The sequence below is a fragment of the Passer montanus genome, unplaced genomic scaffold, assembly GCF_014805655.1.
Source record: "Passer montanus isolate IOZ18808 unplaced genomic scaffold, ASM1480565v1 scaffold69, whole genome shotgun sequence".
Lineage (NCBI taxonomy): Eukaryota > Metazoa > Chordata > Aves > Passeriformes > Passeridae > Passer > Passer montanus.
Genome location: NW_024372036.1, coordinates 5,594,172 through 5,666,260, shown reverse-complemented (window position 1 = coordinate 5,666,260; position 72,089 = coordinate 5,594,172). Strand labels below are relative to the sequence as shown.

The 72,089-nt window shown below is 42.5% G+C and overlaps 1 protein-coding gene across 2 annotated transcripts; it reads left to right on the top strand.

Annotated features, from left to right (window-relative positions):
* Positions 1–59,077: 59,077 nt before the first annotated feature.
* ATP6AP2 (ATPase H+ transporting accessory protein 2) lies at positions 59,078–71,836 on the top strand. Of its 2 annotated transcripts, none has more exons than XM_039729440.1 (9): positions 59,078–59,145; positions 61,806–61,936; positions 64,096–64,218; positions 65,539–65,634; positions 65,799–65,936; positions 67,304–67,357; positions 68,697–68,846; positions 69,863–69,979; positions 70,764–71,836. In XM_039729440.1, the coding sequence occupies exons 1-9, from the start codon at positions 59,085–59,087 to the stop codon at positions 70,956–70,958; spliced, it is 1,065 nt and encodes a 354-aa protein (XP_039585374.1). In that variant the 5' UTR covers positions 59,078–59,084; the 3' UTR covers positions 70,959–71,836. The 2 variants fall into 2 exon arrangements, with proteins under 2 accessions (XP_039585374.1, XP_039585373.1); XM_039729439.1 differs by lacking the exon at positions 67,304–67,357 and adding an exon at positions 66,645–66,698.
* The last annotated feature ends 253 nt before the right edge of the window (positions 71,837–72,089 follow it).

Here is a 72,089-nt window from a genome sequence, read left to right as displayed (position 1 = left end):
TTTTTTGACAGTGAGTTAAGAGGTGTCTGTTTTATGGGTGAAAAATGAGAGGCAAAGGACAATAAACTATGGCTTCCATCCCTGTGTTTCAGAAGGCAGTAGACAAATCAAAAAGTTTTCAAATGCAGGACAAAAGCTCCTTCTAAAAGGAGTGTGCAGGGTCATGACTCTGGTGTTATTCTCATGAGGGAACAGAGAGGATCAAAAGAAAAAACTCTAAAACCCCAGTGACATATTTACTAATTTTGTGTATGAAACAGTAGAAACACCTAATTTCTCCACCTTTATCCAAGGATTTAATATCCTTTATGCAAGAATTTCATAGCCTGTTTTACTGGGCAGACTCCTGGATAACCACACTTCCTCATTCCACCAGGAAGCTCATTCAGACTGAAACTTGGACTATTGGTTTTTAATTTTAATGCAGTTTCTCATTTTGATAGCTCTTCCACCTGACATGGAATTGCCACGCTGCAAATTGAATACAATAAAATTGCTAATCAGCCCATTAGAATATGGTGATGGTATAACATCTATTAGTTGTTGAATAATGTCTTCCTCTAATGTATTTTGAATTAAGTCTGCATAATAACACAATTAATTTAGATAAGTGTGCCTACCCATAAACACAGCGTGCATGTGCACACACAGCCTCCTTTTGGAAATCTGTACAACTTTTTAACACAGTGACAACCCCATACAAATACCAGGGAAAGAAAGTGTCTTCAAGGAGTGAAACAAGCAATTAAATACAAAGAAATTATCCATGAAGTAAGACAGGCTACAGCAGTTTGCTCTGATCAGGTGTCTTTCACGGGAACACAAAAACTATTACAGGCTTCAGACTCACATCACTGTGAATTTCTCTGACTTCAATTGCTTCTTATCCCAGAAATACCTCCCACATTTTACTTCCTCAACAGTTAAACCAAACTATTCTCCTGCATTGTCACTTTCTTATTCTGTTTTCTCCTGCTTTTTCCAAGCTCTTGCCTGACAGTTTCTTAGGTTCTTAATTCTGCTGTGCACAGGCTACAAATTTTTTCAGCACCCAAAGAAGAGCCCATAGCCAGTTTCTTTTAAGGACTCATTTAATTTCTTTACCCTAGTGCAAGCCTTCCCTTGCTCTACAATTGCAAAGACCCAAAATGTAAACTTTTTTCCCTTGGCTTCCCCTCCCTGGGGACAAATAATTTCCTACACTGGCAATTTCCCTTGTCAGCATCCTCTAGTGCTGCATCCTGAGTGGTTGAAAGCTGCCAAGCCTTTGTCTGAAGCTTAAAATAGAAAGTAGCAGTGAATCCAAAATGTCTCTTATTTGTCTAATAAAAGCTCCTAGTCATTATAAAATAAGAATTGTTGAAATTGTTATGGGGATATTTCTCCCTGCCCATAAACACATGTTTTTATATTCAGCAGAATCAATCTTTATGGTAATCTAAGAGAAATGTAGTGGTCATATTGTAAAGTACTGTAATTTGGATGAGTTGGTTTTCTTATATGAATCTTAGGATTTTAAATAGGTCAAAGTCCAGACTTATCCAATAATGTGCAGTGAGAATATAATATTGTGAAAGTTCCTTATAAAATGGTACAGCCTGCTAAGAGCAGAACTGTGGAGCTCTAGTAAGATTCTGCTATGAGCAGAATCTTACATGCAGTTTGATATTCTTATATGGGAAAGGATAGTCCAGGAGGATTTGTAACCTTAACCATTTCAGAAAACTGTCTCTGGGCATCTCTACATCCTTCTGCATCTAAATATTTGCGGGGATCAGGTTCTCAGTGCACCTACATCTCCTCCAAACCTGCATCTGTGTCTCTTGGGGGATGGGCTTCAGAGTAAGCTACTTGCAAGAAACATTGGGACTCCACAATACACAGATAAGAAAAGGAACAATACAGTTGAAATGGGCAAAGATGATTCAGTTCAATCTGAGGAGAGTTGCTTTGTATTCCCAGTCAGTTTAACAATCCTTTCATCTTTCAAGGAAATTATAACTATGATACATTGGGACAAAGTTAGCAACTTCTCTTTTTATCTATTATTGGTGCTTGTCACAGCCATTCAAGGACCTCCTGGGAACCAAAATGGACAATTGCATCCTCCTCTCTCTGCCAGTGAGAGGCTGGGTATCATTAACAATGCTTAAATTAATAGTGAATTTTGGAGGGAGTAAATGTTCCCCTGCAGGAAACCACAGATGAAGAGACAGGATATACATTTCAGATCAAAGGCCTGCCCATGAGTGCAGGACTGTGCCATTTTCATGTTCAAAATTAGACATTCATAAGTTCACTGCAGCAAGGTGCACATTATTGTTTTGGTCTATGGAATCGATAGCTGCAGGGGAGGGGGTGGAAGGTGGCTTTTTGAAAAAGGGAGTGTTTTTCACAATGGAAAGAAATCGATAACGTGTAATAAGTGGCTGTAGGTGGTTCCCTGCCCTTGCTCCTTTTTGTGCAATGTAGGTCTCAGGGCTCTGAAAGGCAGTGGAACACAGGGTGAGGTCTTTATTAAACTTTGCATTACTGTGGATCACAGCATCCAAATTTTGCCATATTATGTGAGCAGAGGAGGAGTGGAAGCTGGGTGAGGTCAAAGCGGGGCTGGTAAGCAGAGGGGAAGCCTGGCTTGTGGCCAGATGCAGCCCACCAAACCTGTCTGTGCAGGCAGACACACAAAGGGATCTCATCCCTCTGCCTCTCACACCTGAGAGCCAGCAGGTCCTGCAGGCTGCAGGGATGCTGCTGGCAGCAGCAAAGGGGCTGCCCTCAGTGTCCTGGCACTCCAGGTGTGGAACAATGTTCTGATTCAAGCTGAATGCAGCCTGGACCCCTGGAGTTCCCAGAGCTCAGAGCATCCTGTAGCAGTTCATTCCCCTCCTCACTGCTCTCCAGGCCATCCAGAGTACGTTTCACCTGGCAGTGAGAAAGCACAGCAGGGCTTGCCTCAGGGTGCCACTCCACTGAGGCTTTAAGGACTCAGAGCAGGGGATGGAAGGAAGGGGAGGCAAGCAGCCTCACACTCTCAGGGAACTGGGGGGGTTGGATCATGGGCTGGGTGTCTTGTGCTGAGAGCTTTTCCTGCAAGATGCAGCACAGTTCAGACCAAGGCAGGGCTCACCGCAGGCTGAACTCTGATGCAGAGAAAACACAGAAAATTTCTGAATGTAGGCTGCTGTCAGTAAGCCACTTGGACACAGAGGTATTTATTGCACTGCAAATGATTTTGTCACTGCCAGGCTCCATCTACTAAAGAAACAAATCTGTGGAGCCACTGGTGTTGGGGCAAGTACAGGGTTACCCCTGCACCTCTGAGAGGCTGTACATCCAGTCTGGGGTAGGATGTGGCCTGAGGAACAACCCCCCACTTCCATGAGGCTGAAGGAAGCAGCAGCAGCATTTCATGTGTTATCTCTTAGGGCTGCTGTATTGTCCCATTCTAAAGTGGGCCACACTGGTTTAATGCACCGCTCTGTGGTTTGCAGCCTGCACAGCACAGCCTGCCTGCTCTCCAGATCATAACCTGGATGGAGAAAGAATGAGGGAATCTACTCCACTGTCTGTCCACTGCAGCTGCCTTCTTTCTTTAGTCACAGAATCACAGAATGGTTTGGGTTGGAAGGGAGCTTAAAGATGACCCAGTTCCACCCAGTGCCATGGGCAGGGACACCTTCCACTGTTCCACGTTGCTCAGAGCCCCACCCAACCAGAACCCTTCCAGGGATGGGGCATCCTAGCTTCTCTGGGCAGCCTGTGCCAGTGCTTCACAACCCTCACAGCCAAAAATTTCTTCCTAATGCCTCCTCTAAGCCCTCCCTCCTTCAGTGTCACCAATACTGGTGAAACCCTGGCAGGTTTTATTGGGTTCTTGTTTCAGTAACTCCCAATGGATGCTTTGAGCATGTACCTGGATAAAACTGCTTGTCAGGCTTCAGGACCTGGAATGGCAATGATCCATCCAGCCTGTGACCACCTGAGCAGCAACAAAACCCTTCCTACCCAGGCCCACTCATCTGCCCCCTCAGTGGCACCAGCAGGGAGCAACTTCCAGTAAACCAGTGTTTTTCTGGTTCCTTTTTGTTAACCTCCACTAGCATCCTGTCCCACTCAAGATTCACCTCTTTCCAGTGGTATTTACATACTTTAGAATAATGTTATAGGTTATTTTGTTGCCCTCCTAGGTGTTGCTTTATTGAAATTTACTTTTTTCTCTTGTACTCTAAGTTTGTTCCTCCACTTCCAGCTGGACTGAGCTCGGCTTGAGTGGCCTTCAGCAGATACCATTGTAATTGTAGCCTCCCTCTCCTGACCCTCTTTGCACACATTTTATCACAGATCAACAACTTTTACCCTTCTTTAGCAGCTGGACAAGCTGATGAGCTCAGACTCAGTGTAGCTCAGTGAAAGGGGGTCCTGGAAGGAATAAGAAGGGTGTAGTACATGTCCCTCTCTGAGGAAAAAGCTAATTAAAAACCAGTGATTTTCATGCTGTCAAAGAAACTCAATCAGTAACAGGCAAGAAATAATCCTCTTATATAACAGGTCAAATAATAATATGTCATCAGGGTGCTTTTAACTTCATTAGAATTTGTCCCTTGATAAGTGACATTTTAATTATGTGATCAGGTAATAAAATAATACATGCCTGAAAACTTATGGCCAACTCACACATAATTAATGGTCCTAAATTAACCCTGGATGATAGGGTAGAACCTAATCTTAGATAGAAAATACTCCACTGGACATTTTTCACATGCCTGTTTTGGAGTTCTGAACTGATGGCTCAATTTGGCAAAATAACAGACAGGGTGCCATTAATCCAACCCATAAGATAAACAATAAAGGGAACAAAAATGCTGGGGTGATTTTTTCAAGCATTGCTATGAAATGGAGATGCCGATTATGCAGGACTAGGCTTGAGGAACCTGATGTAAAGGCAGTGCTTGAGTACTTTAACTTGGGCATTAAATATTTGAATTTGCCTGTCTGATATGCAAGTGACCCTAGATGATCTGAATTTTTACTTAGTGACCTACAGAAAGAAATAAAAGCATTTAAGAAATGAAACAAATTTTGATCTGTGAAATTCTTAAGACTACTTGCTTTTCGAGCAATTTGTTGGAGCAAAATTCTGGGAGGGGAGGGGAGGGGAAAAAGAAAAGAAAAGAACTGTGCTGGTCAGTAAACTCGGCACAAATCATAAAGTCTAAAGGCACAGAGCTCCAGAGTTGAACCATTGTGCCCTAAACAGCACACGTCTCCTCTAACTTACAAACCTCTCCAGAGCATTTATCACTGCAGTATCCGGACCATGCACACACATTCTGGGATACAGTCAGATATGCCCAGAAGAGTTGATCAATTTCCTGTTCATCTGCTGTGCTGCCCTTTGGCTTCACCATCCCATCTAAAATAATGGAAGCGACTCTGTGATCACAAGCATATTGTTCACAAATGTGGTGTCCTAACGTGACTTTAATGCCAGCATTCAGGTAAGAGCTACTGGCGTTTGGATTGACTTTTTTTTGCAGCTCCTCAGACATTTCCCTGGAGAAGAACCTCTGCCTACACTGATCCTTTCACATCCTGCTGCTCCTAAACATCAAATTTGGTTATCAGCAAACCCAAAAGTAAAAATGAACAGTGAAGGAAAAATGTTCTCTTTCCAAGCTGTCCATGTGAATCTGTCACTGTTTTCATCCTGCAGAATGGGAAGCCATTGGGGAGCTTTGATGCTCAGTGGGGAGACATAGACCAGACAAGGGTGGGGCTGGTTTAGCCTGACCTGTTATTTTTTTTTCCTATTTTATGCCTAAAGGCAGTATAAAAATCCCCACATCACCCAGGAACCAGCAGATTCTGCCCATTTAATCTGTCCCAAGCCCTGGTACATCCTCTAGCAGCTGTCTCTGGGTGTAAGCAAATGCAAGGAACAAATGTTGAAAGATACGGAAGTTATCCCCAAAATGAACTGGACCCTGCAGATGCAAAGAGACAAAGGTGAATTTGTGTGTTAGAAAGATGGGTGCCCAAGTGGCACTCTAGTGGTGGTGTTCCTTCCAAAATGAAGCAAGCAGTGAGAATCAGAATGGTTCAGAAGTGCAAAGTATATAATAAAAATTGTCATTTATTAATAGTGCTTCTGGGAACTCCCCGGGAACCATATCTGCCAGCAGTGATATCTGCACATCAATCTAACTCCTTCTTTTTATTCTGTGGCAAAAAACCTGCATTATTGCTCTTGCTGCTGTGACCCCCTCCCAGGCTGCTCTGATACATCCCCCCTTTTGGGATCAATCCCTTCCCAGGCCATCTGTCCTTCCCCTCCAGCTCCTCCCTGCCCCTCCCTCACCCACTGCTCCCCACACACAGCCTTGGCCAGGCTCCTCAGCACCCTTCCCAAGTCTGCTGTGACAAACCCTGTGTGCAGGGGGATTTTGGAGGACACTGGCTCCTCTGGTGTCCCAGAGTGCCCAAGTGATGTGCCTGAGGCTGGAGAGACCCTGATGGAGAGTGTCAGCATCACCTTGCTGTGCCAGGCCAGCTGGGTGTGCAGCATCCCCTGTGCTTGAGGGTTTTTACTGGGCAGCTGCTTCCAGGTGCTCTGGTCCAGGTGCTGGCTCTGGAGGCATTTTTTTTCCCAAAGAAAGTCTCACACTTGTCTCTCTGCAGATACTAACTGGCAGTCTGGTGTGATCCCACAGCCCCTGGGTGGTGCAGGGGGAAAGGAGCTTCCATCGGAGCTGGACAGTGTGGGAAAGGAGCAGACCATGTGGAAAGCAGGCTCAGGGCACCCCAGTGCTGGCAGCTCCCAGCACAATGGATGGAAGGGATGGAAAGGAGCAGGAATAACCCTGGAGAGGTTATTCCACTGGAGAGCAGTGGAAACTGCAAATACTGCCCAAGGTGGGGTAGCAGCATCCTGTGGGTGAGGGGCACAACACAAACTAAAGTGCTTGATCAGGTTTCCTTCCCGAGTGCAATATTTGTAAAATCTGCCTCCTCTCAGGTTGTGTTTGCTGGGTGTCCTGCAGGGAGCCAGGGCTGTGTCACACACTCTGCACTGGCAGGAGGTGGCCAGGCAGGCAGCACAGCCACCAGTTAATGGCAGGCAGCAATATTTAAATTAATCAGTACATGGATCAGCATAAAACAGAACTCTTATTAAAATTAACACAGTCACTAAAACTGATGCTGTTTCAAGCTACTCATTGCAGCTGATGACTAAATCCAGCCAGCAGCACTTGATCAGGGCTGGTGTGGGTTTGTGTCTTCTGGAGACAAAACTTACCTGACTGCAAATGCTCTGTGAACACACTGGCATAACCAGCTGGAATTAAGGCTGGTTCACTCTGCTTCCATCACAGTTGCAACCCCACAGGTTCACACCACACCTCTCCCAGCCATGAAGCCTGGCAGTGTGGTGCAGCCCCTCACACAAATTCAGAGCACCAGCAGCTGGCAGCTCTGTCCCTCTGTGAGTGCAGCCCCCAGGGTGGCACCTGATGGCTCCAGACTCGGTTCCAGCAGCTGGGAAATGGCCCTGAGCAGAGATCAGATGGATGCTCGAGTGCAACTGCAAGGTTCAAAGTAAGGACAGAATGAGAATTTATACCAAGAATCCCTCCAGAACACTAAATTGCTAAGCTGGACTCCTATTCCTAAAAGCTTTTGAACAATTTGGTAGGGAATAGAAGGCTTTAAGACTGACCAGCCTCCAAAATGTGTATGCAGAGGGGCAGTCCCCACTGAAGGGAGAGGCTGCAATATGAATTCACACCTCCTCCAAGCAAATCCACACAGGACAGCATCCTCAAAACAAAACTGCCCTGAGTGGTCAAATCAGCTCAGCTTAAGAAATATTTGACCCCTAAAAGAGAAGGTTTTTGCACCTCAGCTGCTGTGATACGAACCTGCAGTGCGTTCTCTCCTGGTCCACTGCAAATCACATTTCCTTGAAATGCTTTTATACTTTACCTTGCATTTACAATGGTCTAGAAGTACATGCACCACCATTTGCCACGTCTCTTAAGGGAAAAAAAAACTGCTCCAATGTGATTTCCAAGAGACCAAGTCTCTACAACAGCAGATGTGAAACTGGCAAAGAAAACTGCCATTGGATTTGTTAACCTTTGTATCTGCCTGTCTGTATCCTTCATTTGACCTCCCACTCTCCCTTCTGTACTCCCTTGAGCTCTCCATTTTTCAATCCTAACAAGGTCACACTTTTGCTTGGTGGTTTCAGATCCAGCACTCTCCCTGCCAACCTCCAGCCAGCTAATTGTTCCACTCCTTACCATTCCCAAGGTCTCAGGATGTGTCGCCTCCCCCTGACCTCCAGGGCACTTTCAATCTCTTGCAAGCTGAAGCTTGCAGCTATCTCTGCCTAAAACCTCCTCCTCAGCTGTGCTGCAGCAGCATCAGAAGGAGCCAGGGAGGATCAAGGCCCCGTTGTGCTCAGATCTGCATAAACACCCAGTGAGAGACAGCTCCTGCCCTGCCGAGGTTATGGCTGAAAGGGAAAGCAGGCACAGGGAAAGGGAGTGGGGACATGGAAAGGGAGCATTCATGGTGATGCAAGTCACACAGCTTGCTAGGCTCTCTCTTTGTTGTTTTTTTCATTTTTATCCCCCCTCTAAATGAAAATGAAATAAGTTGTTGGCTTGTTTTTGGGAGGGTTGGAAATGACTGTTTGCAAAAGCGATCATCTGCTCTGTCCAGCCTGGTGCTGTGCCAGGTCCTGGGGCTCTGCAGGAACCACAGAGCTCAGGAGCACCAGCGAGATCAGTGACACCCCTGGCTGCCCTCTTGCCCCACCAGAGACTGGCAGTCAGCCCACCCAGGGCAAGCTGAGGGCAGTGGAGCACAGTGTGCCCTGCCAGCACCAGCCCCGGGCTGCAGAGGAGTGACCCTCTTACAGCCCAAAAGGAGGGAGCATCCCTGACAGACCACGGCACACACACCTGCCAGGGGAGTAAAAAAGTTCTGAGAACTGGAAAAACTGCCCTGAAGTAGGGTATGACAACATCTCAGTCTAACTGTAAGGAGAATAATTTATTCTCCATTTGCTCAGGCAGTGGATGTGTACCAGCATTACAGAACTGCAAGGACCAAGGACAGCCTGTCCTGATGCAAAAAAGTCCTACCTTTAAAGTGAGGCTTCAGAATGGTGTGTGAGAGTTTGATTTGCATCCAGAGTGGAAACATGCTTGCCAGCCATCAGGCTGATGTGATTTGAAGCAGCTGAGATATTAAATGCACTAAACCAGAATGTATAATAGCCATGCTGGCAGACCTTTAATTATTGTCATGCTTGTGGGCACTGATATCATTCAAATTAAAAGCTTTCCCCACTACTTGCATTTTTTTAATATGTTGATGTACTCTGCACTGATGGATTGTCCTCTCTTGTCCTTCTCTCACAAAATGCTTGGAAGAATTTGCTTCAGTGCAGAAAGAAAAATTATTGGCACTCACTTGCCATATTTTTGGAGCTGGTTTTATTTTGTTTTAAAGCATAGACCCACTAGCTATGAAAACATTTTGGTGATGTCCATCTTTGGATGGGTAGTGTTGATTCCTCAGTCACCAATTCTTTGTCTCAGAAAAAGCAGAAGTGCTCAATATTAATAGCAAGACTGAAGCACTGGTACAACCTTCCCTGGAGCAGTGCCTTTGACAGTGCTGGCTGACAACACAGCAAAGTTTCCTTGCTGCACAGATGTTCTAATTTTCCTCTCTCAGCTGGTCCAGAGACAGATATTTTTGGCCAACCCTGTGCTCAGATACAGCAGCAGAAAGCTTGAGCAGTTCTGAACTTCAATCAACTTCTCTGTTCAAAATATTGTCACTGATTCCAGAACTTGTCCAGGGCTGTGATAAGGCTGCTCCCTCGCCCAGTGGAATTCTGGAACAAGTGGAACTGTTTAAAACAGAATGAGCACAAAATACCTATCAGGAAAGTTGCTCACAGCCTTTCCTGAGATGGAATACCCATAAAAGACAGGCAGATGAATATTCTTGTTTATTCCCCCTGATGACAGGCACAGCAAATCACATCTCCATCACATGGAGGCTCATTTGCAGGAGATGCAGTAGATGTCTTCCAGATTTGGATCTGTCTTACACAGATTTGCCACATCTGGCCCAAAACTCCTTTGAAATCTTGCAACATTCTGCAGGTCCATTTGCTGTACATGTTCTGCAGCTTGTTTTATCTTTGGGACAGTGGTGGGGCACAGTTAGGAAGGGATGGGGCTCAAGCCAGGACAGTGCTTGCCCTTCCCTCACCTCTCCCTGGTTGTGAGCCTCAGCCTCTGCAGACCCCAGAGCAACACCACTGCAGCAAGGGGAAGGCTGTGCCTTGTAGCCCATTTATCCATTGGAGACTTGGTCTAATTGCCTCTTGCAGGACCAGGAGCCAGAAAGCCCCTGTGTTTATACAACTGACTGCAGCACTAAATCTTTCACCAGCCTTGAGCAATTCACTTCACCTTTCTGCCTTAGTTTCCCTGTGTGTAAAAGTGAGATAATGTTTGCTTTCCTTCCAGGGATACTGCAAGGATTAATTAGTTAACTGGGTTTCTGAGAAAGGTGAAAAGCATTTTACACATGGTAAGTATTGTTTCTTTGGGACAAAAAAATAACCCCTTCTACTTTGCACAAGTGATTTTAGAAGCTCAAACCCAAAGATGAAACCAAAGCTGAGGACATTGCCTAACTCAAAACCTGCTGGATGTGTGAGTGCTGAGGAAGGGAGATCACCATCAGAGGGAAAGGTTTGCAAACACAAAACCTTTCAGCCTTTGGCAGCCAGATGAGGTGAAAGGAGCAGCATGTGGTGGCCAGATCCCTTCCTTGGTCACTGGCTCAAGCCCAGCTGCCCTGACTGGTGGTCACTGAATCCAGCCAAGCTGGCAACAGGTATAACATGGACCTTACTGGTCCCAGTGGAAAGCACAGTATCCCAGCTGCACTTACAGAAGAATGAACCAGTTCTATGCTGCCTCAGGTGGTTTTGAGAGAGACCAACAAAAGGTAAGGAAATTTGCTCTTTCCCTGCTCAGGCTAGGTCCAGTCTTTTGCACTAAAGGCAGGTTCCCACAGCTATTACCCCTGCTTTTCACCAGCATTGTTCTAAATTAAATTAATTCAAAAGCAAATGTCCAGTGCACAAAAGGAGCTCCTGTCATAGAGAAGATGAGAATCTGCTCAGGAGATCAGGATGAGCAGCAACACTAACTCCTGTCAGAAAAAAGAAAAAAAAAAAAGAAAGAAAAAAAAGGAGAGGAGGAAGTAAAATGAGAAACAGCTGCTCTCCTAAAGTGTCATTTAAAGAGCTAAACTTAGCAGGACAAAGCCAATTACACCAGTTAGCCCTGGAAGTGCTGTTCTGCATCTTCTCAAGATGCTGTAGCTGATTTGGCATAAAGGCAGCATTAACAGAGCATCTAGAGCAACAACCAGCCAGGCTCTTCTGTGTGTGGTAAAGTCTGGGAGCACCACCCACCTCCCACTGCAGCGAGGTCCTTCCAGCTGTGCTGAAGGAGCAGCTCTGGTGTGCACTTTCCAGCCCACAGCAGGAAGGGTCAGGCACAGCTAGGCTGGATTTCATTGCCCAAAGTAAAACAGGGGAAGTTTACAAAAACTGTTTCCTGCCAAACCTGTCAAGAAGGGGTTTAAAGTCTACCAGCAAGGTGCTAAAGAGTGCTTGCTCACTGCCACTGCTGGGTCCAAAAGACGGTGTGTGCTTAGAGCTGAGTGATGTGAGAGCAGCAAAGGTGAGGCTGAATCATCCACAGCTGGAAAAAGAGGAGCTGCTTCTACAGTCTCCAAGTGGCTGAGCCCCTGGCACAGCTCCCAGTCAGTTTGCTCATGTCTGCCCCACTCCCCTTCTCTCCTCTCCTGTGTTTGTACCCCTGAGATGTACCTGCACCTGGACTGGCACACACATTTGGGCTCTAAATGCCACTTAGTTGCTCTGTATCTTCTTGTTCTCATATCAGTATGAATCAGGAGTAATCCTAAAGGAGATTCACAAGGGCAAAAACAAAAAAAAAAAAAAAGAGTGGAAAAATGAGTGGAATCTAAAACAAGTCCAGTTTATAGAGGCTGAAAGCTGATTTTCTTTTGAATGAAGGCTGATCCAATCACAAGTAAGAAGTTTTCAGATTTCAGAACTTGTAAGAATTTTATTTTTTTTTTTTTAAGATATAAAGAACTGATCATTCCTGGCTGTCACAGAGAGTGATGATGAAAGCAATGGGTGTATTGGCTGGCTCCAGCTGAGGATCTGGCCAAGTGGAATTAACCTTGTTCTAAAGAGCCCTGCATTGAGTTTACAGGCCCAGAAAAGTCCAGATGACAGCTCTTGGTGTGACCTTCCAGGGCAGGTGTGGGCCTGAGGTATGGTCCATATTCTGCCCCTTGGAAGGGCAGACTGGAACTGGCTGTGAAGCATCTGCAAGTTGTTCTCTCCATTCCAGAGCAGCCTAACAGCCATAATTCCTTGTGGTCTCCTGTCTCACTGATATTAGTAAACAGTTCTTATTATTGCTTGGCATGACAGGAGATGTAGAAGTTATGAAAAAAAAGAATATATATAGTATTAAGGCACTGCTGCAGCCTGAAGTCAATATTGCTGTTTACAGAGTTGCTGCTTCTGTTTGAAGGACCCTGCACTCCTCCTTCTTTATCACATTTGCAATTAGTTTTCCATACATATCTACTCCTGACCTTAAAATAATTTCCTTTTCACACCAAAAAGAAAATGATTTAAAAAAGAAATTGCTTCCAGAACCACAGTTCTTTCCTCATCCTTCAGTGTCTTTCCCAGCAGCCTCATACATCCCAGCTTACTCCAGAAAGAACCCATGCCTTGCAGAACATCACATCTTGTGGCCAGGATTTTGGAGACAGCAAATGTGACCAAAACTTTAAGCACCAAACCCTTATTTAGGCACTTAAGTGCTCTTTGCTCTGCACTCTCAGCATAGTAAGTTGTAGCTCCAGCTGACTTCCTTCCATCCTGCTTCTATTTTCACACCAAACCCCAGTGTAACACCAAATCCCACTGGTGTTTTGATACAATGACAAGTTTTTATGATGACTCTGCACTGCCTGCACTGGTAGACTCAGATCTGTATTTTCTGGTTGTGCTTCTCTGGAAAGGCTGAAGGGCAGAAAAGGGAATATCCCCAGATCTCATGGCCATTTAACACAAACAGAAAGCCAGAGCCTATTCCAAATATTTCCCTATTTAGGGGCAATATTGAATAATTTGCTTTGCTCCCTCCAGAGACATTTTCTCCAGCCTGTGTGCTAATTACATTCCACTGAAATTCTCAAAAATGGGCTGTAAAGAGACTCCTGTTGTGCACAGGGCTCTTGCTGGTGCAGAGAATCATTTTGCCAAGGAACAGCCGTGTCCTGGTTGGTCCCAGTGTGGGTAGTTGAGTTTTCAATTGTGTTCACTGGATTTTTTTTTCACCCTGATATTTGTTCAGCACCTGTCCTGGTGTCTGGGTGCCCCCAGAGGCTGCAGGAAAACCCCTCCATCCCTGCCAGTGTCTGAGGACACCAGAGCTGCTGGTGGCAGTGAGGAGGATGCAGCCAGGAGGGAGCCCCTCAGTACAGGCATGGAAAGAGAGGACTCAGAAAAAAATAGGTGGGAAGGTGGAAATTAGGGATTTCAGTGATCTAAAGGAAAGAGAAACTACAAAACACTGGCAGCAGAAATTCATCCCTGATGTAACTTTCATCCCAGTCAGTCACCCAAGAGCTGAATTTGGCTCTCCTGGCAGAAATTGTTTGGTTTAGCTAGTAACATTAATTGGAAAAAGTGAGCAGTATTGCTTTAATTGCACAAAAGAGAGGGAGGACAGATCCCATTTCAAATTCCAGAGTAAGGTTTTTTTTAATTTTTAAGGAAGAGGGGGGGATAAATATTAATACCAAGGCTGTGTTGATGAGCTTTAGGGGGGTTGCTAAGCAACACAGCCCTTTGTCTATAGCCCAGATGATGCTCGGGAGGGGACTGGGTAGGAATAAAATTCCTATGGCTTCTATAGAACCATCTTTTTGTAGCTTTTAAAAAATAAACAGAAACCAAAATCTCTCTCTTTGACCTTTTTTTCCCCCTCTTTCACATGAAAGAGTTTCTGCTGAAAATCTGAGGATCTGGGAGCACGTGTTTGGAGGGTGCTGTGAGCCTGCCAGCAAAGTTGGGGCAATGAGCACACATCTTTAACCCAACAGCAATATCCCCTCAATGTGTCCCCAAACAGCGTGGGGGATTTAAAACTCTCAAATTCTGTGTACTAATTTGGTGTTTATGACACATAACCATAACATTTTAGTCCATTGCATTTTCTTTTTTTTCAGTTCACCTTAAGGAATTTCATAAATGTGTCCCAGTCTAGCATAGGAATAAAATAGCTAATAGCAGACCATTACATAACTGATAAAAGAAAACCACACATTGCCAGATATTACAATCATGCATACATTAATCTAAGCCTTGTAGTAAAATTCAGCCCCACAATTCTTCAAATTCAATATGTTCATTTTTATTTTAAATGTAGAGCTCAGGAATACAGAGGGAAGGAACAGCTTTTGATTTGCAACTTGCAGAGGAAAGATTATATTTTATTAAGGTATTCAAAATGCTGACTGCAGAGAAATTTTAAATAATTTATTTTTTTTAAAATGAAAGTACTCTTATGTTCTGATATGAAAGAAAATCTAAAGCTTTGTTTTTACACAGGGGAGCAGAGGTGAAAAGTGGTGAACTCTGAGCACTGCTAACAGTCAGGGCCTTTCTTCTGTGATTTGTCCTGGAACTGCCTCCTCAAAACACATACATCACACATTTTTAACTACTGAAGCCATATTATTGCAGGAAAATTGCAGAAAAGGTGGACTGGAAGAGCCTGCAGAATTGCAGGAATTGTGGATTTCATAGTTATTTCGTAGAGGAAATGCCAGCACAGGACCCTCATGGACATTGGGTCTGGAGCAGGAAGATGCTTCCACCCAGAGCAACAGCCCTGGAAAAACAACACAGCTCTACTTTCACCTGCACCCCAAGAAGAAATGGTGGCCTTGAAAGAAAGGGAGAATGCACCAGTGCTTCCACGGCCTGTCCAGGGTGCCAGGGAGGGAACCTTGCCAAATGCCCACTGGAATCCAGATTCTGATCCCAGCTGGAGATCCCAGCTTCTTCCTTTGGATCCCCCAGATCACAGGCATCTGTGCTGTCTTGCAAGAGACAGGGATAAAACCCCCTGTGTTTGTTGGCCATTGAGTGCTCCAGCTCCTCCCCTGCTTACAGGTGGAGCCCTGGCCAGCATCACAGCTCCACACTTGCCCCCAGGGATGCTCCTGTGGCAAATGCAGAGCAAGCAGCTCGCGTGGCTTTACTAGGGCAGCACACAGAATGTCCTTCCTTTCCCAAACAACAGAGGTTTGTAAGACCCTGGTGCATTTACACGTGAGAGATGACAGCAACAGAGGGAGAGGTTCAAACCTCAAAAGCAAAGGGTAAAGAGAAGTTGTTATTTCTTAGGCAGTCACTAAAAAGTGTAGTGAAATACAGAAGAAACCATTTCTCTCTTGATGTGGGTTTTGCTATTTAATCTACATGAGATCCAAAGGCAAACATAAAGTCCTTCAGATGATCGTTGTTCATGTTGCCAGCACAACAGCAAGTTTCACAAAACACAAGGTGAAGCTAAAGTTGAGCATGTGGAAACTGCTGAGGATATTGGTATTGGCTTTGTTTTTAAACTGAAAACTTTTCTGTCACAACAACATAATTTCCTCTGTGTCTAGGCTGACTGAGAAAGTGTGATATCAAAAACTGAAAAAAGGTACTTCTGCATACTCAACAGGGTGATGAATAACATATCCTTGTGCTTGCAGAAAATTTTAACCACGGACCAGTAGTAAATTTCCAATTTCCTCAGACTCTGCTTTGTATGAATACTCTGTGTAAAATCATGGTAATGAAATGTGCCATGCATGGCCTCTTCAACAATAGTGTGTCTACCTCAGCTCAGGGGATCATGGAGCTTCTATCAAAGCTGCTGCTATCTGAAAAAAATTCTCTGAAGGTGTATGTCCAATGTCTCTTCCACGAGAATTCAACTTCCTTCCCACATATGTAACTTCTCTGGCTTTACTTTTCCCTTCCCCAGCTCCCTGATCTGCTGTGGAAGTGTCAGAGAAGTCATATGAGGCTTTTGAAACCCACAGGAGTGCTTAGAGGAGGGAGATTGAATCACGGTGCTGGTAATAATGTGCAGGCAGCTCCTGGGAAGCAGCATTCCCACATTCCCTGCAGCCCCTCTGCAGGAGCAGCACTGGACAGGGAACACTTTGGTTTAGGATCTGTCTGCAAGACACAGCGCCCAACAGTGAGCCAGACCCAGCTTGTCAGAGCCTGGCTTGGAACAGAAAGACAGAGAGCCATGCTGTTCTTCTAGATCAGCCCACAAACTGAGTAAAAAAACCCCAAAAACCACAAAAACAAAACAAAACAAAACAAAACAAACAAAAAAAAACACCCCAAAAACAAAAACAAAAAAAAACCCAAAAAAACCCCAACCAAAAACAAAAAAAGAAAGTTGGTCTGAGGCTTGTCTGTTCAGACAGGAGAGCAAGTGGCCAAGAGAGAACACTACCAGGCAAGCATTCCCAGCATGCTGGAAACAAGAAAGAACAAATATTTCAACTCCTTTTCCAAAGGAGGCAGACATGGTGATGGTGTCTGCCTTGTGCTCTTAGCAGGTCTTTGTGCCACTCAGTCTTCTACCCCGGCATGGGACTTTGGAGGTGGTTCAGAGCACTTTTCTGTGCATTTCCCTGAGCATTTCTGTGCACCCATCTGTGCATTTCCAGCCTCCCCCGAGCTCTTTGACATGAATTCAGACCAAACCAGTCAGTCTGGGCTCTGGCAGCGAGTCAGCTCTGCTGCTCTGCTCCTTGGAGGTGAGGGGGGTGCCTGCACACACCATGCCCAAGACAAACTCACAGAGCTTCCTGGGACTCATCCATACAGGCATGGGTACAGCTCCATCTAGAAGCTGTCTCCCTATAAAATATGAGGGAAAAAAAATTATTTTTGCAGTGTGCATGGCTAGAACAAATCAGAGTTCTCCCATAGCAACGTTATGGAATTTCATACCATGATAAGCTATATGTGGAATCTGTGCATGCCAAAATTAGAATACTCACACATAAAATTTTGAATTCAGCTTACCTCAGGCAAGAGGGACTGTGTTTTACAGTGGAGCTCTGGGTGTGTTGTGTCTAACACCTGCAATGTACAGCTCAAAATTATGTTAAATAAATGACAGATGAAGAGCCAAAATACCTCAGCATTACCCCAAACCAAGAGATATTTTGTCCTTTTACCCAAATGTGAGTTGCTCTACAAACAACTTGATTACATATTCAGATTATATATATTCCTGCAGCAAAGACACTTGTTCAGAGGGCTCATCACTCCTCATCTTCCTTTTGTGTCAGAGCAGTTTTCTGCTCTCACTTTAAAACTTCTGCGCCTGTCCAGCAGCAAAGCAGATGTTGTGAGTGGGACTCTTGCTCAGCCACCCCTCATAACACTCAGCTACCTGCTAAATGACTTTCTTTTAGTTAAGGTGAAGCACTGGCCATATTCCAAAATCCACCCAGGTGTAAAACAACCTGCAAATGGGCTGCTGGGGGTGAAAAAAATTAAAGTGAAAAGACCTTGGAGTGAAGGGATGAGACATTTTGTCTGTATCCTCTGGCATCACTTTATGGATGAGGAATTCTTTCCCAGCACATTTTATCAGTGCTAAGAGGGAGATCAAAAGGTTTCTGGATGAAAAGATGGCAGATTTTCATAATTAAGTAAAATTTACTCCCTTGCATTCTTGTCTTCACCACACAGAGCAGATGTAGAGTATTGCTGATTCACACTCCCCACAATGAGAGCTGAGTCACAGGGCATTCCTGGGGATTAACCAGGAGCTGGGAAGAGCTGATGGCCCAAAGCAAACTGGGAGACCACTAAGCCTGCTATTAATTCCCTGGGAAATCCCTGTGCCTCAGCTGTTATTTGCTGCTGTGACCTCCACCCCCTTCCTTCTACTTTACACAGAGTGAAAAACCAAATCCTGAGCAGGGATGATGCCAGATGCTGCTCCTGCCAGTCTTGGATATTTCTCAGCCTGGGAATTCCTGGCCAGGCCAGGAGCTCAAAATACCCTCTCCTATCTGGAGAATGAGGTTTCCGGGTCATTTTCATGCAGTTTTCTGGTTTTCAGAGCACACAATTTGTGTCAATTCACGACCTGCACAAGTTGAATTAGTGGGGCTGTGCAGAACACCAGCCACTGCCTTTTCTATGTGCCCTGGTAGCTGACAAAGTGGACAAAATAAACCACAGTCATTTAAAAACGAAACAACTTTACATGAAATAAAAACTTAAAATAAATCTTACTTAAATGAAATGTGAAATTAAACAATTCATAGCAAGGTCTTAAATGATATAATTTCTTAAAATAACAGATTGTTACTGCTGAAGTTCTAGTCAGGTGTACTAGGTGGGTTTTAGCCAGGTGAATTAGGTGGGTTCCCTAGGACAAAAATTTGCCAAGGTAGAAAATTTGGAAGCAGATTTGGAAGCAGTAACCTCCTTACACATACTAAATATTTACTAATTTAATTTTATTCCATCAGTTCTATTTAACAAGTTAATTTCTTGTTGTTAATCCATAGAGAATATTTTTTAAAAAAGACTTTTTTCCCCTTCTCCAATCTATGAATAAAAATGAGTACAATAAGCTCTGTAATTTCTTTGCTCTGACTTACTTCAGTGACTGATAACTTAATTATTCATAGTAACAAACCAGTTAGTTGCTTTTAAGCTAAAAAAGAATGCAGGGTTTTATTTTCTTATATCACTTAATATATTTTATTTAGGTAACAAAGGGAATATTAAGCTATTTGGGGATTTTTTATTGAATTCTAGATTTCATTCAATTATACATTCATAAAAACAAGGAAAAAATCTAGAAAAAAATGAACCATGCTTCATTTTCCAATTAAAAATATGACAAAATTAAGAATATGATAAAGTGATCATTAATTTATCAACATAATAAATATTCATGGAAAAATACTTAACAAGAAAAAAGACCTCACTGTGTGCTATCTTTTGTTCCTAATCACAGAATCTCAGGATGGTTTGGGTTGGAAGGCACAGATCATCCAGTTCCAACATCCCCACCATGGACAGGGACACCTTGCACTAGACCAGGTCACTGCTTTGATCCAGCCTGGCCTTGAGCACTTCCAGGGATGGGGCATCCTCAGCTTCACCCTGTTCCAGAGCCTCTCCACCTTCACAGTGAAAGAACTTCTCATTCTTCCTATTATCTGATCTAAATCTTCCTTCTTTCAGTTTAAAGCCATTTCTCCTTGTCCTATCCCCACTTTACCCTTGTAAAAAGCCACCCTCCAGCTTTCTTGTAGGCCCCCTTTAGGTGTTCTAATGGTTACCAGCCCATGAAAGCGAACTTTTATTTCAAAAAATTATCTAGCATAACTTACTACTGCAAAAAGAGATCAAATGTATTATTAAAACCAAGATTTCCTACTTGGTGATTTAAATCTTGATTTAAATTAGCTCTCTGTGGGTGTTGAAGTTGGCTTACAGCCTTCAAATAATTGTAGGGAAGAAAGGAAACTCTGCTGAGACAGATGCTATAAATAAGTGCTGGTATTTGAGACTGCAGTGACGTCTTTACATTCAGAACCTCTGGGTTATCAGCAGCAGAAGACTGGGTGTACCTCTGAACTGCACTAAAATAACTGAGGCTAAGGAAAGCCACAGCCATTGGCACTTGACTATTTTAACACTGGCCTAAAATGGTGTGTATAGCTTTTGAGCCCTGTTTAACAATCAATCTGTGGGTCAGTTACCTTCCAAATTCATCTTTCAGTATAGTGCAGATCCTGTGATCCCAAAATCTCTCGGGCAGCAGATGTAACCTCCAAATCAAGGGACAGCACATATTAGAGTTGCTGCAGGACAGCAAGAAAACAAAAGAAGCGAAGCAGAACAATACACCATAAAAGAAAAGTATGGCCACGGGCACAGGCAGCCAGAGAAATCTGCAAAATGACAGTGCAGAAAGCATTTCTACAAAGACTGAACACTGTCACTGGTGAAGCAAGGCAGTGTAATCTGGGCCTTTCCATTTTCTCCTGTTCCTAGTGAGCTGACACCAAAGAACAGCATTTTGTTTTCTCCTGGCTTTGTTGGCAGCCCCCAAATCCAGCAGACTGACAGCAACACGCCTGCAGCTGGGGTAGTGCTCAGAAATAACTTCTCATTCACCCAGGGGCTTGGAGTGCAAAGCCTGAATGCTCTGTGGGGTTGGGGCTACATCCCACTCCTGCATCTGCCTGCATTGTGAAAGCACTTCGTCTTATGGTGGTTCCCAAACAAATCTTCATCAGTGGTCTAAGAAAGCTCAATATTGCTCAGTATTGGCTTTTCTATCCACTGCAGTCACTCTCAAATCCAATTCAAGAAGCCAGCAATCATTTAGATTGAAAAATGTATTGCTACAAATTTAAAAAATAAAATTTTAAGGGTTCATCTGCACCTACTTTCGACTGGTATGAGACCAGCTGTAATTTCTCAGTGGCATGGATTTAAAAGAGATACAACAGCAATACTACCCAGTATAGTGCTTAATCTCAGTCTGGTGATGGTGAAAGTCTTCACCACTGTACAAATATTTTCCTTGCTTTCTAATTCTTCCTGTTAATGTAAGAGACCTGCTTCTACACTGAAGCTTTGAGAACTATGGTAGAGAAATGATAAGGGTTTTTAATTTCCTTTTTTTTTTTGGTGTATAAAGAACTGGAATAATAGACAAACACCCTAATAAAAAATGAGCAATCTTTCTTTTTAGAGATTTTGCAGACATTTTATCAGTCTTGCAAAACCATTCCTGAGGTAACTAAACATAACCCAATTTACAAATGGGCATGCTGTAATTGAGGAAGAGACTCAGTCCCACAGCTGCTGGTGATAGCTGACCTATAAAACATTTCAGTTTTGACACACAGGGACTGCTGTAACTATTAGACAAGGCTACTGTCTCAGGAGTGCAGAGCTACATTCACAGAGGGTTTTGAAATTACAGCACTCATCTGACATCACAACTGAAGTCAAAGGGGTTTCTTTAAGGTCAATAAACCCCAGAGCAACCTGCAGCCCACATTTATTGCTCTGGAGCTCCTCAGAAAGGCAGGTGGACTGTGCACGAGGAATGGATCTTCTCACGATTCAGGTTTGCAGGAGGGCCTGGTGGAATGGCCAAACATGCTCCTATTTGATGGGATCCATTCGGCTGGAAAAGATTTCATCTTCCCAAAGGTTTCTCTCAATAGCAACCTGCCTTGGCTGTGAGGGTCTGGGGGAGGTTCCCTAGGGAACTTATCTGTGCTGCTTCTTCAGCGCTGCACAGTGATGTAGAATTTCCAAACCTCAGAGAAACCTGCTGGGGGAAAGTCCTTTACAGACCCTGGGAGCCCAGCTGGCTGTGCTAACCCTCTGGGCCAGCTCCACAGCTTATCCCTTATTAAATTCCAATCCTCCATCACTTGTGATAAAATAGAAGCCAGAGGGTGGATGCACAATGAGTGTTTTCGAGAGCCCTGCTTGTGTGATAGTTTACTTTGTGGTGGCTTAAATACAAACCAGAATGAATGCTTAAAATCAGAGCACAATCTCCTTTGGCCTCAGGGTAAGAAAAACATTTTCACATTTTAATTTTACTGGCCTCAAGGTACAAAAGCAAATATTTACTAAACTTCCAGACTTCAGACTTGGCTTTTCTGAGGCAATTCCTTGTTGCTGCTTCTCTGGGAGGCTTTTCTCTTTCTGTGCTTGCCACTCTTTGGGAAGAACACAGGCAAGGACGAGGAGCACAGCCTCCTTCTCCAGATCCCTCTGCTCCAAGGGTCATCTCATCTTCACAGCTGTTGGCCAACACTGAGCAGCCAAAGGAAAGCAAGATGAGAGGAATGGTTTGTGCTGTTCTCATGCACTCTGCAGATGGTTTGTGCTGTTCTCATGCACTTTGCTCACTACACTGACTTCAAGGGAACCCTGATCTCGGCACACCCACCGTGAGACTGAGAAGACCACTGATACTGTGTGTGTGCCACCCTCTAACTTGGTGACAGGGAATGTGTCCTGCAGGGTGTCAAGAATGTAAAAATGTGATCAAAGACCACCACCACATCATCTCTTAGCTCCAAAGTCCATTCAAGATGTGGGATGGGAGTAGGCACGAGACAGTAGTTGTCATTTATTTCTTTATTGTCAACTTTTAGCACTCCAGCCTTTGTTCAAATTCAAGTTCAAGTTAACCTCCCTTCATGCCCCTACCTATTCTACAAACAAGCTGCTGGAAGAAAAGGGAGCCATTGCCAGAGTCTGGTGAGCATTCCCTCCATCCTGGTGCCAGTGCAGGCAGCTCCCTCACTTTGCTGCTCCCTCTCCCACCCCAGGCTGTGCCTCGACTGTGCCAGAACAGCTGCTCATGGGGTCATGTGAGGCAGACTGAAGAGCTGGTTTGGGTTAAAAATAACCAGTGCAACAAAACAAAAATAGCCATTTTTAACCGAGAATGTTTCCCTGACCCAGCCAGGCCACCACACACCACACAGTCACAGCTGGCCAGGCTACACCTTCCCCAAGGCAATGGGAGATGTGACGTTGGTTTTTCACTGCATCAGAATCCAAGGCACTGCAAGGAGGACCAGGCTGTCCTGCCCAGAGCCAAGGGGTGAACAGAGAACTTCAGCTTCTCAGCACATGTCCCATGGGGTCCCACAGCTTGCCAGGCAGACTGAGACTAATGTCACTGAGAGCTAAGTGGCATCAGGTCCTCTTCCTTCAACAGGGGCAAACCAAGCATTTCAGACCAGGAATATCCAAACTTCTCAAGAGAACTCTTTGAAATGAGAGACTTCAAGTTGGAGTTCTTTAGGGCATTATGTCCCACTGAAAAACTAATTTCAGTTCAGTTTTCATCCTGAGTCCAAGTGGAAATAGATTTTAAGTATCTGAATAAAACTGACCAAAAATTCTGATTTTCAGTGGAGTAAGGATTGTATTTATACCAAGCATAAGTGACGACAGGAACAAGATTCAAGGATCAAATAGGTATTATCACTGTTACACAACTCTTCTGTGAATGTAATAAAATAACACAAAATAGCAAAATATGGTACATTTCATAACTGCTATGCAATGCATCATTATGCGACATTGTCATACAATACCATGTTAGGCTGTACACATAACTATTTCAAAATTGCATATATGCATATGAAATAGTCACTGCTTGCTTCTTCAATATTTCAGTATCATTCTAATATTATTTTAGTCATAAGTACTCTTAAGTAGCTTTAGGTGAAGATTTCAGAGTACAAGAAATGTTGAAGCAATAAATTTCAAGGAAAATGTATGTAAAGAGTTCTGTCAGTAGAAGTTAAAAAAGGATCTTGCTAATTTGGTCTTTTTTAAATGCTTTTTTTAACAGACAAGTAGATTAGAATTTTATTGCCAGTGATGGAAAGACTCAAATATTTTATAAAAAAAACCTAGAAATATCTCCACCAAATGACAGATTTTCTTCTTTCTGTAACATATCTTGCTATTTTCTTGATCAATCAAAGATCTGCTACTCACAGATATAAAAGCTTTGTATTGCAAGCGTTAGTCTCATGCAAGGATTTATAATAATAAATCCATATGACTATACAGATACAGTCAATGCCACAAAAGATACACTGAACAGGCCACAAAATATTGGGGGAAAGTGCAAAAAAAGAATTCACTGCAGGTGAGAAGAAGTTGAAAAGGATTTCTGGAGGAATTATGGATTTATAGAAAACAGGGCTGAAGAGAAGACCATAAGAGATCTACACTTGGACCAGGACTCAAAATTTCTGTCTTCTTTTCTTAATTATTGTTCTATTTTTTAAAGACCTAGCTCCCTAAGTAATTTACCCTAATTCTTTCTGTCCTGACCTCTTAGCATGAGGCTGGGAGGAAGTTTCTGCTGCTAGTTTTAAACCCTTACATCCTGCCCACCACAGCCCAGATTTGGTGAACAAAGTATTAATTTTCCTCCCTGCAACAGACTTTTCCACAGGATTCAGGGAGCAATTTAAAGCATAAAAGAGAGAAGTTATAATGGAGAAAGAAAAGGTTAAATGGAACAGGGCTCTCTGAGCAGAATAGCTGGATGTTATTTATCCAAAGTAAACAACAGGGATTGGATTAAAAACATTGGGAGTTACTGAGGGAATGAGTGGTGAGGGTAATCGTGAAGAATCAGAAAGAAATAAGATCCAGGATTTCATGAAACAACTTAGAAATGGGTTATGTGAGGGCAGGGGAAGCAAGTACTTCTGGGCAGGAGCAGAGACATGATGGCATGCTGAAGCCTTTGCTGGAAGTGATCTGTCCTTTTGAACAGAAATGATTTGTTTCTCTTTGGTGTACCTGGGATAAAAAGGCCTCAGATACATGCACAGCATCTGCTTCCCTCCATTGTGCTCACACGCCAAAGGAGAGTAAACATTAACCAAACTCAATGCAAACAAGAGGCAAATACCTACTTTAAAAAAAACAAAACCAAAAACTCTGGAAAGCTGGGTTTGGAAATCACTGCACTTACTGAATATGTGGGAATGACTCATTTCTATCAGAACTACCCACTGATGTTCACTGGACAATTCTTACCTAAAACATATGTGCTCAGAAAAATTGTTTTTAATCACAAAACCTGCTTTAGCAGAGCCTGTAATAGGTAGGACAGCAACAGACAAGAGTGTACAGTCCCCCTAATAAATAAGGGCTTATGAAGAAGATGTTCCACATTTTATCTCTCAAGCTCTCTGAATTATGGATTTCTTCATAATGTTCAGCAAATTCCTAGAAACCCATCCTTGCATGGGAAGCACAATGTGAATAACCCACCACCACAGCTTTTTCTCTCAGAGGCTTTTGCACTGGGGGGGGCAATCTTTGAAAATTGAGAAGCTCAGAGCCTGTAATCAATGGCTTGCCACTGTTATTGGCATCTTTTGTGATCTGCTCTGAGAAAACAGTGGTTCCTGTAGCACAACTCCCCTGGTGCCCAAGCTGACCTCCAGGTAGGATTGTGGAGTCCAAAGCAGAGCCTGAGCCCTGTCCAGGGCACAGAACTGATATTTTGGGTTGCCCCTCTATTCACAGCAGTGTTCGATTCTCACAAAAGCTACAGAAGCTCAACTTGAGGAAACTACACCTCCACATTTGCCTGGATTTCCTCCTCTTCCTCCCCGTGGGTGTTACAAAAAACCTAAAATAGCCTGAGATTTGCAGCACTTTTCCTGTGCTATTTGTTGCAGATAATTGAAAAGGGTAGGAGGAGAAAGATTAGTATCTGAGGCAGTATTTGTAAGTCTAAAGAAATCATTATAATGGTGCTAACCTAGCTCAGAACCAGCTGGACCTCTTGGACCCAGAGGTGGGAGTTTTAATTCCACAGTTTCCTGATTTTGCTGTTTCAGAAATGTGCATAATGTTAAGAAATTAGGAAGCAGTGTCTCCTTTTGTCTCACGGGATTTGACTTTGCTCACCATTCTGCCAGTCCTCTGAGTCTACTGGGGAAAAAACCACAATCCTCTCCTAGTTGCCACTATTTTATGATGTGTTTTTAACTCTGTCTACCTTGAACAGATCCCTCATTGTGCTGTTTCAGAAATGTGCATAATGTTAAGAAATTAGGAAGCAGTGTCTCCTTTTGTCTCACGGGATTTGACTTTGCTCACCATTCTGCCAGTCCTCTGAGTCTACTGGGGAAAAAACCACAATCCTCTCCTAGTTGCCACTATTTTATGATGTGTTTTTAACTCTGTCTACCTTGAACAGATCCCTCAAAACAATCTCCAGTGCACACAATGACATATGAAAATGAATTGAATGCTCTGAACATTGTGCCCCTGCTTCACAGGCCAATTCTGCCAATCTACCACAATTTGTGATTCATCAAAGTAGACCTTGTCCTTAGACAGAGAACTTTAAGTCCCTTCTTTCCTCTGTCAACCTAACAAAACACTAATTCTTAAGGAACATAATATTGTGTATTTGCTGATGTAAAAGGCTCCTGGTATGAAAAAAGCAGCTTTTCCCCTACCACCCTGTGGTGAGAGGCAGACTTTGCACAGCAAGGTGATGTATTATCAGAACAGCAAAATCCACAGAATTCCTTCACGAGATTGAAACAAATTCTGTTTCATTTGTGACTGTGTTTGTTATTTTTGTTAAACTGCCCCCTCTCATGTCCTATCCCAAGAAGAAATCCTGTCAAGAAGGATTATTTTTGCCCAATTCTCCTTCAAAGAGTTACAATCAATAATCTCTCTTACAGAAGTAAACCTTTGGGAACATAGTAAAGAATGTTAATCATAGTTCCTATGGACATCTCACTTTCTCTAAAGGCAACAAATGAAATATTAAAAAGTAAGTAGCATTTAAACAAGTCACTCACCATGAAGTCTGTCTCAAAGCTCACACACTAATCAAAACCAGAGCAACACAAGGGACCCTGGCTTTAGAAAAATAATCTTTTCTCCTATATCATCAATTTCATAAAAAGCCTTCAAAATCCACAAGAGCAAGACTGTTTCTCACTTAGAGAGCAAAGGAAAAAAAAGTGTGTGAGCATTTCAGGTTTTATAAAGGAAGTAATGTAGCAAATTGTAGGCTTCTGTGAATCCATTTTAGTAAGCCAAGTTAAATACATATGGACTACAAGGTTGTGGGGTGGGAATTTGGTAGGCTTTAGAAATTCAGAAACATTATAATCTCCTTACTATCACTTGTAAGTGGGAGATCACTCCATATTTTTTCAGCATTAAGTGACTTATCAATATAGACTCCCAAAGAAGAGCTTCAGGTTTTGTTGCCTACCCTGAAAACCTTCACTTGGAAACAACATGTGCTGTTTATCAGTCTGCAGCAGAACTACACATACAAATAAATGTTTTCTGTCATGACAGCATAAATTGAAACATCCCATAGTACTTTTCCTGCCAATACCTTCCTATAAAATGATTACGGACCCTGTGCATGCTTGGGTAGGTCTGTGATCTGTCAGGTATTAGAAGTGATCATTAGGGCTGCTTGCTGCTGCAGCTGTGAGCACTTACAGAAGGAGATGCTGGTGATACTGATACCCAAGAGTTAGGCTCTACCAGCCACTGCAACTGCTTTCTGCTCATTCCCTCCTCATCATAGAGAGAAATTACTGAAATTCACAGGATCAGGAGCAGGTTTCTTCATTGCAAGAGCAGAGGAAAGTTCCTTCCTGTTACAGTTGGTGAGGCCTTGGCAGTCACACAACCACCAGCCAGAGCCAAACCTCATCTCTCGCAAGGCAGCGAGGTACCACAGATCCTCCTCTCTTTTCCCTCCAACAGATGGTGGTGACTTTTCCTTCTCTCTTCTTCCCTTTGCTCCTGTCTGCCCTGGGTGAGTACATGACCTCTGTATTGTCCATACTGTGCCAAACTCACTAAAACTGCAGCAGAAAAGCAAAGAGCTGCCCAAACAACCAAAAGGATGGCAGGATCCAGAGAGAGCCCCTTCTGTACAGGAGATGCACATCAAGTTCATCAAGGGCTGGGGAGCCAGCATTGCACTGCATTTGTCAGCCAGAACAGGACTTTAAATACCCCAGACAGCTCAACCAATACAATTTCTGATACAAAGCCAGCTACAATTTCACTAGGATGAGTGTTATATATATACATGCTGTGAAAATCGTTCCTATGCAACTGTGCTCTGGCATCTCCATTTAGCTGTTAATTGTGCTTCTATCCTTTTCACTGCAAGGACAACCTAAAACCTGTAACACTGCCTGGAAACTGCAAGAGCATCACTGCCAGGACCTGAAGGAACCCCCAGGCTGAGTGTTCCAGGCTCCTCCCTGGGAGGAGTCACCCTCGAGGGTGCCCTCAAGCTCAGCCAGGAGCATGACATGCTTTCCCATCTTTCCCAGCTTTGTTCAAAGCCTAATCAATTTCTCAGTTTTTAATTTAAATGAATTCGGAATAATTTAGTTGAATGTCCTAAGTCAGTGAGCCTGAGGCCCTGATTCATGGGAATCCCTCTGTTGCAACATTTTCAATAGAAATACTTTGTATTTGACTTGAATGGAAGCAGACATCATCCTTTCCATCCAACACAGCAAACAGGCCAAGAACACATCAATCACATCAAGAACATGGTCAAAAGGTTGGCCATTTCTTTGTAAAATTACTTAAACTCATCACTAGTAAGGATGTGGAAATGAAATGTTCTGTTACCACAAACATCAGAGCATCAGAAGGCAATGCAAAATTAGCATGCAGCAAATACTCCAGTATAGCTCTCCAGGCCCATTTACAGTGAGACTGGAGATGATACCAAACAGGCTGTGAGCTCAAGCTTTGTACATGTGTTCAAGAAATTAAGAAACAAGTAATCTGACTATATATTCTTTCCTGATTCCAGACAAGCCCTCTAGGCTTGTGTTGACCTTGCTGCATACCTAACATTATGCACACTCTTAACTTCTACTATTGCAATAATTCCTATAATATGAGGTATTTCTGTGAGTATTTGCAGGACTGGATCCTAACTCTGAGCTGGTATTCACAGAGATATTTAGGAAAATTAATCCAAATTAACTAAGGGCTTAATTTAAAGCAGATTAGTTAAAGTGCATTTAACCCTGTAAAGACTTTTCAAAATTAAAGTAGTCTTAATTCAGCTTTGTATAGAGCTTAATCCATTTTTCAATTTCTAATTTAAGTGAATTTGTACTAATTAAGTTGAATGTCCTATGTAAATGAGCCTGAGGCCCTAATTCAGTACTGTGTCCATGGACAGGTATAAAACCATTCTTTGAAATCATATCCAGCTGTTTTCAGTAAAGTGCACACAGGTACTTAATATATTCCTGAATCATACTCTTAACTGCTTTATATTCTTAAATCATTTGAGAATTATAGTTTGATGGTAAGGAAAAATCATAGCCCAAAGGGCCAAAAGGCAGATAAATATTTTTCATTTACTGTCCTCCAGATGATACCAATTTCTTCAGTGTGTGTACAAGCAATCTTCAATCATTGTTTTCTGTAGGAAATCTCTGATTGACACAGAATTAATGACTGGTTCTTCAGGCTGGAATTATTTTTCTTTCCTTAAAAGGGGAAAAGAAGATTAATCCTTCGTTTTCTGGAAAGATTTCATAAAGGGTGTTGTTTTCTCAACCCAGACTGGTAAAGCATCATATCCATTCCCAATGGAAAAGATGAATTTCAGTAATTGTATTTATCTAGGATTTTACATCTCAGATTTTGCACCCCTTTTTTCAAAGCTCCCTTTACTTGGAAGTGTTTGAATCTGAACTATTTTCTTAATGGATATACAGCAAGAAAGTGAAAAAAAAACCCCAACACAAAAATCTTAATAACAAGGTCTGAATAGGGACCAAAGTTAAGCTTAGCTATTCAATGTCAGATACATTTGTGCTTAACTGCTTCACAGAGGAGAGGTAAAAATTTGTGATAGTATTCCTGCTAGCAGTGCAGCAGCAAAATCATGCTAAGAGGCAAGTTGCCTCTTAAATAAAATTTGCCAGCTAAATTAGGCACTGAGCCAGGAAGGCTATTCAGAGAGTCATGGAGCCTAGGCAGACATCCCACATCTGCTTACTCAGAGTGGATTCGAGAAGTCAACTCACACATGATACAGCTCTTGATCCTTCCAACTTCCAAACACAAATTCCTGCAGCTCCTCCAGGCACTTGAAGAGTCCTGTTCAACAGAGCAGTGGCCATCAAACTCCAGGATGCTAAAGACCTGAGGGGTTGTGATGTGTAGATAAGAGAGAGAACCCACATGGTTGTATTTTCATGCAGCTGAGCTCATGCAAACACTCTTCATCTCTCAGCCAGGCAGGACCATTTCTGGACACAAGCTGGCAGAGATGCTTACTCAGCTCACTCAGACGTGGCCTTCCCTCACCTGAATGGATATTATGGGTGGCAGCAGACTCAGTATGTGACTCACAGCTCACTGAATGCCATGAGGTTGTTATGAGGGATGCCCACAACAAAACAGAGATTTGAGAGCTCTGTGCATCAGCTTCACCAAGTGTCTATTTTGGTTCGTCTTCCCCAAGGACACTGAGCTCTTCCCCAGAGAGAGGAAGAGCTGGCAACAAAACGGAGATTTGCGAGCTCTGTGCATCACTTCACCAAGTGTCTATTTTGGTTCGTCTTCCCCAAGGACACTGAGCTCTTCCCCAGAGAGAGGAAGAGCTGCATTTAACTCGTGCAGTGTAAGAGGGAGAATTTCACCTTCTGTAGGTCCTTCAAGCATGTTTATCAACACCTTAGGTGAGCACTGTAAAGAAAGAGGAAGAGCAGGCATTGAAAAGAGATTCAAGGGCAATTACTGCCATCCTGCTCAATGAGTACCTAGTTCCTGCTGCCAGGAACAGCAACTTGTTTGTCCTTCCTTTCTGTTACTGCCTTTCACTACATTATTTTTCTACTGTGTGGTGAAGTTACTACTATCACCTGTCCCACTTTAATAAAAAAGTGAAGAGAAAAGATATTCACAAGAATATAGACATGGTTGCCTTCCTCAGTGCTTTGCAGAATGGCCGAGTTGTGAGCGGGCCATGAGCAGCATGATGTGCTGATGGGACACTGCTTGTAAATGGGGCTTCTATTTAATTCCACTATCATCGTTCCCAGAATTTCCACGGCTCACTTTTAGTTGAAGAGACGTTTTTTCCACACTGAGACAAAAGAGCTTTTTAGAAGTGTTTGAAGGCTGTTAGCCACCACCACATGCCAGCCATCCTCTCCTTGTGCTCCCTAGCTGCTCCACATCAAGCACCCAGTGCTCTCTGCACTTCCCGCTGCCTCCTCTTGAACCAAAAGCTTTTGCTGTTTTTCAGTTTGCAGATGAGGAGCAGTGCCTGGCCGAGGTGTGCTCAGTGCCAGAATGGCTCCAGACACAGAACAGCAGCACACACCGAGCACACATTAAGCTGGCAGCATTTAACTGGCATCCAGATAACAAGGACACCACTTCCCTGCAAAACATGCTCAGCACTCGCAGCCATGAGATGGACTTGATAGCCTTTAAATTCTGTTTTACTGTGCTGGCTTCCAGAGATGGCTTGGAGCCGACGTGGCAGCTCATTAACACTCAGTTAACACTTCTCCACATAGCACAGCGCCGACTTTTACATTCTCCTGTTTTCTGGAGAGCAGTGCGTGGGCAATTAGAGGAGGGGTAATAGCTAAAGAGATACAAAATATTATGAACAAATCAGATTTTAAAACACTGAAAACAAAAATCCGCAATGCACTGAAAACACCATTTGTGATTATGGAATCCAGGAGAAGCATTACTTTTACCTCTCCAAGTTTCCAATGCCTGTGATTTCTGAGAGTCCCAGCTTCAGGTATCAGAGACAGACATCTACACAGGAGCAGTTCATTGTCTGAGGAAGCAACCCTCTAAATCAGCTTCTGTTTTCAACCTTACAGCAGCATCTGTTTTATTTTAAAAGCCTATAGCTTGCTTTTAACTTTTAGGCTGAAAACCAGGGAGAGTGCAACTCACACTTTCTCTGATGCTGTATCCTTCAGCTCTGGAAGCCAGAATGATCTCTTCTTGCAAATAAATCAGCAAAAGAGGAAGTGAAAATGTCAGACTGCATTTGATTGCCAGAAAACCAACTCTTTTCCACAATAAAAGAGAGTAAACTCCACGTGAAATGGGGATCTTGTCTACAAGTTGCCTCAGACCTCAGACAACACAGTGAGAGCATGCAGGAGATTAACAGGCAGATCATCACCCAGCCCACCCCACTGCAATGTCTGATGTGCTAATGAGTGGCCTTGTGCTGAAATCCCACTTAGGCTGCTCTCCATCCCTGTGAAACCCAGCTCAGCAACATTCCCGATTCCAGTGAGGGATTGGCAAACACCCCCCTGTTGCCAGCCAAGGAGGAGGAGGGTGTGCTGAAGGAGGCCAGTGGATGCACTGACACCCAACTCTCCCTGCCTCAGTGGCTCCTATCCTTTGGGCTCTCCTGGAATGCCCAGCAGGAACAAAAAGTGCCTCTCTCTGCACAGGAATTCGGTGGGCAGCACGTTCCTTCTTCCCCTGTCAGAACCCAGGACATTCCTCTGACTGCTCTGGATGGCTTGAGACCCTGGCAGGGGACTCAGAGACCTTGGCACGGAGTCAAAGACACCTGTGCCTTTGATTTTAACCCATGGAAAAAAATTACCAGCTTTGTGTGAAGATTTACAAGCCACGAGAGTTTAAGCAGAATGATAGTTAATTTGTCACAGGGTGAAAAGTAGAATTTGGGGGTTTTAGAATGGGGGTTCAGGAGGCAAGATGGAGGGATTTGGACATGTCCTGTCCTTCTCCTTTTTCTTGGCCTCCATCTTCTGTGTGATCCACTTTTGGATTGGTTTAGAGTAGAGACAGACTGTCTAACATAGGTGATAGGTATTGGAAATTTATTTTAAATAAAGTACATGTAGTTCTTAGTATAAAATGTTACCACCACCCCAAGAGCTGCCTGTGTGCCATGAACTGACCTGCTGGACAGAGCTCAGCAGGTCAGGAGAAGAATGTATTAGATAGGAGAAAATAAACAACCTTGGAAACCAGAGCTGAGAAATCGCAACTTCTTCAATCGTGGGTCTGCGAGAAGAGACTCTCTAACACCTCGGGGTCATCTCGACCACACAGACCCCAACATTCCCCTATGCATCAAGCCTGCCAGGAGAGAACCACACTTTTTGACAGGAACAGGTACCTCTTGCACTCTCCAGCTCTGCAGGAGCTCGTGAGTCTCTTAAAGCTCCTTCTCCTACTAATCCAGGCACCAGTGTCCTGTGGGAGAAGGGGCAGCAGAGCTGCACCCCTGCAGAGCTCCACCTGGTCCAGCCAGCCCCACTGGAAACCACTGTGGGTGTCTCTGTGTGGCCCTGTGCTGCGCCAAGCAAACAAACTCACACAGCACATTTGCAAAGAGGGTTTTCCAGCTCTGCCAGAGATGTCCAGGCACAGACTGAGCCATTAGGCAGATTCCAGCTGGATGGCAGTGCATGGATTCTGGCGAGTTGCACATGGAAGATGTTGGGCAGCAGCTGAAGAAGCAGCTCCTGGCCTCTGCAGGAGATTCTCTCATGGTGAAGAACCAGTCCCACCTGTGGCAGCTAAAAACACTGAGCTTTATTTTGGAAATGTGATTGCCAACAGATAGAAAGCAGTAGAAGAAGCAGTGAAACAGCATATATTCAGAAATAAATCTCTTTTTGGCTATAGTGCCCGAGAGGAGAGCCACAAAATCCTCTTTAGTGTGGGCACAGATGGGACAAAGGCAAGCCTGATGAAACCTGGGGTTTTATTCGCGTTTGAAAAGGAAGCAACGAAAGTGTAAAGACTTTTAATGACCTCTGCTCTTCCCTTTTCTGTTCTCTCCAGCTAGCCCTTAAAATACTCAGCTGCAGTCATCTTTCTAGTTGATCAGTCAGTGCTGGATCTCCTGGACATTTCCTTCCCAGGTATTTGATAAACTGTAATTCATCACAATACCATCTTTGGGATTATTTTTTCAGATCTACCACTAATTTGGTGGGGTATATACTGAAACATTGATTTAAAGTATTGATCTTTATATAAGTTAAAAATTTGACATCTCAATATTCTAAATTCTTCTGTCTTTCTTACCTATTTTATTTTCTGGACACTGGAGGCCCAAGTTTCCAGGAAGCAGAAAGAGCATTTTATTTACCCCAGCCATATAAAAAGCAAAGCAATCTCACTGAGTACTTTTCATGAAAAATTCAACTTTGCACATCCTTTTACAATCCAGAACACCTCAGATCTGAAATAAGAAATATTTACATAGCCTTAAGTTGGCCAAATGTGACTCTTTGTTACAGCAAAAGAAAAAAGTCCAGCTTGCCACAGGAAGCACCATCTCAATTTAATACCATGTTCCTGCTGAAGTTTTTATTTGACATATTAAAAACCAAATTTGGTTGTCTTATATGACATCATCATCCCTGTCTCCCTCTCACAAAAAAAAAAAAAAAAAGATAAAGGAAATAAATTATAATCAACTTAGGTTGTGTGGAATGGAAAATGACAACTCCAACAATTAAAGTTTGGTAAAAGGTCTAAAAAAAAAAGTTATAATGGGAAGCGTCAGGTGAGTTTAAGTGAAAAAATTGTTACCTGCTTCACCTGTAGTGTCTTCATTATTAGGACCTTGGATATTATGATGCTAGTTGCTCAGATTAATATTCCTACATTAATCTCTTCTGGGATATTGGAAAAATGCCTGTGAACTAATAAGAACTCAGCACATGGGAGGATCAGATTTGATATAAATGAAGTGGTTTTTTCTGGGTCTTTGGCACATAGCTACATGCATAAGAAGCAGAAAATAGGACAGAACCATCAAAGTAATATGAAAACACGTGATGGTGGTTTATTAAAAGACTTACAGCTGAAGAAAATGAATGCCCCCTTTTTTGCCTCTATATGTGATGTACCATCCTATCTCCCATAGCTCTTTGAAGGCAGAGGATCCAGAAGTAACAGCTGAATTCTCAAACCAAAAAGCCAATGAACTGGAATATTCCCCTCAAAAGAGATGGTGTGGTTTTATTGAAACCACTCTCCAAGTGGCTGGCTCCCAGAGTGTGGTGGGGGAGCCAGCCTTCTCTTGGAACAGATTTGGCATAAATGAGGAATAATCCAAGGCAGCATCCATGCCAAGCCTCTTGTCATTACTCGATGGCACTGCTGGGATGTTTGGTCTCTGGACCCTGACTCCAGCAGCACAGGCTTCCCCTGGCCAGCAGCTTCACTCCAGCTCACTGAAAATAAGGAATGAAGAGTAGCACAACTGGGATTTTCAAGAAGGGACCTGGTGGGGCTGAATGAAAGGGAGCTTGAACTGCAGGGAGGAGATTACAAGGCAGCATTGCCAACTAATGCTGCTGGAAACAACACTTGTGATAGCATCTCCTCTGCTGGGAGTGAGCACAAATGCCAGCCAAGCTTGCATTCCAGTAGACTGAAGGGTTATTTGAGCAAAAAAGACATCAGATACCCTGAATGGAAGACCTCGCTCTTGCCAGCCTGCCTGATGTAGGTGAGCTGCTATATTTACAGATGCATTGGTTTACAGAAACACAAATAACTACAAGTAACTGCAAAAGCACCAACACATTTACCCAGTGTAAATAAACACATTGTGCTCACAAGCTGTTGGGTTTCTTTAGCATGCAGTACAGGAGCTCAAGACCTTACAGAACAAAAGAAAACAGAGTACATGAAGAACTGTGATGTTTGTTTCACTACACAGTATATACATAACATAAACTTTGCATCCAAATTTATGAATAAGTCTTTTATTACTTTCCATCTGCAAATTGCCAAGTTGAACATCAACAATTGGTTTAGTTTCAGAGAAAGTCACACAGAAGAGACAGAATTATTTGCAAAATAAAATGAATTGTTGATGATCCTGTCCTCATCATTTGATAAAAGGATATTTCACCGAGCTTCAGCATGCAGAGTAACAGCATGGTCCCTCCTGTGATCTCATTCAGGGAAAGGTCAGATAGCCAGAGAAATCATATTTACTTTTGGAGCATTCAGCTACATAAGCTGCCAGCTGGGAAAAAAGTGTCCAGTGACTCAGAGGGAAATGCTTCTACACCCCCAACATGAATGGAAGCTATGAAGGGTTAACAATGAGAAATGGTGGAAGATGGTTCAATCAACAGATCTGTGCCCACTGTTCCAAAAAGAAAGCCCTGACTTTCCCAAAGTAGGGAGGATTCTCCAAAGCATTTAAAGCCATTCTCTGTTTCACAGATGAAAAGGTGAGTACACATCCATGTTACCATGGAGAAAATGACATCTTTCCTCTCCCCTACTTGTGGATTTCAGGCTTTGAACTTTAGATTAATACAGGTCATTTTTTGCCTTTAGCTACCCTTCACCACAACACAGATCGTCCTGAAACTGTAAAGTTAAGCCATTTACTAATGGACCCATAGGGTTAGATTCAAACCCCAAACATTACACAAAAACTTTCAAACCTTTGGTACATTTAAACCTGGCATTGCATTTTGCACAGAACCTATTTTTCTAATATGTTGGATCAAATTCTGAAGCCTGACCACTTGGGTCAGACTCTGATAGCTTTCACAAGAAGCAGCATCAAAAAAAATTATAATCCACTTAGGTTGTGTGGAATGGAAAATGACAACTCCAACAATTAAAGTTTGGTAAAAGGTCTAAAAAAAAAAGTTATAATGGGAAGCGTCAGGTGAGTTTAAGTGAAAAAATTGTTACCTGCTTCACCTGTAGTGTCTTCATTATTAGGACCTTGGATATTATGATGCTAGTTGCTCAGATTAATATTCCTACATTAATCTCTTCTGGGATATTGGAAAAATGCCTGTGAACTAATAAGAACTCAGCACATGGGAGGATCAGATTTGATATAAATGAAGTGGTTTTTTCTGGGTCTTTGGCACATAGCTACATGCATAAGAAGCAGAAAATAGGACAGAACCATCAAAGTAATATGAAAACACGTGATGGTGGTTTATTAAAAGACTTACAGCTGAAGAAAATGAATGCCCCCTTTTTTGCCTCTATATGTGATGTACCATCCTATCTCCCATAGCTCTTTGAAGGCAGAGGATCCAGAAGTAACAGCTGAATTCTCAAACCAAAAAGCCAATGAACTGGAATATTCCCCTCAAAAGAGATGGTGTGGTTTTATTGAAACCACTCTCCAAGTGGCTGGCTCCCAGAGTGTGGTGGGGGAGCCAGCCTTCTCTTGGAACAGATTTGGCATAAATGAGGAATAATCCAAGGCAGCATCCATGCCAAGCCTCTTGTCATTACTCGATGGCACTGCTGGGATGTTTGGTCTCTGGACCCTGACTCCAGCAGCACAGGCTTCCCCTGGCCAGCAGCTTCACTCCAGCTCACTGAAAATAAGGAATGAAGAGTAGCACAACTGGGATTTTCAAGAAGGGACCTGGTGGGGCTGAATGAAAGGGAGCTTGAACTGCAGGGAGGAGATTACAAGGCAGCATTGCCAACTAATGCTGCTGGAAACAACACTTGTGATAGCATCTCCTCTGCTGGGAGTGAGCACAAATGCCAGCCAAGCTTGCATTCCAGTAGACTGAAGGGTTATTTGAGCAAAAAAGACATCAGATACCCTGAATGGAAGACCTCGCTCTTGCCAGCCTGCCTGATGTAGGTGAGCTGCTATATTTACAGATGCATTGGTTTACAGAAACACAAATAACTACAAGTAACTGCAAAAGCACCAACACATTTACCCAGTGTAAATAAACACATTGTGCTCACAAGCTGTTGGGTTTCTTTAGCATGCAGTACAGGAGCTCAAGACCTTACAGAACAAAAGAAAACAGAGTACATGAAGAACTGTGATGTTTGTTTCACTACACAGTATATACATAACATAAACTTTGCATCCAAATTTATGAATAAGTCTTTTATTACTTTCCATCTGCAAATTGCCAAGTTGAACATCAACAATTGGTTTAGTTTCAGAGAAAGTCACACAGAAGAGACAGAATTATTTGCAAAATAAAATGAATTGTTGATGATCCTGTCCTCATCATTTGATAAAAGGATATTTCACCGAGCTTCAGCATGCAGAGTAACAGCATGGTCCCTCCTGTGATCTCATTCAGGGAAAGGTCAGATAGCCAGAGAAATCATATTTACTTTTGGAGCATTCAGCTACATAAGCTGCCAGCTGGGAAAAAAGTGTCCAGTGACTCAGAGGGAAATGCTTCTACACCCCCAACATGAATGGAAGCTATGAAGGGTTAACAATGAGAAATGGTGGAAGATGGTTCAATCAACAGATCTGTGCCCACTGTTCCAAAAAGAAAGCCCTGACTTTCCCAAAGTAGGGAGGATTCTCCAAAGCATTTAAAGCCATTCTCTGTTTCACAGATGAAAAGGTGAGTACACATCCATGTTACCATGGAGAAAATGACATCTTTCCTCTCCCCTACTTGTGGATTTCAGGCTTTGAACTTTAGATTAATACAGGTCATTTTTTGCCTTTAGCTACCCTTCACCACAACACAGATCGTCCTGAAACTGTAAAGTTAAGCCATTTACTAATGGACCCATAGGGTTAGATTCAAACCCCAAACATTACACAAAAACTTTCAAACCTTTGGTACATTTAAACCTGGCATTGCATTTTGCACAGAACCTATTTTTCTAATATGTTGGATCAAATTCTGAAGCCTGACCACTTGGGTCAGACTCTGATAGCTTTCACAAGAAGCAGCATTTTTTTTTTCCTCTAAGAGCCACAAATTAATAGATTTTGTATGAAGACAGGAATGGGACACTTTCTAGCATTTAAAATCTGTATTCAAATCCATATTTTACAGGTTGGGTCTAGCCCACAATCCAACTCATTTGGCAAGGCTTTCTCTTCTAATTGAGATATCTAGTTCAACACAAATTAAATACTTCCACAGTTAAAGATGACACTAAAAAGCTTTTTTCCAACATTTAACTGAAATTTATTTTAAAGCAGTAAAAATCTGAGTATAGAATGAATGATGTGACTTGCATGGACCAACTTCATTCTAACATTAGGCTAAGTCAAATGAACAAAGCTAATGAAGGTGAGAAGAGTAGCAGAGTTTTTAGCTGAAATTAGTACTTTCAGCACTTATGTTAAAACAGGTAATAATCTTCTAATCTTTATTTTGATATGTGGTTTATTTCTACATACACATCAGCAGAAGGACATCAATTAATTAGCAAAATGAAAATGGGGGATCTAAAAATTCTAAAAAAGAGGGATTTGAAAATTCAAACGTCATTGGTCCTTACACTGTTCTGTTTAATATTAAGTTTTGCTTTTGGATACTGAACACAACTTCACCAATGCATACATTGCTCATGCCCTCAGTGTTAATCTGACTGGTGCTCTCTATGGATTTCAAAAAACTGAGAACTCTTCAAGTGTAGAAGTAGTACAGAACACAGACTGTGCAAAAAATGGTATTTTCTTATTCCTCATGCAGCAAACTATTGTATTTGCAGGGACCCTCGTGGCAGGAAGGAATGATGAATCTGACTCCAGCTGCTCCCAAGGGACCTCTTGGAGACCCCCATGAATGAGTCCCTGCCCCACTGCTCATGGAAGCCAGGACTCAGGCAGGGCTCAGGGAGGGAGGGGAGCTTCCATACCTGCCCCCACACTTAGTCAAGGCAGTGCAAGGAAACTCAGAGCCAGAATTCAGGACTTGACCTTGTCTCCCATGGTTTAGATGTATCTGTCTTCTTTACAAACAAGAGCAGCTGCTCACCACCCCACCTCAAAACACCTGAAAAACTCTGATCTGAGAAAAGGAGTTAACTCCTATCCCAAGTGCTGCTTTATCAACATTATCTGTTAACATCACTGAAGAAGAAAAGATCTCATGGGTCATTGAATTTGAGGTTCTTTATCACAGAAATTCCGTCACAAAATCTCTTCCATAAAATTTCTGAGCATAGTCTAATATTAAACAAAATTGTTTGCCACCACCACTCTTCTGGGACACTTTTCCAGAACCTCCCAACTGGGATAACTGGAAACTTACTTCTATTTTCTAACTTTAATTAATATGCCCCTGGGGATTTTTACTATGAGCAATGATAAGCAAGCCAAAAAGAGCTTAGTGTAATTCTTGAAACATGAGCAAGGAAAGTCATTGGGAGAAGGTACCTCTTGGGAAGAAAGTTAGAAATTGAAGGTATAAGAGGAAATAAGCATCCATTGTTCTTAGATTCACCCCTGACAGGTGTTAATTGAATTTCCTGGACCTACAAAAACTTTTATCTGGTTTGTTTTTATTATGAGAAACATGGTGCTATTACTTAGAACCAGGAGAAGATGCAGCTTAACTCTCTTCTCGCTGCCTAGACAAGAACATGCACTTCAGATTTATGGATATCAAAGAATAATGATGTTTGTGGAGACAATAACAGAAAATTTTAGGTATATTCCAGTCCATAAATTGTTCTAATTTTATTTATTTATAATAGAAAATGGTATATGTTTTCATTGGTGAAAATTGGCATTTTCTAGCCAATTTTAGTTGCAATATGGAAAGGATACAAAAACTTGAATTTAAGTTTAATTTCTGAGTTTACAAGTGACTCAGCCTGCATTCACACACCAATCCCTTATCCTCTTACTGTCTCCATTCCCTCATCTTTAAAATATGGGTAATAATACTTCTGTATCCCTGGAGTGTTTCTTAGGCTTAATTAATTCAATGCCTTACAAAGTGCTTTCTGATACAGAGATGGGAGTGCTGTGCATATCCAGAGGATTCTATTTGAGACTATTTGTAAATAAATAAGTCTGTGCTTTCTAGGCCTTATTTTTAATTCAGAATAAGACTGACTTGGCTGCAAGTGATGTTGTCTCATAGAAGAGACATCTATGAAAGCCAGGTCTGTGGCCAGCATTTTCTCCCAGGCCACTAGCCCTCCCTTGCCTGGGGAATGTGAGAATGTGGCTGCAGGCCAGATCCCTGGTGCACAGAGGGAGGGAATTGGAGCACCAGGGCCCTGGCCAGCACTTGCCAACCGGAGCTGCACTGTTCTCACAGAAAGCTAACGGGAAGGTGCAGGCACAGGGGTCCTGCTCCATGGAGTGCTCTGCAGCTGTCCTGCTAGGAAAGGAGTGGGACAGCGGGGCAGAGAGCTCTGCAAGAGCTCAGGGGGCCCTTGGACCTCGAAGGAAGGGGAAGCAGAGGTCAGAAGTTCTGGCTGGTCCTGTGCTTCATTAGGTCTCTAGCTCCCCAAGTCAGATTGCCTAAGGCAGAACACCATTTTTGGAGCTGACACTCCACTGCAAGGCTGAAGACGGGAGGCCCAAAATGGGATCAAGGATTTTCATCTGGAGTTAAAATGTTTCTATGGATTCATCTGCAAACGTATGTGGAGTGGGGAGGAATGATTTCCCTATTACTTCTTAGCCAGGAAGGGTCTGTTACTCTCTACACTGGAATTTACCAGGGCAACTAGGATGCTTTTCCTGCAATGCATCTGTTAAAGCTCATTTTGTTTTTACAGTGAAAATCACTCAGAAGGTGTCTGCTAGCTGGCCATAATGTATGTTTAAAGGAGAGAATGGCTTGTCACAAAAAAGTGTGGTCAAGCAATTAAGCATCAAGTTCAGACTCAAGAAGGCCAGGATCCATTCCTTATCCTACCACTGGCACGAGAGCAGTACTTGTGTTATCTGCAGAACTCCTCCTTGGGAATGCTAAGTGCCTCACACTATTTTAAGTCACCCCATCTTTGTGTCTCAATCCCCCATGTGCAAAATGGGAGACAATAGCAAAGAAGTCTCACAGGGACTGTGAGATGATGAGATGCTAAAGAAAGAGAGGCCATATGTGTTCCTAAAATAAGTAACAGCATGCATAGGGCTATTTTGGGACAATAGAGCTGTGCTAGCTTTGCATGCAACTGCCTCCACCACAGCAGATATGAAATCACAGACTCATAGAATGGTTTGGGGTGGAAAGTACATTTAAAGGTAATCTAACCCATCTTCAATGAGCAGGGACATAAGAGTTTAAATCTATAGGAATTTAAAACCCCCAGGTATTCATATATATATATATATATATATACATTTAAAGGTAATCTAACCCATCTTCAATGAGCAGGGACATAAGAGTTTAAATCTATAGGAGTTTAAAACCCCCAGGTATTCATATATGTATATTATATTATCTTTCTAAGGTAAATGATTTGAGGATTTAGACTGCTCAGGTGATAATATTCAGGAATTCTGGCAGGTACTGAACTCCACTTTTCAGTGGCACAGATAATGCTGTGAATTAGTGTCAGGTAACTCAAGAGTTATGGCATTATCAAGGTGGTTCTTCTAAGGGTGATGTCCAGGGAAGGGAACAATGTTTGGTGACTGCCTGGGGTGCTGTCCCCTGGCTGCCCACACAGACAGTGAGGTGAACACCAGTGCCATGTGCAGGACTGGGGCAGTGAAGAGCAGCAATGGTGCTAACACTGTCTCATTTCAGCAAGTTTCTGGCTGAGGCTCTAAATACCAGACTTAATCACCTAAAGTGCCTTGTGGTGGCTTATGCCCTTCTGCAGGTCTAACTTTTTATACCCACCTTGGAACAATAAAAGATAAAAGCTTTGAAATATACAGCTATAAAATAAAGAGCGTGTGGGGCACACACATAGCTTATGACTTTTTGCCTTCATTAAGGTCTCCCAAACTTGTTTTCCATGTCATGTAGAGCCATGCCTCAGACTGCAAACATAAAGTGGCTGGAAGAAAAGAGGACACCAAAAAGGACCACTGGAACTTACAAACGGATTTTCAGCAACTGGAGATGAGAGCAGGTCACAAGGTTTGCTAAATGCATGTCTGGCATCAAGGTACCTCATCACCCAGAAATATTTTAGGTATTTGTTTATGTATGGAGCTAACAATTTGGCTTGTGTTCAGCACAGAGATTCAAGTCTGATTTGATCAAATAACCCAGAGTTCCACTTTATAAACTGGTCTTTCATATGTGTGTAATAACACATACACTCACATGATACATTTCTTATTGTTGTTTAAATTAGAAATGTCAGTGATGCTCATTGCCTTTGAAATTCCTGAACAGATGCAGAAGTCAGAAGATTGCGAAAAATTAATGTTGAAAATTAGCCATACTTCCCCAAATCTCAAAAATACTCACATTTGTGTTAAACTGCTTTACATATTCTAATTTATTTGCTCTTATTTATGGATATTTCCCAGGTTTCTTTGCCAGAAAATAAAGTATGTTAAGTATGTGTGCATGCAAAATAAATTATTAGAATTGCTACAATCGTAATTTTCACTCACTGCTCAACTCTGAAAGGTGCTGAGCACCATGGCCAGATGCACTTGAAGACAAGAGAATTAATGTGCTCACAGAGACCCGTGTAATACACTGTAAATACAGATATAATTGGAATAATTCACTATGTTGGGTATAACTGCAAGGTTTTGGCAGGAGAAAGGGATGGGGGTGACCTGTGTGGGGGATGAGGGGCTGTCCTGTGCTGGTCATGGACATTTCCAGCTGGATTTGCAACAGCCAGCATGGACCCACTGATGCCCCAAGAGCAAACCAGCGAGAGGAGCATATGGTGCCTCTGCAAAAACATACTTAAGAAAGGTGGCAGCCACTAAACAAGAAGAGGTGCCAGAGAAAGAGAGATGCCAGGGCTGGCATGGAACAAGCAGGGGCAAGAGAGACACCAGAGCAGGGGAGACGCTGGAGAAAATGGAGAAACAAGAGGAGACCAACCCACAGCAAAGCAGGGGCAGAGGAAAAGGAGAGGCTGGAGCAGGGGTGAGGAGCCTCAGGAGCTCTGTGGAGACTGTGGCCCACTGAGGAACCGGATCAGAGTATCTGAGTACGGAACAAGGAGCAGTGAAGGAAAAGGGAAAACCACACAGTGACCACCTTCTCCTGTGATGTCCATTGTCCCATCAAGGAGCTGAAGTGTGGTGTGCAGTGAGGGAGATGGGACAGGAGAGTTTTTATACAGGGAAGTGGTAAATCTTGTTCAGATAAGATTTTAAATCTTGTTTAAATCTTGTTCTTATTTCTCAATACTGGAATAAAGACTTAAAAGTTTACTTCAATTGCAATAAAATAAATTCTGTGAAATTGCCTAAAACAACTCTCTTAACACAACCCCTTTTTCTTCCCACAACACTCGGATAACAAAAGAATCAACTGAAATCCTTATTCCAAACCTGAAACAACCACCTACGGCTCAGGAAAAATGAGAACCTTTCCCCTCAGCTGTCTTTCTTAACATTTTCACCATATTTACCCCAGATCCAAATATATCTACATTTTATGAATTGGACAATGCCCAATAACTATGAGAATTAAAAGATAATAATGTGCTAAAACACTGACTGCCAGATCTAGACAGACACAAGGGACAAGAAGAAATGTTTTTTTCTGACTATCCAGCTGCTTTGAATTCAGCTGAAACACAGAAACCCAGAGAAAATGGCTCACAGTGTGCAAAGCTGACCCGCCTGCTCACTCGGGAGGGACTCAGCCAGCCCAGGAGATGCAAGAAGTGACATGAGCTTTCTGAGGAGGGGGCCAGGCTTCTCCCTGTTCCAAGATATGTTAGGCCCAGGAGAAGGGATGGGATGGGATGCTGGTAAGCTCTGCTGATTCTCAGATGATTCTGGCCCCTGCCCAGCTTCTCATCACAAAGTGCTTGACCTTGTGAGAACTGGACAGGGGCTGGAGTCAGTTAAGTGCCAAGAGAGTGGAGTTTCTCCATCTCCAACTTAATTTCCCTTGGCGTGTTGGGAACTCCCCACTGCCAGACTGACCAGCCCAAAAGTGATGAGGAGCTTGAGAATGAGCCCTGACTTGCTCAGCACTTGCAAGAGCCAGACAGACCTTGGAGTTTGCCCATTTTTCCATCCTAAATGCAGGAATTCTGCAAATGCTGAAGTTCGAACAAATTCATTTTAGGTGCAGTTCCAGCAGCTCTTCCCCATTTTTACCAAACAGGCTCAAAGCTCAATATTTTGTGGACAGAAGCTGGAATGGGCCGGGAACTTTGCAGAAAGTTTGTATGGATGATTTATGGGCAAATCATTGCTAATTCACCAAGGGTGTTTAATTTTAAAGTATGATTGCCTTTTCAGTCACTCCACAGAGCTTCAGCTAGAACAAGGGCTTGGATTAGAACTTTAGGGGATGTATAATCAACAATCCACAAGGCTGAGGTATGCAGACACTATTTATCTCAATGAAACTCTTTCCACATTATGATGACCTGAATTTAATTACATCAGCTTCATCCATCAGCTGACAGGCAGTTGCAGTCTCTCCAGTCTTAGATTGTCTCTCAGATCATTGAACTCCCAGCACAACCAAGAAGACATCCACCCTTAAATCATCTTCCCGAAAGCATGGAAACACACAAGTTCTTTTAGGAAACAAAATATATCTTTCTTTTCTTTAGCAGAGCTTCTCTATTAGGCATGTTGAGTCTGCTATAACCATGTCCTGTAAAACTTCACTGGCTTATTTGTTTTGTGCAAAGTAGCACAACACAGCTGCTCTTTATGGACTGAAACTTTTACCTGGCACTGAAATGATCCTTGGCTTCATTTTATAAAGCTATGGAAAACCTCAACCTGTGATTATTTTGTTAGCTTTAAAAATTACTTTTGTTTTCACTTGCCTTTAGTATTCTCTAATTGCGTTAGGGAGTTAGCTGCATAATTTCCCTGTGTTGATTTGGAAACTATTCTTTCTGCCATAAGATCCATGTGTGTGTTTGTAGCACAGAAAGTTTCAGTTTGTGATTCAAAAGCTGCCATTCAATTAGACATGGACATTTCAACTTCAGCTTGGCAAAAACTCTGCAGTGATTTCCCAACATCGCAGATGCTTTATCTGCACACAAACCCTCCAGATGCTCATGCTGTCACATACATGCTGTTGAAGGCTGTCCAACAATGCTCCAAGATCCTAAAAGCATTTACAAAATCAAGCTCAACTGCACTCAACAAATCACCAAAATATGAAGAGAGTGCAGACACTGCAATGAAAGCATTGACCACAATGGGCAGGCACTAGCAGGAGCTGAGCACCTCTGCAAGATTAACTCAGGATGCAAAGGGCTCTCCAGAAGTCCCAGTTGTTTTGTTCTTCATCTTGACAACTGATCCATCATTTTTTAAAAGACAAGCAAGAGCAGGTTCAAACCTTTAGGGCCTGACTCAAAGCTTCCCTGTAATCAGAAAAAAAAAAAAGCCATAGCTGTAGGGGTTGATGGTCTCTGATGTGTCTTTGAGAAAACATCAATTGAAATACTAAAACACAATAAATGGCCAATTTCATGTGTGCCACTCTTTTCTAAAGCTTTATTTTTCATATGAGTTCTAATTTTGCTTTTAGCCCTCTCTATTAATTTGAAACTTTGCTGCTTGCATCCGTAACCTTAGAGAATCATCACTACACTCTGCTGCAAGGAGCATCTAGCACAGACAAGCCCCAGCCTTGCCCAAATCCATCTCTGCTCTTCTTAGGCCCCTCAGAGAAAGACTGCAGCCTCACCTTGCAAGTGAAGAGGGAAAAGGTGCTTGGCATCATGATGACAGTTCAGAGAAAGGTACCAGGAAAGAAACATTTATGGTCTGAACCCATGGATAAGAAACAGGCAATTACTACTGGGACTTCTCTGAAAAGAAAGTCCCCTCCACCACAGGGATTTCCAGTGCAGCAAGAGAAATAACTCCAAAGCCTCCCCTTTGGTACTGGATTTATAATAAAGTCATCTCCCAGTAGAGAACTGGAGCAGCCCTCTGCCCAGTCCATAGCAGCTAGAGGGAGAGCAGAATTTTCACTCATTGCTTTCCAAGTTCCTGTTTCTGTCAGGGAAAGGACTCTGGAGCATTGTCTGGCCATCAGTAAAGGAGGGTGGGGTTTGCTGTGAAAAGGAAGTGATGAACAATCAAAATCTGTTAAATCATGTAAGAACAGGGCTTGCAGAGTTTTGGGAATTATGAGGGGTTTATCCCAAAATTCCTTTCAATGTAATGTGTTGTGAGAGAAATATCTGATGGGAGGACCAGTTCAGCAAAACATTAAATGGGTACTTGATGTAAAGTTAAATTCAAAATAAAAATTAACCCCAGGCAAGTATAATCCACAAAATTCCCATGAGTCTTTTCAGGTACTTCTTTGCATTAAGTTAATTCTAACTTGATCGAAGAAATCATCATACCAAACCTATTTTCATTTTCTCTTCTAGGAGTGGGCCAAAATAATTATTTTTCCCCTCAGCAAATTACATTGGTAAAAAAAAAAAATAGAAATAGTCCCCGCCCTCCTGCTTCTGAAGAAGATGTTGTGGTTACACCATGGACTTTAACAGATGCTCAGAATTATACAAGGGTTTTCCTTGATCAGAGTTTGGAAGAGAGAACGGTATATAGCAGTGAAATCCTAAATATAACCTGCTGAAGTCACTGGAGAGGGCCTGGCACTGCCATGGCTGAGTGTGGTTGAGCTTCACATATGTGAAGGGTTTGTTTTAAAAGCACAAGAATGTCAAAAGGACAGAATTAGTACAGTGAGATATATTCTCAGTGTCTGAGAACGCCGTGTGCAGGTTCTGCAGTAATGAGTGATAAAATCTCTCAGGTTCATCTGTGCCATCCTGTACTCTTTAGCAGCACAGGGAAAATTATCTTCCAGACCAAGAGTAATAAATTTTGGATGTGAAAAATATTTAGTTCCCAGGACTGCAGCTATGCATGCAGATAAGAAGCAGAAATGAGAAGAATGTTAATCTGACCAGCCTCCTGTCAGCCCAGGCACGGGCTTTTCCTTGCTGAGGCTCAAAGACACCTTCTAGCCCCATTACTATTTTTATTACCTAAAAATCAAAATAATCCCACAGCACAAAATTCAGTCAGAGGTCACAACCAGCCAACAGCAAGTATCTCCTATCCTTGCTCCAGACAAAAGTGCAAAACCTAAAATTTCCATAGTGGAACACTACAGGTTCCAAAATGCCCCCCACTTTAATAAGACTGTTCATAGCTTTCTTTATGAAATGCAGAGTGTAAAGGCTTTCTGCAGACACATAAAATAAAGGAAAAACAGCACTTAAAGATTTAACCACCATATGGATTTCAGAAAGAGGCAATTTTTTTTTCCAGTCTTCCTGATGTAATTTCTTTATTTGCCTGATTTACAAAATAAATCTCTGCTCCCTCTTCCTTTCTGCTTCACTAGGATGTTATGAAGACCATTCAGAGTACACTGAATATGCAAAATAGAATTTAACTGATCTCGCATTAACAATCAGAAAAACATGTTCCTTTAAATTCCATCTAGTTTTATTGGAAAATTATTTGCTTCAGAAAATTTGTTTCTGGCACTTTAAAACACTGTATTGTGTGATAACTTGGGTTTATTCTCATCATTTATTGACTTGTTAAGCCATTTCATTTAGTGTTAATGATGCAAACCATCTTGTTTAATGCTTTGATGCTGCCCAACATATTATTGCTTTGGTCTGCAGAACAGGCCACTTTTAATACCTCTCCTTTAGAAAACATTATCATTATTTAATTTTTATTACATAAGTTTTACAAAAATGCCATCTCAGAACAAGTAATTTGCAGATTAACTAACACCACAACAGCTTTTAAAAATCACTGCGGTGTTCCAGAGCATTAACCTAAGACATCATAGCAGGAATTTTATGAGCTCTTGTGTTTAGGACAAGTACTACGATTTATTCCCACTACAATGCCCCTTTCTAAGAGCCAGATTCAGTAGAGTGCCATGCAGTGTCACTGCAGCATCACTGTGCTGGAATGTTGTGTTTATTGACACAAGAATGTTCTTGGCAGAAGCTTTCCAGAGAAAGAGACAGTGCAATTTTGGAGGTAACCTTTAACTGAACAAAGTTTCTTGTTCAATGTCAAGAGAAAGTGCTTTTTCTGATTTTTACTCAAGGCTGACTGGCTGGGGCAAGCAGGAGTGAGAAGCTGAGCTGCTTCAGGGAAATACTGCAAGGGGCTTTCATGACTTAGCATTGCTGATGACATTTCTACCTTATTTCTACTGGATGGAGCATTGGGTTTCATTTATACTTCAAATGGTTTATAAAGAGGTGAATATTTTTAATGTGCTCCAAGAAAGGATGGTATAGAGATTCAAGAGAAAACAAAAAAGACACTGAATTCTGCAAATGTACAACTGAGTTTCAGATCGAGGATAAGTATATATAAAAATAGGAGTAGGGTCCGTCGTATATATAGTATATATGTAAGTATATATAAAAATAGGAGTAGGGTCCCCAAAAAAGTAACTCTCTGTCAGCAAGGTTCTTGTTTTCCTAGGTCTTACTGTAGTTTTTGATTTTGTTTGGGTTTGTTTGGGTTTTTTTTAAGAAACAATCAAAGCAAAATTTAATCAGAGAGGTCAATCTAAAGCATCTTTTACTCACACACCAAGTATGGTTTTTCTGGTTGTTTTCTTTTCTAATTCCTTCCCTCAGTATTCCAGGTTACAACATTTTCTTTTCCCTTCCAATAGTTTCAGAAACCAAATTGTTTACTTCAATGCTCTATTCCTTCCTGCATGATTCTCAACTTCTGTCGTGCTATTATATGAAAGACATTTTTGTTTGACATTTCATAGAGCTTATGAGAACAATACATTTCATGCATCACCTTTGTATTTCATTTCAAGCCACTGAAAGGTAAACTCCATTCAACCCCACTGAGGTTATCTGTCTTATCCCAAGTCCACGCTGGCTTGGAGAGCCCTTTTACACAATTGTTCAGACAAAGCCCTGCATTTTCCATTGCTCAGGCTCTTGCCTCACCCACAGCTCAGAGCCCCTTTGAGCAGTTTCTTTCTTTCACTTCATGAACAGATTTTTTTTTTAAACACAAGGGATCTTTACAATGGTTGTTTTAAATCTGACAACAGCTCTCCAATAATCCAATGACAGACAGAAAACCTTGAGATGGAAATCAGCTGAGCAAGTCTATAATCAGTTCGATAGACCACTAAGGAAAGTACCCAAAGCAAGCACCAAAAACATACTTAGAGAAATTGTTACATGAGACAAAGAAAAAGCCTTTCTGTAGCTTACAGTTGAAATGCTGCATCCTTCTTTATCCTTCCGAAGGTGTATGCAGCTTCAGTGTGGCTTCAAATTCCACAAGGGAAGATGCAATGGGAAAAGGGCCATTTTCATGTGGTATATTACCAAAAACATCCTCCTATCCCCCTGAAGTTCCCTCACTGGCCTTTACAGATGGTAACTATTATAATGCCATCCCTTCAGCTCTCAAGCATGTGATGTCCTCCCACAGCAAGTATCAGTAACAAATGAGACCCAGGAGACAGCACAAGTGTGTTTGAGTGGAACTGGCACTGCCACTACAGAAAGTGTGATTAACAGGAGAATGGTCAGTATGTTTGTATTTAGCTGTCTCATTTGGAAGTCTAATTTGAAGGGCACGGAGAATAAAATCTGGCTTAAAGCCATGAATACATCACCACTTAATTCAGGTATGAATCTGCACCAGTGCTGAGGCAGTTCCACTTCCAGCCAGCAGCTCCTGCCTCGCTACATCAAAGTTCCTACAGGCACACCATGACCTGGCTGACAGAGCTGTCATCACTGAGCAGTGACTCTCAGCCTCAGCTTTTTTTCAGTAAGCTGACAGGAGACCCACAGCCCATGCAATACAGAGGTTTGGGGGAGAAGCAAAGTTGTGGGAGAATAGACACACCACCACCTCTCTCAAAAGCAAGAAGTTATCAGCTTAGCTCAGCAATCTTCACGCTAATGGTTGCAATGATTACCTTCAGAATACAGAACATATCTAAAGCACCTGGACCCTTCAACAGGAGCTTCTATTGAGCTCAGGATGAAGATAACATAAAAGCTTAATGGCAACAAATTATATTTTAAGTCTTAACTACTCCATTGTTAAACGTTTTAGTAGAAACAGCAAGCTAAGGTGTTTATCTGCTGGCAGTGACTTCTCCCCTGGGTGAACTTCAATTAAATCTCTTCAACCATAGTGGGAAGAATGTAAAATTTAACTCTCTCTCTTTCTCACCACATCCTAAATCTTCTCAAACTGGAAGAAGAAGTGCATTTCCAGAAAGGCTGAGTAGTCACAACAGGATATTAGGTTTGTGGGGCTGCAAAACACAAAAGGTCACAGCAGAGAGGGCTCATTAACCAAAAGTGTAAAAGACCACCTTTGTCCTTCTCAGTTGGAGAAGTGATGAAGGCAAATTTCAGAAGCCAACTCTTAAACCTAATAGCTATGGAGAAAGAGTAAATTAGCTCTACCCTTCACTGAAATGAAGCCAAAGCCCTGCCCTGCTGTCACAGCTGTGTTTGAGTACAGACACAGGTAGTTATTGCTGAGTTTCTGACCTGCTGGAGAGTCACTCCCCCACTTACTGTGTGACAAGTGGCTGACAGGCCTACACCTACAGGCTCAAGCTGGGTTTTGATGTTAATATTGAGCAGTTGTGCCAGAGAAGGGATAATGTTCTTGGTATTGCTCTTGCATCCAGATGATGCTCCTGCTCTCCTTTTAACTTTTGGATGACTAAGGTACCAGCTTCAGTCTTTAACAAGAATTAGGAACAGAGATACCTCAAGTGTTGTCAGATAAAGCGTGCTAATCTCCTCACAGTGCAGTTTATGAGGTTTTACAGATTGTCTGTAAAATGTGGCCTGGCGCTACTGAAGGCAAGTTCCCTCATAATAAGCTAGTAAGCTGTAGTGAATTGCCTTCTTACCTCTTATGAAACCATGTAAGCTCAAACAAGTGGGATAGAATAACTTAAATTCTATGTTGACATGGAAGGAAACAGCAAATTCCACTTTTATCCCAGTTCCCATCAAAAATTAGTGTTTCCTTGTTAGGATGTTCCTCTCTTAATGGGAAGGGAGCACCCAAGATTTGTAGATGCTTGTGATTGAATGGAATGATGTAAGTCAGAGGGTACGTGCAAAAGCTTACAAAGTCTTTTTAGCAAACTACACACTTGGCATGGAAATTGGTGTGTTAGTCACAGACCTCCTAGTATAAGTAGTGGGTTTTGGATTAAGGGATAAGGTGAAAGGGAAGAGGGAAAGAGAGATGAACTGGAAGAGAGCAAAAGAAAAGAGAGGACAAGAGACCACCAGTCCTTGCTCCAGTGTTGATTTAGCTGTGGTGTTCAGGGTCCTGGGGTGGAGGTGCAGAGCAAGAGCACAGGACTTTGTGGGGATTCCTATTCATATGTAAGTTTTCTCTGCCCTAGACACAAGTTTCTAGATTTCCATGCAAATTAATTATTGCTGCTCATTCCTATAGACCTTTCTGGGAATGAGTCAGAGGCTTTGGGGTCTTCAGTGGTCTCAATCCCCCCTACATCCACACCTGCTTCTCAACCTCATTGCTGTGCTTGCACTGTGTTGGGCTTATCTCCAGGAGCCAGAACAAGGGCATTTGTCCAGAAAAGTTCTGCCCTACCTCTGCAGGGCCACTTCTCCAGCCACATCCTATTCTTTCTCACTGAGTTCTTGTCTGCTGTTACCAACAACCCCTGGCTCCACAGCCATCTGGCTATCAGTGTTTGAGACACACACATTAGCCCTTTATCTTCTGGCTCAATTTCTATCACCCACTCCTTGCATGCTCTTAGCCATTGTTTCCCAGAAAGGGTGGTGTGGAAACCCAGGGCACTGGGAATATTTTTTCTGTCTGCTCTGGGATGCCCTGGCCCTCAGGGAAGCCCTGACTTTGACTCTCATTCATGGAGAAAATTTCCTAGGCTTCAAGATAGACTAGAATCCACTAAAGTGTGAAATAGATTATAGAGAGTAGTGTAGATGTATGACTTGGTGAGAAATTTAGGTTTTGGGATTTTTAGTATGTTGTGGATGGAAGAAAGATGGAGGGCACAGGGTGTTGTCCCGAGTTTTTTCTTCATGCTTCTTCTTCATGGGTTTGGGTGGCATTTTGTAATTGGGCAGAAAAGTCTGCATTGCAGCTCTTTGGGATTGGTTATTGGGTTAAAAGGGAAAACAATCTAGGTGTCAGTTCTTAGTTGGATAGTTTAGTCTTAAAGACATTATAACAAGAGATAGTCAGCCATTATGTGCCTTCTAATGAAAAGCTGCCAAACTCATGGTTGTGAGAATTTTACTGATAAGAAATAAGAAACACCTGAGTCCGAACATGAACTACCGTCCCAAGTGCCTTCAACCCAAACCCAGAGAAACCGACAGGGTGGGTAGTGGGATACGACGGGCATCTGTAAGAGGGGACAGCAGATGAAGTGCTCCCAAAAGTTGGAGCTTCCTTTTAAGTTTCGGTCCTCGGAGGCGACACGAGCGCAGCGAGGCTGCAGCCGCAGCTTGGACCACGCGATGGTGCCAAAGCGCCCAGGTTCGGGATGCGGCTCCCCCGGGCCAGCCCGCACTGCCAAAATCACCGGGAAAAGGTGAAGTTTGGAAAAGGAAATGCACCAATCAATTACCATTCCTACGCATTCAGCATGCGGATTTCTCTCCGCAGTTTTAGTTCTTTCTCACACATTTCGTTCCTCATCAGCGCTACAATGTCAATATAGAGAAGATGTGTACCTTTAATTACATCAAATACCCCTAAAACCATACTCATCCCCTGCCTTTAATGACATTAAAATACATTACAATGCCTTTTGATTGAGCAGACTTAACTAAAAAATAGTGTCTAACGTGACTTTGAAACCACTAAAATTAAGTGAATTACAGATGACCATCTTCCTCAGAACTGTTACATCAACATTACGGTCCCAGCAGACTGCAGTGTTGTGTTCTAGAACAATATGTAAAATATATTTCTAAAATATATTTCTAAAAATAAGCTGTGATCACTGAAGGCAGAGAGTGCCTGAGAGGGCAGTACAGGCTGAAGTACAGGTCACAGAGGAAAGGTTCTCCTTGTCTTCCCACCTATCTGCTGTAGGACCTCAGGTGAATCAGTCCCACCATCAATGCTGGTCCAGCCACTGCAAACTCTGCAGGACTGGGGCTGCCTATGGCAAAACACCTCTACAGGGGCACTCCCACCTCCTGTGAGCCCACAGGTACAGCCAAAGTCACAAAAAGGCCATGGGGAGGACTGTTAGAAAATGTCAAAAGTCCACTGGAGCTGCATCAGATCACAGTTTTGACATAGTGACACTTGTACTGATACACAAAGAGAATATAGTTTTCTTTATATGATGTGCAGAACCTAGCAAAAAGAACCCTAAAACGGGCTTTTTGTGCATATTTGGAGGCTTTAACTGTAGCTCAGATCTACAGAGAGTGAATGGCAATCCTCTTTAAGACAGCTATTGACTGACAGAAGTAAAAGAGAAAGGCACTTCTTTTAAAAAACAAAAAAATATAGAAGACAAATCTGCCTATTAGAAAGGGCAGAAGTCACATTTTGCATATTGTTTGAGTCCTCAGAAAAGGCACTCTGACACAGCCTAAGATTTGGTCAGTAAGAACAGGTTTGGTGTGGGTTTTTAATGGTTTTTGAGGGTTGTTTTTGAGTCCTTTAGAAGTTATTTGACCTGTCTTTGATTTAGCCTTGGTATCCACATTTACAAAAACAACTGTTTCTGCTCACATAGATGGAGTGTGCAAAAGGGGATAATGAGGAGATCACAAAGCAATTCAGCAGCAAGGACCAACAACTTTTCACATGAGACCTGTATAAACTGGACCCAGTATAAATCACCAAGTTGGGCTCAACTGTCTCATCTCTCACCTCCCAGGATGTCAGCAGCCCCAAGCTAACTGCCCAACACAGTGCCCCTGTCCATTCCCCCAGCACACCAGGACAGGGGTTGCCCAACTAACTGTACTGTTTATTCACATTCAACCAATGTGCCAAGGTCAGAAAACATAACAGAAAAAAGAGTTTTGTCTGCTCAAATTTATTTTAGAATCTTTTGCTTAACCTCAGTGTATAGATTTCCTTTGATACTGTAAATCCTAGTACCAAAAGGAGCATTGCTCACCCTGAGTGCTTCTGGAGCTGGTAACTCCAAGTGGCACCTGGCACTGGGATTTCATTCTTTCCAGCAGGATACAACTGGCTCGGCCATCACAGCAGCCAGAAAAATATTTTCCAGTTAAAGCATCATTCTGGAAATGACGGTTGGGACAATTACTTTGCTAGCAACCAGCCTAGATTTAGTAGCAACACAGTGAAATCCAGTGATCACACAGCAGTCCAGTTGAGGCTCTTTGACTCAGCCTTTTCCTCATCTTCCCTCTTCTACCATCATTTCACCCATGTCACTGTTGGTACAGACAGGGCTGGAGGCAAAGGCAGCATCCAAGTGCCTCGTGAGCCATTCCTGCTGCAGACATTTCTGCACAGCACACTCCCAAAAGAGCCAGGGAACGCTGGTATTTTGCCTACAGCTGGCACATTGATTTTGTGACTGCTGCTAGCACTATATGGCTTTATAAAAATTATTTCTGACCTAATGTGCATGTTGTCTCAATCTTTCACTTGCCCTGAGCAGGAGCTCAAAATGAAATCAGTTTAATAGAATAATTTTACTGCATGTAGATTTTGTCACAAGTATTGCTTACAGGATTACAAAACTCACTCTCTTCAAAGCACAGCTGGGATCTAAATTAAGCCTAGAGAAAATAGCTAGAACTCTGCCAGCCTACAAAGTGATGGTATTATTCTCTTATATTGAGCTTCACTGACATACAGATATACCCAGTGGGCACTAGAAACCAGTACAGAGTTTGTGAGACTTGACTGTTTCATAATAAAATTTATTGCTTCTATTTATTATTTTCCCAAAGAAGAAACCAAGATGAGAAGAGGAAAACATAAGACAGAGAATTCTTCAGAAACCATGTTTGCATTGTGATTTTAAGTTCAGCAATTTGAGAAGCAGAGAAGGAGTATATGACTTTTCAAATACAGAACTCTGATTTCTCTTCTATTTCTAGAATTACATTATGGTATTCCTAGCACCACAAGCTCAGAAAAAGAAAATGAGAATGCGAATCTAAAGTCTCAAAAATACAATTCCTTCTGCAAATGGGAAAAAAATAACATGATACTCTTCTGCTGTGGTATGATTTTCAGAGTGAATGCTTTATGGAAAGCAGTGTCAAGAGATTAATTTAAAAAAATTAAATGATTGCTAACACGCACAGATATGAAACACAGAGATAATAACAGTTATAAGAGAAATAACTTTTTCAAAACAGTCTTATTCACTCTGGCACCTTCTTTTCCACATCACATCTGTAAGAAATCCTTAATTTAGATGAAGAAACTTCTTTCCTCATATGATCCTTTCCCTGTTCTGTGTTTCCCATTGCCTTCCCATCTAAGATACAATCACACCCACCCAATGCCCTCTAGTAGTTTCAGTTTACTGCTTTGAGTCACCCTTCTTGCCTTATTTCAATGCACATTTTGGGTGTAGACACAATCTGAAGGGAAGGGAGGGTAAGGGCCAGGACAAAACATAGCTGCAGTTCATCTGTACTTCAGACTGCAAGGTGGAGGAACACCTTGTTTTCCTAGACAGGCAAAACTTTATGAAATTATGCCAAAATATACACAGTAAATGGCACACTACACTTGCAAAGTCAAGTGCCAAAGGGACAGCAAATGCCAAAAATAAGGTAACCCACATAACCTTAATCCAGGAGCCATGAGCTTACATATTGTGGTAGCATTATGAGTTTACAATACAGAATACTGTCTTTTCAAAACCATCATGCCTTGCTCACCACACAAACCAGCTGGGCTCACTGAAAGCAATCATTCAATATCTTTGTTGTTCACTGATCCAGGCCTTCTCTCCCATGTGTTTTTCTAATCCTGTTCTGAAAGCAGAAAAGCCCATCAGGAAACAACTTATTTTGATCATATCTTTGCCACAGTATTCAGGTAATCCCACAAACCTTTTTTTGCATTTATTTCACAAAAGCTATTATGTAGTGCAGGTTTTGTGACACGCAATACAGAGTAAGAAATGAGCAGGTATTAATTTGAAGTGCTTACAACTTTCTTGGCTGCTGAGTTTTAGAGTACCCTGTGCATGTGGCATGATTTTCATATTCAAAGTGTAGTTTCCACCTGGCAGCAGGAGGAGCAGGAGCTCCTCCTAATTTATGCAAAACAACTCTCAGACAAGGGAGAGGTTGTTATTGCCACCAGGTTTTTATTGCCACCTATGAAAAGCTGAGTTTAAGTGATTTGCCCCTTGTCACATACTATCATGTGGCAGTGGCAAGGATATAACTTTACTCTCTTAAATACTGTTTGCTGTAAACACACTTTCATTTTACTACCTGCCTTCCTGTGCCCACCCACTCATTCAGGATATAAATACTTATATCCTTATATCCACAAAAGTTTGTTTGCTGTAAACACACTTTCATTTTACTACCTGCCTTCCTGTGCCCACCCACTCATTCTTCTAGACAACCTTTTTTTTTTCCCAGTACAGAAATGTTGCTCAGGCACATTTTCAAAGTTGGCTGGAATTTCTAAATAGACAGCACAATAGCTCTGGCCAAAATAGTCTGCACATAAATACAATCTTACCACGTGGATGTGACACAGGTGCTGTCTCCCAGCAAAGCAGATAGAACACTCCCTAGCAGTGCTGGATTTCCTGTGAGCTCAGACACATTGCTTCCCGAGGAATCCAGGACAAAAAAGCCCACCAGAAAACAACTGTTTTGAACCAGATAATCTTAATAATTTATTTGCATTTATTTTACAAAAGCTGTTATGTGGTGCTGGTTTTGTGATGCACAGTAGAGAGAAAGGAATGAATGAGTATTAATTTGAAGTGCTCATAACACAGTTTTACTTCCAATGCACTGGGAGGCCTTAACCTCCCATGCTACATGGGAATTCACCCTCAAAGCCTGGCTTTGTCTGCCTTTACTTGCAGAGAGCTTAATCAAAGTCCTGGAGCCTAAAAATGGACAAAGACCCTGAGAAATACTCGCAACTTCACAGAATAACAGGATGGGTCAGGCTGGAAGGGACCACCATGGGTCATCTGGTCCCACTTCCCTGCTTAAGCAGGGTCATCCCAGAGCACAGGGCACAGGATTGTGTCCAGATGGTTCTGGAATATCTCCAGTGAAGGAGACTCCAGGCCTTCTCTGGACAATCAGATCCAGTGCTCGGTCACTGCACAGTGAAGGAATTCTTCCTTGTGTTCAGGTGGAACTTGTGTGCATCAATCTGCCTGTTCCTCCTGTCCCACTGCCCACGGAGCAGAGCCGGGTCCATCCCTGCCCCTCCCTGCAGGCACTGACACACAGGGATGGGGGCCCCTCTCTGCCCTCTCTCCTCGAGGCTGGACAGGCCCAGCTCCCTCAGCCTGTGCTCAGTGAGATGCTGCAGTCCCTCCATCACCTTTGTCACTCTCCCCTGGATCAGCTCCAGGAGCTCCATGTCTGTCCTGTCCTGAGGAGCCACCCGGACACAGCACTCCAGGTGATCCTCACAGGGCTGAGGAGCAGGACCACCTCCCCTGATGGTGATGATCACGGCATATTAAATATGGAATATTAAACACACACTGACCAAAGTGCACCACCTGCCTGTTCCTCTCACTGGCACTGGCAGCTGAAGTGAGATGAGCATGGCTGGGCCAGTCACTGAATGTGTTACTGTGGATGTTCTTAACAAAATTTAAAGAAGAAATCACTTAAGGCTGGGGCATAGACACGAAGAAGGACGAGGTCGACAGGCACCCAAGGAAGCCCTCACAGCCCCACACCCAACGATGCCCTCGCCACACGGCGGCCGAGAGGGTGGAGCCGGCGCCTTGCTCTCTGAATGGTGCATTTGGCTGTCAATCACAGCTTTGCCCCGCCCGTCGATGTCAGCCTGACGAACGTGGGCGGAGCAAACCATTACTCCTTGCGCTCCGATTGGCTGAATCGGCTGCCACTTGGCTCCGCCTCCCCCCCGGGTTCACAGTGCGGGGAGGAAAATGGTGCAGTACCTCTAGCGATCTGATTGGCCAAGCTGGAACGCCACTCAAACAAAGACTCCGCCCCCAGCTGCACAGCTGACTGCTCAGCCCCGTGACAGCAACTGCGCTGCGCCGGCCATTGGTCAGCTCTGCGACGTCCCGCCCACCCATCCGGAATACCGCTCGCCGATTGGCTGCGGGGGCTGTCCGTCAGGCGGCGGGCGGGGCGGGCGGGTGTCTGTCGGCGGCGGCTGATGGCGGACATGGCGCGGGCCCTGGCGCTGGCAGCGCTGCTGGCGGCGGCCTGTGTGACCGGTGGGTGAGCGGGGACGGAGCGCCGAGGGGAGCGGGGAGGGGAGCGGGGAGTCTGGCCGCTGCAGGGGGAGATTGCGGGAAAGGGGCCGGGCCGCGGTGCTGGGGAGGGGAAGGTGAGGAGGGAAGGTGAGGGGGGCTCTGTGTTCTCAGGTGACAGGGGCAGGACAGACCCTGCGCTGTCACTGTGCTGCAGCTCCCTGCCCCATCCACCTCCAGAGACCCTGCTCGAACCCTTTCATCCTGTCCCTTTCACTCCTAGGGCTGCTTTATATTAAATTACAAGTTCCTATAATTTCATTATATAAATTCATTATATAAAATTATTTTTATAATTATGTCACCAAATTTTTACATAGACTTAGATAATACATTGTATATTTTTATAATGGGCATGTATAATTATATGTAACATGTTACTTTATTAAATTAATTTATACTGTGTATACATTGTATTAAAATCCAATTCTGTAAGCTGAGACAGAGGGATTCTGATCTAGAAACATTTTTTCCCTGCCAGGGTGAGCCATTGGAATGGGTTGCCCGGGGGGTGATGGGGTCACCACCCCTGGGGGTGTTTAGGAGGAGCTGGGTTGTGGTTTGGGGGATACACTGGCACTGCTGGGTTAATGGTTGGACTTGGGAGTCTTGGAGGTCTCTTCCAGCTCTGATGGTTCTGTGATAGACACACATAATTTTGTTATTTTTATGGATTTTCACGTTTTGCTGAGCTGTTTCTGTGGTCACTGCAGCCTCTGTTACCCCTGTGAGTCAGGCTCGTGATGGCACCTCCAGGCCCTGTCAGTATTTCCCACTCAGTGTTCAACCCTTGCACTTCACAAAGGCTTTTGAGAACCTGAGGTACAGCTTTGGCAGGGTAGGAATTAGGATTACTATTCCATGGGCAATTAGAGGGAATCTGCTGATGTTCCCAACTTCAAATTTAGTTTTAATCGTTGTGATCTTGAACAAGTCTAGTGAGGGAGATTCAGTTGTGGAGGGCTGATGCTCTGATTCCATCCACCTGAGCAATCCTGCCCTAGGTGAGCCAGTTTTCCCTGGATAATGTGGCTGTGTAACAGCCCTGTGGAGAGCAGCATGTGAGATCCTATGGATTTGTAGGCATTTTGTAAATTCTGACTTAAAGAAGTTGGTCTGGAAACATTTCTGCCCTTCAAAATGTGGGTTGATCCACCATTAAAATTGGTAGCAGACCGCCCAAGGAAGCCATCAATTTAAATAAATTCTTGAATCTACTCCATGAATATCACTTGGTTTGGCCTCTTTCCTTCCCTTTTCCCCCCTCCCCAGCCTGCATCTCAGAACTTTGTCCTTTGGTGTGTTTATCATAACATAGCTCAGATTTACTGTCAACATTTGTGTGCATGGTCATGAGCCAGGCTTTGGAACAGCATCTTCAAGGTCACATTAGTTAAATTAATATTAGGGAAGTTTTTAGCTGCACAACACATCAGTTTACTGTTGCACTGTTTTTGTAAATAGCCTTTAGATTTGTAGATGTCCTGGAAAACTATTTTATATCACTGCTTGGATTGGTAACCACTTTTCAGTGATCATTTGAATAAATACTTCTATTTTCTTTAGAGAGTTACCTTATTCATGTAATTTTGAGGTATGCAGTCAGATTCATTGTATAATTAGAACTTGAACATACAAATAGTTATTACTCTATTTCTTGATTCTCTTGTATCAAATCAGTTTTCTGGTGGCAGCCTACCCAAATTGCTCATTGGGGAGCATATGTCTGAAATTTTGCGTTGTGCATGCTCCTGTTTATATACACCAAACAGGTTTCAGAATTTATTTAGATAAATTTTGGTGTACACAGTATTGCAGCTGTGCCTAAGTGACTTTAAGATGGGAAGCCAGGTTGAAACAAGCCCTTCTCTTATTTCTGTGGAGTCCTTTCTGACTTTATTGTGCAGCAAATTACTGTAATCATAAAACAGTTCAGAAATATGCTTTTAGACAACTTTGCTATTCCAGGTAATGGGAAGAGAGTGAAGGGGGATCCCAGAGGAGTGAAACCCAGTGTGGCAGGTTGTGGCTCCACACAGTCAGCTCAGGTGCAGTGCTGCATCCAAGGAAGACAAACGTCTGTCATGAGAGGAGGAGGCAGAGCAGGGACAGCAGAGCTGTTCTGCAGCAGCCAGGTTGTCCTGGCACTGCCTGGCTTAAACCAGCCCTGACAAATTCCACTTCTGGCTCTGGGCTCAGTGGCTCTGGCTGTTGCCTGCATGAACAGAGGTGTGCCAAGCAGTCCTGGAAGCAAACAGAGCTGTGTTGGTGCTTTGTGAGTTTAACAGGATTTTGGAATCTGCCTGGCTCCATTGAGAGTTCACTTTACCAGGTCTGAACTGTGAGACTGCTTCTAGCTTGTAACACAGAACTGTGCTGTGCTGTTGTTTGAATAAGTGTCCTTCTTTTGTTAATATGGATCTGTTCATTCTTAGTAATTGCTGTGTAGAAACCTTAATTTGTGTTCCAGAGCATTAAAATGATCAGTTCTCATTCCTGGCTTTCCATAAACCGATAGGCATGGGAGGGAGGAAGAAGGAATGGAAGCTCAAATGTGTTATTTTCCCTGTTGTGTAAAGGAAACGATTGCAGGAGCTCTGACAGCCTTTTGTGTCTGTTTCCAGGGGTGTGTGGTGGGGAGTTCAGCGTCCTGCGAGCCCCTCAGTCGGTCGCTTTCCGAGATGGAAGTTGGCCCATCCCGGGCGAGCGGATCCCCGACGTGGCTGCTCTCACCATGGGCTTTTCTGTTGAAGAAGTACGTTCAGGTCTTGATTGTGAAACGCCTCTAAAGCTACAGACCTGCTCACTCAAGATGCAAATCTTCCTGTCATGTGCTGGAGTATATAAAATATTGCCCGGTGTGTCCTGAGGAAGGCGTGACTTGACAGAGGTGGTTTCCAGGGCAGAGCTGTGTGGGTCATATGAGCAGCCAGAAGCTGTGCTAGCTGGCTGATTTGAGTCACCAGCTGTAAAAGGAAGCCTGCAGAGGCTTTGCAGTGCTGCTCCTCAGTTCCTCTGAGATCTAGCTGTGTGCTGTGTCCCCCCATCCATGGTCACAAACTGAGAATCTGCAGGATCACTGTCACTTCTTGCACACAAGCTCTCTGTAGGGCTCTGCTCCTGAATAATCTGGAGACTGAGAAAAGGCTTGGCAAGGCAAGCCTGTCTGCTGAGCAGAGTTAGAACAAGTATGTTGGTTACTTAGGAAATAATCCAAAGCCTTGGAAATGTGATTTGTGGTAGTGTTTCTCCACATTAAGTATTCAAATGTAACTTTAGCAGTGTTTAAAGTGGGGCACATGAACTGGAGCACTTGGATTGATTCCATCTTGCCTACTGAATTTTTTTGCAGGGATGGGTGGCTGTTGAAGCAGTAGATGAAAGTGTAATAGCCAGATATCTTTGGCAGTGTCTGTGTGCAGTCAGATACTGAAATCTGCAGCCTGAGGCATTCTCACAGTGCTGGTGAGGGCAGCCAGTTCTCATTTCTTCCATACAGCAGCTAGGGAAGAGGTCTGATAAGGCTGGTTTGAATGCTAGGCTGCTTAGCCTGTATTTTGGAATTTGAAAATACCTTGCTGTCAATTAATTCTGCTGTTTTTGTCATCAAACTAGTAACAAACTTGTATGAGTAGTATGACTAAGGAGTAAATGTTTATTATTTTGTCAGGAAAAACCAATATATTGCATGGCATTGTGTGTGTTGCATATAAAGACACCCAGAAAAACAGTGGAGTTTGGCCTGCTCTGTCCACTTGGCATCCTGGTCATCCAGGGATATGGCATGGGTATCATGGAAGAAAGTGTTTCAGTACTCACTCATTTGTTGTGATGGGTCTGTAGCATCCTTAGAAAATGTTCTGTTACTGTTAATTCAGATCCTAGAAGCAGGCAGGGAAGGAAGTGTTTGATTATTCAGTTCAGCCCTGGAACAGAGTTCCTGAAAGCTGTCCCTAGGGCAGGGGTCACTGTGTGGGCAGCTTCCAGCCCTGGGAGGAGAGAACTGCAGGGCCCAGGCACTGCTTCTGCAGCTCACATCAAAGCTCTAGTTCAGGAGCATAAACTGACAGTGCAGCAAGGCCACTGTAGAGAATTTAGAATTCTTAGTGCATTACATTGGGAATTCTCAGAAAGTGTCATTCAATATTCTTCCCTTGTTAAAGGAAAACAAAAGCCAGCCCCATTTTTGTCCCTGATGATGCTTTAAAGGGTTTTTCCTTTGTTTCTGTGAGGTGATGCAAATCGTAATGTCAATGACATTTAATTCTAAAATGCAATTAACTTGGCTTTCAAAAATAAAAAAGGGCAGTTATGTAATTTACACAAATGGGGAAATCTGTTTGCCTTTATTCCAGACAGATGAATTTGCATTTTGTGCCTGAATAAACCAGTCATGGAGCCTCCATTATGCTCTTACTGATTTGTAATTGTAGTAAGCTATAAGAAATATATTTCTGTGCAAATTTGTACATTTAAGTTTCGTTGGCCTGTTGTTGTGATTGACACATCCCTCTCTTCCCCTTCCTTTCCACCCTGTTTCTTTCTTGTACTGAAAATAGAAAGATGTTAGTGGGTTCTTTAAGTTCAGCCTTTACTTACTAAATACAGACTTAAGTATTTATACTTTAATTATGGGAAATAACTCATCATGTATCCATTACATATAAATGTTTTCTTAGTGTAGACTTTGCTATGAAGTTACTGGCAGCTTTTAAACTAACATTTCCTTCATGGTTAACTGGAGGCATTACTCACAGTGAAAGCAGTGCAGTATTAACTAACTTCCCCATGAAATCTCCAATAGGCTGTCCTGCACAGAGGCATTAACAGGATAATAAGTTGTTTTGCTTTAATAATTGGAAGAACTCTTCCCTTTGCCTGTGAAATAGAACATTTTGTGTTGTTTTGTGCTAGGAGCTGCCCTGGCCTGGGCTGGGCGTGGGTGATCTGTTTCACCGGCCGCAGGCCACGGTGCTGGTGACGGTGAAGGGCGTGGACAGGCTGCCTGTGAAAGGGTTCTCTTACCCCATTGAGAACGTGAGTATCCACTTCTGGAACTGTCATGGGATTCCTGGGACTCTGTGCTCCAATGACAATACATGATTCTCTGCTGCAGTCCCTCGTGCTCACTTATTTCCTGCTTCACTTGCAGCTTGCATATCCCCACAACTGATGGATCAGTATCCTAGTCAGGGTTCTGTACAAGGTAGGAGGCCCTTGAGACCACCCAGGGCTTCCTGTGCTGAGTTCAGTTCAACGTGCTTTGTTTGACCAAAGCACATTCTCTTGAAAGACAGCTAATTTTCTAATTTTAATGATTGTACCAATCCACTTCTTCCCACAGTAACTTTATATTTTAAAATCAGAACTATTAAGTTTTTTACTTCACTGAGTGTGTGATAACATTTTATATAGAGTTGATTTTTTTGGTATACTGTATTGCCCTGTAAGTGGTCTTTTGAATTTTTCTCAAGTACTTGTCTGTGAAATACAGCACTTAGAAACACCATCCCATTATATTGGATCAAGAAGAAACACCACACATTACATTTACCTGTCACTGTCTACCTTTGCTAAGGCTTCTTACAGCAACAGAAAATCCTTTAGGTTGGAAGGGAGCTCTGGAGATTGTCTCATCCAATGCCCTGATCAAGCAGGATCAGCCAGAGCAGGCTGACCAGCACTGTGTTCAGTCAGGATATGAGCATCTCCTCAAATGGAGACTCCATGACCTCTGGGCAACCTCTGCCAGTATTTGACCACCCCTGGAGTAAAAAACTTCTTTCTTGTATTAAGATTTCCTGGGTTTAAACCTATGTTGTTGCCTCTTCTGTCATAGGACACCTTTAGTATTGAATGAAAATGGGCCATTCTGTGTCTTTTTTTGATAAAACCCACAAGTAAGTGTTCAAAAAAACCTAACAGTTCTATTAGCTTGCCAGTAATGGCACTATACTGTGCTAGCATTTCTTCTATTTTTAGTAGGTTTTTTTATATGTGTCTTTTTCTGTTTCAGCAGTTGGTCTTTCTGCTGGTATATTTTCACCCATCAGTTTTTTGTGGTTCATAACTTTCCAATTGCAGTGATGTTGTTCCCCTTTTGCTTTGCTTCTATATTTGTTGGTCTTGTTTTAGTGATAAATAATCCTCTTAATTCACAGGCATTGGAGTTCTTCAGAGTATATTGTGTCTGCCACTTAAATAAAATGTCTGTTCATAGATACACAGGTGATGTTTTGTTTTGCACATAGGTTCTTATTACTTATTATCACTTTGGAAATGTGCACACCCTTTACTTTTCTGTCTTAGTTAAGATCAGTAGCCCCTGTTTAACCCAAGAATCTGACTGTCTTCCAGGCTGTTCCTTTCAGTCTGGACAGTGTTGCAAATGCCATCCATACTCTGTTTTCTGAGGAGACGCCCGTGGTGTTGCAGCTGGCCCCCAGTGAGGAAGTGAGTATTGCTTTGCTCCTGGTGTCCCACATAGGGAATCCTCTTCCCGCTTGTGTGGCTGCAGCAAACCCCGCACGATTCTGGAGATTGCCAGCATGATTGGTTGTCAGTGTGTGGCTGGGGAAGTGGGCTGTGCTGGCAGTAAGCAGTGGCTGTCCCTGCAGAGGGTGTACATGGTGGGCAAGGCCAACGCCGTGTTCGAGGATCTCTCTGTCACGCTGCGCCAGCTGCGCACCCGCCTCTTCCAGGACAGCTCCATCCTCAGCTCCCTGCCTCTCAACTCCCTCAGCAGGAACAACGAGGTAAAACACGTCACTGGGAACTTTGTGGGGCTTTTTTTCTAATATTCTTAGTTAGCTTGTGCTTTTCTCATTTCTGTGGTAGTTTCTGGGGTCCCTGTCGAAGGAAGGAAATTGATGAATCTGACTCCATGTTCTTAGAAGGCTAATTTATTATTTTATGATCTGTATTATATTAAAGAATGCTATACTAAACTATACTAAAGAATAGAGAGAGGCTACAAAGAATGATAATGAAAACTCATGACTCCTTCCAGAGTCCCGACAGCCTGACCATGGTTGGTCATTAAGTCAAAACAATTCACATTAAACCAATCAAACATGCACCAAACAATGTCCAAACCACATTCCAAAGCAGCAAAACACAGGAGAAGAAAGTCAGTTAATTGTTGTTTTCATTTTTCTCTGAGGCTTCTCAGCTTCCCAGGAGAAGAAATCCTGGCAAAGGGTTTTTTCCAGAAAATATGACAGTGAAAACTTTCCTGCTTTTTCTTCCCTCTTTCTTTGCCTAAGAGCCCACTCCTAATTTTTTCTAACTGAATTAACTAAGTTCAAACATTTTTTTCTAAGTAACTTTATTGAAAGAGTTATTTCCTTCTAGCATGTTCTGATGTTGTAGCAGACAACTGTTATAAAGTACTTGCAACAAAACAAGACTTCCCTAACTTGGGTTTCATCAAAGGAAATACTTGTCTCTGCCTCTTCCCTCAGGTTGACTTGCTTTTTCTGTCAGAACTTCAAGTCCTACATGATATTGCAAGCCTGGTAAGGTGTTGATGAATCTGACTCCATGTTCTTAGAAGGCTAATTTATTATTTTATGATCTGTATTATATTAAAGAATGCTATACTAAACTATACTAAAGAATAGAGAGAGGCTACAAAGAATGATAATGAAAACTCATGACTCCTTCCAGAGTCCCGACAGCCTGACCATGGTTGGTCATTAAGTCAAAACAATTCACATTAAACCAATCAAACATGCACCAAACAATGTCCAAACCACATTCCAAAGCAGCAAAACACAGGAGAAGAAAGTCAGTTAATTGTTGTTTTCATTTTTCTCTGAGGCTTCTCAGCTTCCCAAGAGAAGAATCCTGGGCAAAGGGTTTTTTCCAGAAAATATGACAGTGAAAACTTTCCTGCTTTTTCTTCCCTCTTTCTTTGCCTAAGAGCCCACTCCTAATTTTTTCTAACTGAATTAACTAAGTTCAAACATTTTTTTCTAAGTAACTTTATTGAAAGAGTTATTTCCTTCTAGCATGTTCTGATGTTGTAGCAGACAACTGTTATAAAGTACTTGCAACAAAACAAGACTTCCCTAACTTGGGTTTCATCAAAGGAAATACTTGTCTCTGCCTCTTCCCTCAGGTTGACTTGCTTTTTCTGTCAGAACTTCAAGTCCTACATGATATTGCAAGCCTGGTAAGGTGTTTTGAAACATTTTCACCTGTCTTGTATCACAAGCTTCAGAGATCTTTAGAGAAGCCATAGCCAGGATATGTGGCAACCAGTGGTTCATATTCTAGTGTGTCCTCAGCTGGTTCCATCAGTTTAAATAATGCATTCTGTTTGTATCAGCCCCATCACTGCAGATGGGAATGGGAACCTTAATCATCTGTAGTTTTCTTTTGTGTTGTGTTTGGTCAGAACAGGGGCAATTCTGAAATACTCAATGAAGAATTTGCTGGGGCTTTCTTGGGTGTCTGACTTGAGAAGTATAATGGTAGCTAAGAACATGTTCTTTGCCCTGTCCACCATTTTACTTCAAAATATCACTTTATCTGAAAAGTCTGGAGTGACTTTTTTTGCCATGAATATTGGTGGTGGTAGAAATGCTCCAATGGAGGGGTGAGATTTTAATTTTGAGGATCTTTTTACTAAGAAGCTGCTGTCTTGTTGCTGTGGTTTAGAGTTTGTTTTAGTGGGTCAGTGGTGTGTGGGTCTTTTTGTTTCATTTTGGTTTGGTTTTTTTCTGTGTGTCCTTTAGTCTGCAGTCCTTAACTACTGAAGTGAGAGTTGTGGAAAAACTCAAAACTTCATGTTAGGTAAAGGGCTAGTGGAGAGAAATGGGGCTCTTGAGAACATGAGGTAGAACAAGTTGGTTTTGTTTTGCAGGCTAGAAATGCTGCAGTTTAAGTAGTTGGGAAGATGGGATTAAATTCCTTATTTCCAGAGGCTGCTGTCTTGTGCAGGCAAATATCACTGCTGCATCTTCTCACCTGCAGAAATGCAATAATGTCACTACTCTCCTTGAGATAATTTGGATTGTATTGGTTGGATTGTCTGAATATTGGATGATATTTTTCAAATAAACGACTTTTGTACATGGACAACACAAGGTAGAAGTTCCAACCTACTGAGCTTTGCAAGGGCCAGCTTCAAACAAGGAAGTTATAGCATCTGAGTCTTGTAGTTATGTGGTTTTGTTTTCTCTGAGTTTTATTTTCATGGCAATTACAAAGATTCTGATGTCAATAAGTATTCAATTTCTTTTTAGTACAGCTCTCTATTACGTGGATGTAACCTCATGTTAGGAACAGATGCTACATAATGATCATCTGCTTTCTTCTGCAGAATTAAAAAAAGAAGCAATTATGGACATCTTCTATTTAAGTTGGCAAGAATTCCATTTCCTGATTATGGAATATGGCTGTAAAAAGTGAGACAGGATTAGTCCAAGTAAACTGACTTTGTGCAATGTGTTTTTAAAGTAACCTATGTATGAATTAATTTCTTTTTGCCCTCAATGTTTGTGCCCAAGCTGTCGCGACACAAGCACTTAGCCAAAGATCACTCTCCAGACCTTTATTCCCTGGAACTGTCTGGTTTGGAAGAGGTTGGGAAGCGATATGGGGAAGACTCTCAGCAGTTCAAGGATGCTTCTCAAATTCTTGTAGACTCTTTGCAAAAGGTATATTGTCTATCTAATGAGCAAAACTCGTGGTAATACTGAGAAAATAATTTTTATTTTAAGTACAAAGAAGTAACTTCATTAGTGCTGGCTTGCCTAATGCTTGTTTTTGTTGTTTGTTTTTTAAAATGCTGTTGTTTGGTTATAAAATCGAATGTTACCTTTTGCCTCTCTGGAAAGTGTTGGCGTGGTTCTACAATGTGTTTAGATATTTTGAATAATGGAGTAGGGATGTAGTGAAACCTTGTGTCAGCATGACTTGATATGTTTGTTTTTCTTAAACAAACACCTTGCATTTGAAAGAACCATAATGTCTCATGAAAAGAGGCTCTTGGAAATCTGGAAATATCTTTATCCCAAGATAAAGTGGTTCGTTTACCCTTGCCCACAAAGCTATGTAAATGTAAATTTTGAAGATTTTAAAATAACTGCTGTTCATCCATCAGTGTTCTCAAGAAAGTAATTCTTCATTACATAATCATTAATTAAATTTTTATTAAGATCAGTCACTTTTGAGACCTTCCAAAGTATGATGAAAACTGCAAAACCATCAATTTGTTAAGCCAAATACTTGTTTTCTCTAAGCATTGCTCTTTGGCCTTTTTGACCTTAAGCAAATATATTTAAATATTAGACATATTAGCATTTGGACCAGATTAAAATATTCAGGTTCATGGTTTCCCAGTGGGAGTTTGAGAACCTGAATATTTTGTTGGAACTGACAGACACACAATTAGGAAATGATGTGGGGTTCCCTTTTGTAAAAGGGATAACAGAGTAAGTTTCAGCCCAGAAACCCCATAAGCCACAGTCTGCTGAACTGTGACTGGGGGTTTGAAAAAGGCCTTGTTAGCCAGGGGAAGGCTGATACTTAGTGAAATTCTAAAACAGTATAAACTTTTATAGCTTTCATAATTATTCCTGAAGCTGACACCTTTTATTTTACTACATCTTGGTAACAAATCTGCTTAATTCCTGGCTACAGTCTAGGCTTTTAATTAAACCACCTTTTCCAGTTTGCAGATGAGATGTTTAATCTGTATGGTGGGAATGCAGTAGTAGAAGTGGTGGCTGTGAAGGAGTTTAACTCTCCCCTCTCAAGGAAGACTCGCTCAATTCTCCAGGCTTCACAGGTAGTTGAGCCACATTTTTCTACATCTCATTTATTAAAAGTGAACCAGAGTGTATCAGTTCACCTGAATGTAACTTTTTTTTAAGGCCTAAAATACTATTGACTATAAAAAAAAGGTGTGGGTGCAGCTTACTTGTCTTGGTCTGCACTTTGTCATTCAGTAACTTCACTTGAGGAGGCCTCTGGAGGTCATCCAGTCCAACCTGCTGTTCAAAGCAGGACTAATTTAGGAGCTTGAACAAGTTGCTCAGGTTCTTGTCCAGCCAAGTTCTTGGAAAGTCCATCCCTGGAAGTCCCACAGCCTCTCTTGCTCCAAAGCATTAACCACTTTCATGGTGAAAACTTTCCCTTATGCCTTGTTAGAATTTGCCTTTCTGTGTGTCTCCCCAGTGCAGGCAAGTCCTGCCTCCCAGCTGTGGGCAAACACCTTTTCCTTGGCTGGCCTCCAGGATGCAGTGGTCCTGTCATTCCAGAGGCACTGCTGGCTCCTACTCCCCTTGTCCTCCAGGAGCTCCAGTCCCTCTCTGCAGCTGCCCAGCCTGTGCTGTCACCTGGGTTGTTCTGCCCCAGGTTCAGGACTTTGGATTTCATTTTCCTGTCACCTTCTTCTTTTGGATTCCACCGATGCCACTCACATAATCACTTTTTTGCATTCTGTGCCCTTGCATCAGATTTGTCTAGACAAAAGTGCATCTCTCTTATTTAACTTGCTCAGACTTCGGATGGAGTCAAGATGTTTGGTGTGCAAGCTCACTTTAAATTAATAAATATTTTCTTTATTGCAGAGTAAAAATGAAAATCCATATAACCTTGCCTACCCATACAACTACGACTACTCTGTAATCTTCAACATTGTCCTGTGGATGATGATAGGCCTTGCTTTAGCTGTGATAGTCATCTCCTACAACCTCTGGAACATGGATCCTGGCTATGACAGCATTATTTATAGGATGACAAATCAGAAGATAAGAATGGATTGAACTGCACAGCACAGGAAGGTGATGAAGAGCACGGTGTCCTTTAGCCTGTATGGAAGACAAATGTTCTGACATGGTTAATTGTGGGAGTTTTTAAAAGGTGTATTTATTTCTAAGTATTTTTTTCCCCTTTCAAGACTATTTTAGATGTTAGTAGTAGCACCAGATGGGATTTAGAAATTGAAATCTGCTTGTTTAAAAAACCAAACAACACTCCCTGGAGTAATTGTTATTAAAGTGACATCATTCCATTTTTTTTATCTTGTAACATGAGTTTTTGAAATGCCCTGTACTGCCTCTGCCTGTGCAAAGCAGATAAACTGAAATTATGATAGCAACACGTTGTTTGAAACTTTTGCACTGGAAGATCAAAAATTATAGCTAAATTGTTGTGTTGTATATTATGAACCAACTGTAAATGTTTGATGTAAATATTTATAATGGTTATATGTAACTTCAGAGAGGATAGTAAATATTCTTCAGTAAAATACTAAATACAGAAGTATTTCTGTCAGCCTAGGGCTCTAGTAGCATAGATGGCATTTTGATCTCATGTTGGTGGCTCAGAGGTGAGCTGTGCACAGAAGGATCCTTTCCCTGAACTTCAGTGGTTGGAGGTGAATGACACTGGTGTGGCTGGTCTGTGCAGTGCAGTCTGCAAATCCTGAAGTAGCACCAGTCTGGTCATGGTCTAATGTCACAGTTGAGAGTTCCTGTTATGATGCTTCATGTTCCTTCCATTTGTGTTGATGTTATTATTATATTAAAAAAATCAGTTCTTTTTGATGATAAGCGTGGACCAACACTTGATTTAAGTATACCTGGATTATAGTCCTGCTTTGACCATTCAATAAAACAAAGAACAGTTGTTCTGGAATGCATTTATTCCTTTGTGGATGTGGATACTTCTGTTTAGGATTTGTTCAGCTGACCAGGGCAGGTGTGGCAGCATCTGATGTGTGACAGTGGCCCTAAGGCTGCAGCAGTTTAAACTAAACTGTCCTTCAAAAGAAAAATAGTCTTGTGTGGATTTTCCTAAACCAGATAGTGAGTGTAGTTAAAACAACTGATTGATCTCTGGCTTGGGTCTTTTTTAGACCTACCTCTTTCTTAGAAACTCATTTGCTCTTGTGG

Bases quoted from the DNA above. Each gene is read 5' to 3' on its own strand.
- ATP6AP2 (XM_039729440.1), top strand. From the start codon at position 59,085: ATGGCGGACATGGCGCGGGCCCTGGCGCTGGCAGCGCTGCTGGCGGCG. The intron at 61,937-64,095 runs GTACGTTCAGGT...GTTTTGTGCTAG, and splicing joins TGGGCTTTTCTGTTGAAGAA to GAGCTGCCCTGGCCTGGGCT. The intron at 65,937-67,303 runs GTAAAACACGTC...CTCTTCCCTCAG, and splicing joins CCCTCAGCAGGAACAACGAG to GTTGACTTGCTTTTTCTGTC.